General features: G+C 41.4%; 1 protein-coding gene across 1 annotated transcript; it reads right to left on the reverse strand.

Moving 5' to 3' along the window:
* Positions 1-32,247: 32,247 nt before the first annotated feature.
* NEUROD4 (neuronal differentiation 4) lies at positions 32,248-39,642 on the reverse strand (the record flags this gene model as incomplete). Its single annotated transcript, XM_081248768.1, has 2 exons — positions 39,577-39,642; positions 32,248-33,252 (listed from the first exon to the last, which is right to left on the reverse strand). Exon 2 carries the CDS (start codon positions 33,241-33,243, stop codon positions 32,248-32,250), a length of 996 nt encoding a protein of 331 aa, XP_081104894.1. The 5' UTR covers positions 33,244-33,252; positions 39,577-39,642.
* Between the last annotated feature and the right edge of the window lie 32,447 nt (positions 39,643-72,089).

Raw genomic sequence — 72,089 nt, forward strand, 5'->3', positions numbered from 1 at the left:
ATTTGCGACTCGGCAGGGTCAGCACCCCTAACTCCAGTGTTGTTCAAGGGTCAACTGTGATTGTACGTAGGGAGTACAGTGAAAAGAACACTGTTATGAGAGTGAATGACCCTGGATATGGCTTTGTCATCCAATATCTAGACCTGGGGTCATGAACACCTTGCTAAATATCTCATAAATTCTCCTACTCATCAGTAAAATTGAAGGACTTGAACTAGATGAAATTGTAGTCAATCTAGATATATAATTGCATTAGGTTCTAGTCTATTTTATTCTAGTGTTCTCCATTATATTGTAATGATTTAGGCAGGGGAGCTTAGAAGAGCCTGGCCTATATGTAGTAAGCACTATACAGATAAATTTTGAATGGCTGAAGGCAAACGTAGCAACATTAACGACTGCTCCAAATACATTGAGGGGCTAGAAGGTAGGACTTATTTTGCTGTTTCCATTCGGACTTAAGAGGAGTAAAGGAACTAATTCCAATTAAAATATTCGGGGTTAGGTATCTAGGAGGAGAGGATGGATAAAAGGTAACTGGGCAGAAAGAACAAAAGCCCAGAAGAAACACAGGAAGTGTGGATTGAAGGAAAATAAGTTTTATTTCAGATTTGACAAATACCTGGAGATCCAGCGTGTCTGTCCCCACCCCAGTTTCTCAGGATGGAAAAAACCTCACTGTATGAAAAGAGAAGGAAACCCCCTCACTCTTGGAGCTTTTGAAAAACAAAGATAAATAAAGGAGGTTAGATCCTCGTCTGAGCCCGATTTTCTGCAAAGCTGGCTGCATTAAATGCTAATCCTTCAGGCCCTAGGGGGCTGCCCCACTCAGTCTATGACCCCTAATCCCCTCTTATAGGTCCCCTAGAGTAAGTGATACTGTGCTAAGTGCCCGGATGGGACCCTGGCCACATCTGGTCCCAGGACCCTCTGCTCTGCATTGAAATAGAAGGATGGATAAACAATTTGGACTTTGTCTTATTCTCCCTTTGAAGGATGCAACCTTATTACCCAAAGTGCTGCGCTCCTGACTCAATTAGTCTGCTAATGTGATTATATGCTAATCTGGGTTTTATTTTGCATCTGATTTTCATGTTATTTGCTTGATTTTAAAATAGAAGCCCTCCCGTGTATGGTTCCCACTCCCTAATACAGCGCATGAACTCTTACTCCCTACATGACCCAAGTGTTCTACAATTCAATTTAGATCAGTCTAATGTGAGAACCTTTGTAAGGACACAGGTCCAGCTCTCTTTTTCGACATTTTATAAATCCTCAAAATATTATTGGTTCAGTCCCAGACACAAATGTGTCCACTGAAAGAAGAAAGAAAAGTTTTAGCCACTTAAAAAAATTCCTCCAAAGAAATCTGGATACATGGTAATGGATTATGAATGACTCTTATATTGATAGATATATTTTTAATTTTGCTTCTCTGTTTTCAATAATTTTTGACAGTAACAGTAATGAACACAGCAGATATTTAAATAGCACTTGCTTTATGGCACAATATTGGTGCAAAAAATCTTTGAGGAAGATACCATTATTATACTTGTTTTAAAAATAAGGAAACTGAGGCACAGAGAAATTTTGTATGCCCAATATCATGTTACTAGTAAGAGGCAGAACTGGGATAAAGGATACTTTTATTACTTGTTTAATGAAAAATAAAAATAAAATATTTATATGTAAAGAATATTTCCACGTTGCCATATAGATGGGTGAATATTGAAACAGTTTTGTAACTAAGTTCACGCAGAATTTCAGGAAAGTCATATATTGCAGTGGGACTCCCCAAACTTATACTTTAAATTATAACATTTCAGGTAAGAATAATTATAATTGGGTCAGGGGACAAGGGTCTTCCCTTCCATGCAAATAGCATGGGAAAAAAAAAACCAGTTCACTTTTAAAAATTCACTTTATTTTTTAACTGGCTTGCTCAGTGTTCCCTTTGGAAAAGGAAATTAGGCAAAGCAGGAAAATAGGGTAGTGAAGAGATTTTTATTTTTAAGAGGACAGAGAAGACAATCTTTCGCAAGTATTTCTTCTTGAGAATACATTATCCTTCTCAGTAAGCTTGTATTTAATGAATATTATACACTAATTAAAGATGGGCTCAGGGCAAAGGATACAGAGATTAGTGTGTAGGGGGGAAATCCCTGAAATCAGAGGTTTAACAGTAAAGAAGAAAAATGAGCAAAAACAAGTAGCAAATGTCTCTAATGCAAGGCAAACTAGGATAGATTTCATCGGGAGAATTCCATTGTGTAATGGAGGTTTAGGAGAGAAAAACAGATCACAACTCTCTGAGATTCTTCTAAGGGTACATTCTTAGGAAATGCCAGAAGGCTGGACTGTGAAAGATGGGTACAATTTTGGATTACAGAAATAAAGGAAGGGGACTTCCCTGGTTAAGAATCCCCCTGCCAATGCAGGGGACACAGGTTCAATCCCTGGTCCAGGAAGATCCCACATGCTGTGGAGCAACTAAGCCCGTGCTCCACAACTACTGAGCCTGGACTGTAGAGCCCGTGAGCCACAACTACTGAAGCCCACACGCGCCTAGAGCCTGTGTTCCACAACAAGAGAAGCCACTGCAACGAAGAGTAGCCCTCACTCGCTGCAACTAGAGAAAGCCCGCATGCAGCAATGAAGACCCAACGCAGCCAAAAATAAATAAATTAAATAAATAAATTTAAAAAAAAAGAAATAAAGGAAGAATAATAAATAAATAAAGGAAGAGTCTCTAAGGCTCTCTGGCAGAATTTGTATGGGTTCCAACAGAATGAGATCTTTCTTGAAATCCAAAGGACAGGCTATTCCATTGCCTAAAGCTTTACCATTTAGGAAGAGAAGGGAGACGGTGAGAGGTGAAGATTCAGGAGTCTTAGAAAAGAGAGTCAAAACCATAAAGATTCTGGGTATACCTGGGCTCTACCTGAGAAATTAGGGTAAGAAAATCAAAGAAAACTTTGTTTCCTCTGGTCTTGTCCTGAAAAAAGACAAAATCTAAAAATACTTTTCTCTACGGTTCTAATGAACCTAGCGGCAGGACAGGAATAAAGACGCAGACGTAGAGAATGGACTTGAGGACATGGGGAGGGGAAATGGGAAGCTGGGATGAAGTGAGAGAGTGGCATGGACATATATACATTACCAAATGCAAAATAGATAGCTAGTGGGAAGCAGCCGCATAGCACAGGGAGATCAGCTTGGTGCTTTGTGACCACCTAGAGGGGTGGGATAGGGAGTGTGGGAGGGAGACGCAAGAGGGAGGAGATATGGGGATATATGTATGCATATAGTTGATTCACTTTGCCATACAGCAGCAACTAACACAACATTGTAAAGCAATTATACTCCAATAAAGATATTAAAAATAAATGAATAAAAATAAAAATACTTTTCTCCCTTAAAAAAAATCATTGATATGAGTTCTGTTCTTTCCTCACTGTGTTCAATCAGGTTTTGCCCAGCCCCTAACGGCAGGCCCCGCTAGCACAGATGGGGCCTTTCAACCTAGCCTGAATTTCTATTCTCTGGCTAGCAGCAGACTCCAGCCAACACAAAACTCCCCTCTAATTGTAACTGAATCCACACTTTTATAGTTCATTACCTCTCTGATATATTAGATTAGATTAGGCTGAAGCCGTGGCCAGCCCAGACATCGCCCAGGTTGGAGCACAGAGAACAGAAAAGGGAGAGGACTGAGATAGGAAGAAGGTACCTGACAGAATGATCCATCTTTCCTCACAGCCGTTAACACATTTCTCTCCACTCCAGCCTTTCCCAGCTCACACCCCTGCCCAACACATACACACATCCACCCTTTAGGGATTAAAGGTTGAGATTCTGTAAAATCAGAGGTGGAAAGAGATGCATGGGACTTAAAGATCATCTAGCCATGGCCATTTTGTTCTGTAAATGAGGAAACTGAAGCCCAGATAGGGAAGGAATTTACTCAAGCCAAACAACTGGGAACCCAGGTGTGATGGCCATGGAAATGAGCTACTGGGATCTTCTGCAAAAGAACCTACTGCAGGGAGCACAGCTGGCTGACATCCCTCTAGATCCACCACCATGGATGCCATGTTACCCCTGTGGTCTCCCTGTTAATGACTAACCACAAGACAGGCCCTATAACATGCAGGATTCCTCCAACAGGCCGTTTGGGCTCAGGGACTCACCAATGACACCGCCAAAACTTGCTTACAGCTATGCTGTGGTCTGAGTCTCTTCCTACACAATCCTGCTTCCTTCCCCTCTCCTGTCATAGGTATCAGACCTGCATTGAAATCCGAAGGATTTCTCTTCCCACTCCTGTTCTCTCCCCTGTCCCCTTAATCCTTCATAGGCATTTCTCCCCCCAAAATCTCTTGCTGATCTAATCATATCTTGGCATCTGCTTCTAAAAGATTTCAAATTAACATACTTGGTCTCTTGGTTTACAGTTGAGTGATACCTCCTTCCCCAAGGAAACATAATTATGTATTTACTCAGTGGCACTGTCATAAGAAGTCCCCACTATAGACTTGTTTGAACATAATCTTTCCTTCTTTTATCAGTTCTTTCTTGGAGTAAAATTCTCTAGTGAGTCATGAGGGTCTTTAGTTTGTTTTCATTTCCCAGGGTCACATGTGGCATAACTTCAGACAAGTCCTCCCTAGACGCAGGTGGAAGCACAGTGGTTGTTAGACCCCTTCCACCATGACAGCCTTAAATTATGTGAGAGCAACAAACAGAGCTCTTGTTGGGTTCTTTTCTGGAACTATTTCAGTCTGCCTATTTGATTCCTTTAAACTCCATATTAACACACTGTCTTCCAAAGAGCACTGCCCTGATTGCAATTATTGGAGGAATTGGGCCAGAATTTAAAGAAAGGATTATTCCTGAACAAATTCTGATGAAAATGGGCTCCCTCAACCTCAGCTGAAAAGATTAACAACTGTCCAATCTCCTGCAGCCAGCGAGTCTTCGTAAATAACTCCCAATCTCTCTACTGTGAGTTCATCTGCCAAGGATTAAACTGAGAGGCTGCTCCCAAAACCTGTATTAAAATAACCATAAAATATAGCCCTCTGGTTCCTGGCAGCTGTTGAGTTCAAAGTGCAGGACTTGGAAATCTCTCTCCAACCGGGTCTGGAGAGATGGAAGTGTGAGGTGGGGTAGGGAGGAGAGTAAAAGGGGTTGCCTGAATTAGAAAGTGTCTGGAGGGATAGAATTTGTCATTAATTACTGGATACAATCAGAAAGGTCAGAAAAGCTCTGTCTTTACCTTGTTTTAATGGAAAACATCCCAACATAGTGGAAAGAATAGGAGACTTGTAATCAAAAGACTCGTCCGAGTTCAAAGTCAAAAATCAGCCACTTGTCACTTAGGCCTAGTTTCTCATCTGAAAAGAAAAATAATACTGACCATGTTACTTGTCTCACATTGAGAATGAGATATGATTCATTTGCTACGTTTTAGGAACTATAACCTGCTTGTGGGGAAAAAAATACCACTGAAATTCACCAATGTCTGTTTTTCTGTCCTTACCTAGAATATAAGGTGAAGCTGGGCATATGGTGGCTCAACATCCCTCACAGCTATGCATGGCTGTGTGACTAAGTTCAGGTCACTGGTGTATGTAACTTACAGATCATTCTCCAAGAGCAAGCTCGTGCCCACCTTTTCTTCTCTCTACCCACACCCCCTCCCCCACCGCTGTCCTTCCGGCCGGAATGTGACTATGATGGCAGAAGCAAGAGTAACCATCTTAGAGGTGAACAAAAGCTGCATGTTTAGAGACTCACAGACATAGAGAACAGACTTGTGGTTGCCAAGGGGGAGGAGGGGTGAGGGAGGGATGGACTGGGAGTTTGGGATTAGCAGATGCAAACTGTTAGATATATGTACAACTGAATCACTTTGCTGTGCACCAGAAGCTAACATAACATTGTACATCAACTATACTCCAATAAAATAATTTTTTTTAAGCTGCTCATTTAGGATGGCAGCAAAACAAGAGAGAAGGATCCTGAGTCCCTGAAAACTGTGTGGTTACCCTACTATTCTTGGTCACACTTCCTAGAGTTTTTGTAAAGGAAAAATAACCTTCTATCTTAAGTCACAAATTTTTTTTTTTTTTTTTTTGCAGTACGTGGGCCTCTCACTGTTGTGGCCTCTCCCGTTGCGGAGCACAGGCTCCGGACGCGCAGGCTCAGCGGCCATGGCTCACGGGCCCAGCCGCTCCGCGGCATGTGGGATCTTCCCGGACCGGGGCACGAACCCGTGTCCCCTGCATGGGCAGGCGGACTCTCAACCACTGCACCACCAGGGAAGCCCAGTCACAAATATTTTGGTCTTATTTGATATAGTAACTAAAAGCTGATATCCTAACCACTATACCACTCTATAAGTATAAATTATTTTTTATTCATTAATATTATTCCAGTAGCTGCGTGAGAGCAGGGGTATCTCAAAGCCCTACGATCTACATGATCCTGAAGTAGAGTTCCAAGTTTTAGGCCCTAAGCTCAGCATCTTCCATAAAACCAGACAGTTTTCATTTTCTTTCTAGTTTGATCCAAAGAAAACATTAATAGTATTATTTTGAAAAGGCTCTGCATCCTAAGTATATTACAGTAGGTGGAGACTGCCAGATTCCTCCACCTCAGTCTTCTTCTTAATTAAGCTCTCCAGGGCTTCCTTTTTTCACAAGCGGTTGAGCCCTTTAGTTCACAAAATCCTCGTCTTTCTTCTCTTATTTAACTACGTGTCTCTTTCCTCTTCCCTCTATCCTCCATTAGCAACAAGCCTTGCAAACATTTCTCCATTTTCTTCTCCCTCAATATACTTTTTTAATCTGCTAAATGAATAGCCTCAGTCTAAAACCCTAGGAAATATTTTTCAACTTTATCGTCACTGTTGTTCTTACCAAAAATACACATGCCAGAGTAGTCATGCCTACTAAATAAGACTCTAAGGTTTTAGCCCTAAAATCAGCATCTTAGCAAGCTCTCCTACCCTTCCCCCCACCACTCCGCACAAGCGCGTACCAAGCAATTCTGATGCGTGCAAAAATTTAAGCACTACTGAGCTCTCTGAAAGTTCTCCATAAAATACTTCCCATTTTCCACTATCTAAAATTAAAAATTCTTCTGAACAATCTTAGGGGAAACTACAGCAGTATTAGGACAGGAGGAGAGAGTATCAGAAAAGAAGAATATGTAGTAGAGAAGCAGGTTTGATTATGAACAAATTTGAAAGTTTTGAGCTCATTGAGTCATATGTAATAACCCTTACATTCAAAAAATCCCTCCCCACACCTAACTTCATTGACTCTTTTGGGACGTTAAACTTGTTCCTTTGCTGCAGCCATGAAAGCTGATTGAGAACAACAGGTTACTCTTTGGGCCTTAAATGAGTGAAGAGTTACTTTCAGGCCAAGGGATGTGGTGGAGAGAGAGTAGGGATGCCTTCTGGACCTGTCCTCAGAGGCAGATGCTATTTCCTCTGGAAGTACAGCACGTTTGCTGGCAAAGGAAATCTCCCTTCAGGGCAGGCAAGGGAGGACAATAGAGCTACGTCACCACCCACCATCTGTCGTGAAAACAGACACCAGCTGACAGAGAGGGAAGCTCAAAATCCTGCTCCCACACCAACATCAGCAACCTCACTGCCTGACCTCCTGAGATGGGGACTGGGAAAGCTGAGGTAGGGATTAGCCTGCAGGGCCTATAGGGATCAAGTTCGGGGTCACACTGTCCAGATTGCTGCAGTTCTCTCATCAGGCCCTCCAAATCATCAAATCATCACTCTCATCTGGGAGATGAAGGGGAAAACCATGGCAGATAAGCAGAGATCAGTGTCCTAGAGCCCAGAAAAGCAATCCCATTTCTGTGTGGCCAGTCTGCCCTGTTTCTGGATATCCAAGGCCACAGCGGGACACAGAGACACGGGAAAGGCAACCTTGGATAACTGGCAGCAGAAACAATTTAACATTGTCAAAGCAGCAATCAGACAAAGAATGGAGGGTAGTAAAGGTGGCTTCCTAGAGAGTGGGGCATTCAGAGCTGCTCCTGAGGGAAAAGGCTTAGTTTTTCAGTGAATATGTTATGCATTATTGTGCAGTGAATAGAGTCAAGAGCCCTAGGTCCTGCTACGACTTAGGTATGGCCAAGGGCAAGTTCCTTCCTTGTTAAAGAGCTGGGTCTCCACTCAAATAAAATGATGAGGTTTGACAAGGAGATCTCAAGGTGACTTCTCTGATTCACGAGTGACACAAGCAAAGGCTAAGGTAGAAATTCCCATAATGCAGAAAATACACTTGAGGGCTCTGAGATAGAGCCGCAGACTTCCCAAATCTTAAGAAAGTAGAATAATTTCAGCCCCCTTCTCCCAGTACAACAGTGCAACACTTTAATTTACAAAGCATTCTCTGATCCGTGGGATTAGATCCTCACAATAGCCCGGTGAAGGAGCTGCAACAGTTACTGCAGTTCTTGGCTGTCCTAAAGAATGCTTAGAGAAGTTAAGTGACATGGCCAGAGCTACAGAAGGACTTAAAAAGGAGCTGTGTCTAAAAGCCAGCAGGATTGACACTCAAAACAGGGCAAGTTCAACTAAGTCATGGATTTTATTTGAGACCTTGACAAGACAGCTTTAACTTTCCCATCTGCTTGACTAAAGTTTAGTCGGGCTTCTTCCTGACCCTAGGCCCCTGACCTGCATTTCCTTAGTGTTTTTCTTTAGAAAACTTGTAACTGTAAATTCTTTTTCTGCCCTCTGAGATGTAAATATTTTTAATGGCCCCTTGCCTGGTTTTACCATCGAATACTGTCTTTTTTAAGGACCTGGAAGCCATCTCTTTGAAATGTAGTCATCAAGAAAGATAGTACACCTATTTCCCAGTCCCTGGAAGAAGGTAGGAGCCTTACTTCAGTGGGAGGCTTGCTCTACGTTGCAAAACTATTTTCTTAGAGATATGAAGAGCTTATTTTTACTTTGGATAAAGCTAATAAGCAAACAGATGGCTTATGACTTCCCCCTAATGTCTCCCTCTACTTTTCCACTAGATCACCCCAGTGTTTAAAAACCCTCCCACCCTTTGTTTTAAAAGAATTGAGTTCAGATTGAGTTCTGGCCTTTCTCCTCTATTGCAGTAGCCTTGAATAAAATCTTCATTGTCTGCTTAACTTTGTCCAATGCAACTGTTGCTTTGACAACCTCTTCAGCACATTTACTACAGCCCACTTCATTTCTTCTACTTTGAGTTTAAAATTTGCTGTGCAAATCAAACTTATGATTGAACAAACATTTATTAAACATCTATGATGCATCAGGCATTGATCTAAGTTCTGGCTTGGTTATGTTCTATTACAAAATAGTGTTGCATATAGTTATGGTGGGTATAATCTGTGACAGATGCTTTAGAGGTCAGGCCAAGGTTTTCTCCACTTAGCTTCCATTGGCAATGCCTAAGAGCCCACTTAACCAATTGTCTACCGAATTCATAAACTACATATTATTTCTCTGCACCAGACTTTTGCTAGATCCAGAGAAATACAGAGATATGAAAAAAAAATAATAAACCATATCTCTGCCTTCACCTTAATCCAAGGAGAGGAACTAAATGCTAAAGGAGTTACAACAACCTTTTCATTAACATCTGGTGGAATTAATTTTGTTCTAAGTGTAGAAGGCTCTGTATACACAACAAGCTGTTCTAAGCCCTGTTCCCTAAGGGTTAGGTGAAAACAGAGCACACACACACACAAAATAAAAACATTAAACTCAGTCTTGGATAGACCTCAAGTTGTTTGCCTCACAGAGAATTCAGGGACTAGAGTAAGATTTGGAGATGAGCTGAAGGAGTCCTTTGTATAAAATGGGCACAGTGTAGAGAGATAGGGGATGCCCTTGTTTACCAATGACTTTGTAAATATGACCCTTCCACAGAACCTGTGGAAGCTGAAGTTCCTGGGAAGCACTATGTTGATGTCCATGCTGCCACCTCCTAGCTGAAGTTGTAGTTTTAATGTTTGAGCTAACAGAGCCTAAAGGCAATATGAGGATGCAACCTACTGTTCTCTTTTTCCTAATCCAGTTTCTTTGAAAGATCCAACTTCCCTCCTCTATTGGGTTTCCAAGTGACTGAGAGGAATTTAATTTTAGGAGAATGTGGGAGGAATATTTTACAGCTCCATTAGATTTTTGTGTATACAAAGGTTGTGTTCATCTGTTAAACTTACTTTAAGTAAGCACAAAAGGAGCCAGCAAATAAGAACAGATATGTCCAAATACGAACTTTTTGGCTCAGCAAATATTATAAGAATAGAAAGAGAAACAAACAAAATGAAACAAAACAAAGAAATAAACAGGGATCAGAGGTTTGTAAAGAGGCACCATTGTATCATCCACAGTGGGAACATGAAATTCTCCAAATTATCCCCAAAACTTACACAGATGCCTTAGGTTTCTACCTCCTACATATGAGGGATAGAAAGACCATGAGATTTTATAACTTGATATTAAAAACCCAGCAGAAGTATCAGATTAGTGGAGAAAATGGCTTAGAACCTAGAAAGACCTATACGATTAGGTGAAGGTAAAGGTAGGACTGTGGAAGACAGATGGGACTGATTATTTAGGGACCAGTAAGCAGGAATATGAGTACAACCATAGGGTAGACTTCAAAAGATCATTCATTTACAGCAGAAAGAACAAGCAAGATGTATATATACATACGCACACTAAGTTTTAAATTGAGTCAAAGTCCCAGAGTGTGTACAGGAGCAGAATGGGTGGGTAGGTAAATTATCTATGGATATTCAATTAACAGTCATTCAGTTGGCTCCACAGTTCTGGTGGGCCTCCTTGGAAGAGTCTAGCAATAGTTCTGGAGCCACAGTGACTCTCAGAGGAATGACTCTCAATGACTTGATCATTGAGGAACAGAGCAGAAAACTGATGTTACTAAGAAATTGGGTGCAATACAGAGGTATTTGAAAACTTAGTTTTAAGTATTTTCAATCGGATGACCCCAAACAGAAGAAGTTCCCAACCAGCTTAACTCAATGGAAAACACACACAGAGGGGTCCGTTATTGTTCTTGACTGTTACCAGATCTGATTTCAGAGTCTAGCAAGTAAGAAGCCTATGAATGGAAACTAGGTAAACAAAGATGTTCAAGGTAAAAAGGCAGAGAACAAGGTAGGACTTTACGTGAATTAGAAGTGAGGGCATTTGGTTCTAAATCCCTTGACTTTGGGTGATGTTTACTCCTTTTTTTGGGTCTCTAAGCCGATTGGTCCTCTTCCAGCTCTGTTACAGGTTTGCATCAAAAGTTTATATGGGCTGTTATCCACAAACAGCCTAGGACTGAGATGACCTGCATGATCTTGTTCAAATCTCTCTTATTCCTAGGCAGAACGCCGTTAAAAAAAAAAAAAAGTATGTATTATCTAATCTAAATTCAAGAAAAGATGAGAAACTCAGGGGCAAGGTAAAAGAGTTTTACTAGCCAGTTGAACTCAACCAGAGAGGGCTGCTTTACCTAATACAGAAGTCCCCAATTTTATAGGTCCTACTTCAAAGGACTGACCTTCTTTGGAAGATAATTGCCCAGAGACATGTCTCCCAGAGCAAACTTATTCTAATTTATATAAAAGAATGAATTAGGTAACAAAAATGCCCTGAGCTAATGCTATTATTAATTATCAGAATAAATTTGGAAAAATTATGTCCCCTTTCTGGGATTCAGCACTGTAATCTGTAAAATAAAGGGGTTTATAGCTAGTTCCTAAGATTTCAATAGAACCAGGATAAATTCTCCTTTATTTTGTTCACCACTGCTGTGAGTCATAACAGCAATAGTTCACCAACTAACCGTTACATGCATTAGTTAAATTAATTGCCATAATAGCCTTTTGAGGGAGGTACTATTATTACACCTGTTTTAAAGATGAGAAAATTGAGTCCCAGAAATATTACATAACTTGCTTAAGGTCCAAAAAGAAACAGTAAAGGACAGATCTAGGATTCAAACCCAAGAGTTCTAATGCCAGAACCCATGACAGTGCTCCAAAGTTGATCTCACAGAAATGAGCATCCCTCTGCCCCCTAATTTTCTGGTTTTACTAGGTTTTCTGCCTGAATGTGCAGAAAACATTCACAGTGAGTCTAGGACTGTCTACTTTGACGTATGTAGCATAAGGTGTGAGTCATGGCTTCACCATAACAGCAGTCACACCTGATCTCACCTCCTCTGTGTCTGTCCAGTCTTATATCTGGTGTGGTACTTTCTTTTTTTTTTTTTTTGCAGTACGCGGGGCTCTCAGTGTTGTGGCCTCTCCCGTTGCGGAGCACAGGCTCCAGACACGCAGGCTCAGCGACCATGGCTCACGGGCCCAGCCGCTCCGCGGCATGTGGGATCTTCCAGGACCTGGGCACGAACCCGCGCCCCTTGCATCGGCAGGCGGACTCCCAACCACTGCACCACCAGGGAAGCCCGGTGTGGTACTTTATATTTGTCAGAGGACTTAGCTTACCTGCTTTCTCATTTTATGCTAGCCCTTACCATGAAACACACACACACACACACACACACACACACACACGCATTTTTAAAAGGAAATACATTTTATAGAAGTGAAGCATATTGGAATTCCTAAATTAAAATATCCTGGTTAAAGTATGAGAACAAAAGGTAAATGTGACAGAAGACACCTAGCATACAGGCTCTGTTAGTAACTGTAGTGCATCCTCGCTGCTGCCTTTACCCTTCACCTTGCTGCTCACAGATACTCAGGATCAGCAGGGCCTGCACGGGAAGAGTCTTGGAAACTTCAGTCTAGACACAGCTCTCCCACTCATAACATCTGTGACTCTTGATAAATAACCTAAACTCTGTGTCTGTTTTTTTATCCCTAAGGTATCTCCTGACTCTAAACTACTTGAGATGCCCAATATGTTCCCCCATGGGAAACCCATGATGGGGATGGGAAGTGGGGTATTATTGACTGGGGAAGTCATTGTCATATCAAACCTGTGAGGCAGTGGCTTGTCTATAGAAGGGGAGAGATCCAGGATTGAGACCTTAGGCATGGCCAAGGAGAGCTAGAGACCAGGTAAAGATTACCATGGGTCAGAGAGCCCAAACTCCCCAGCCAGAATTGAGTCAGCAATCCTAAACTAGGTAAACTCACAGAAGCTAAGGGAAAATGATTATTGACAGTCAGGGAAGGGGAGAGGAGAAGAAAGTTGGCTATAAGGGTACATAAGACAAAATGACTCCAAAAAACAAATAAAAGGAATCCTAAAGCCATCATTAGAAATAGAGAATAATACAAAGTTCCCTTAAATACTAGACCATTATGTATAGATTGCTTTTGGTTTCACACACACACACACACACACACACACATATAGTCACACACACACCCCCCACACCCCCCGAGTTATCTGCAATGAGCATTGGATTATAAGGTTTTCTTTTTACATGACACATTTTTGTATTTGAATTGTTTACAATAAAGTGTAAAATCCTAGACCATAGAAGCCCACACAGTTGTAAGGAAAACTTTAAAATGATCTCAAATCATTATAGTATCAAAAAAAATTATAAAGACTGAACTGATAAACAAATATCCAATGATTCAACCAAGATTATAGACCTAATATGTATCAGAACAAGTATTAATTCTAAGGGTACAAACCTCGATTCCACTTCTCTAGGTTTACAAAGAAACAATATGATGATAAAAATCCTTTGAAAAAATTCAAAAGAAATCTACATAGCATTTGGAATAAAGCACCTGTAGTTAAGCTTGTTTACAAAAGAATATCATGGCCATAAATATAGACCATAAATATAGAAAAGAGACTGAGAATGAGCTAGGTTTTGAGAAAGAATATAAATAAAGAAGGCACTGCTTGGTGAAGATGTAGTAATGTTAACAAGTATCAGAGAGAAGGCAGAATGCCACTCCTGATGGCTCCACCAAGAACTACAGTCTGGAAAATATAGAAAAATAAAAAGTTTGAAGTTGAAATTAAAGTTCATAACAGGAAAAAAGACTATAAGAGAACACTGAGTTGTGTTAAATGAACTCAAGCCTCCAGACCCAGACAAAGTATACATCACGGTGCCAAGTAAAGTTTAAAATCTGACTAGTGAATTTTTCTTTATAATATTTAATGAATTTCAGCAATGAGATGATGTTAACACAATCTTCATAAGAAGAAAAATTTTCTGCCGTCTATAGCTAGTGAACTTCACTTTATTCTAGAACAGTGTTGGAAAATGGATGGCACTGTTCACAGCTCCCTTTTTCTTTTACCTTGTCTTAAATCCAAACCAGTTGTGTTTGGATTTAAGTCTGCAATAACCACTTTTTGTTTTACTAGCCCACTTTTATTTTACTTCAAAGATAATAAAATACAGCCAGGTCTCTGAGGACATTTTTTTCCTAATAGAAAAGTCTACATAATTTAAATAGCAATGGATCAAATTAACACAGTTTATGAAAATCAATAGCAGAGTTTTCCGAAGAGTAGTACAGTCAATTGGCGTGGTATTCAATAGGGATCCTGTTCTCTCCCTTTGCCTAGGCCAGGGAAGGCAGCCCTTCTCTCCAGGGAATGAGTTTAGAAACTAGGAACACTGAGAAGGGGGCATTTGGTGACGTGCTTTGGAGTATTTTTCCCGTGGCCTATAAGAACACTCATTTGTAGAGGATACTTTCAATTTTTTTCTCTAATTATATAGATTTTAATTTACCTAAGTCTTCAGGGGGTGGCTTTAGGAGGAAGATACTCAAAAGTAAAAGAGAGTATAGCCTGTGACAATTTACATGCTTTCTGATATCAATCTTCAGGAACAGCATCAGGTCATTTCCATGAGTCCCATAAAATGAGAGATGCCACATTGCAAAACTGGGATGAGCTGGGAAGAGAACATAATCCTGAGGAATGATTTCTAGGAGGATGATTGCAGAGGGATATGAAGTAATCTCCTCTACCTTCATTTTATACATGTCCTAGAGAAAAAAAAGAGGCCTTTTAGAGGGAAAAAACTGGCATTTTAGTGATGCTATTGGTTTGATCAGCTCATACACTACACTGTGCCATCCAGGACAGAAAAGAACTAACCATGTGCCAGAAGAATCATGTGCCAGGCGGTACTCGGGGCTGATAGTTGGATAGCCCATATCCATTGCTTATCTTTCAGAGTTATTGTGAGGGTAAAATAAATAGAAAAGGAGGGAGCATTGCATCAATGAAAAATGTATTTGAATAGAACTAAAAATTAACCATATAATCTATTAATTCAACAAATACTATTGAACACCTAATAGGTATCAAATACTGTGAAGATGGCTGGTAATGTCAAACACTGTTGTTAGTTGTTGCTACATACTAATTAACATGGATCATAAGAATCCATCTCTTGCATGCTAGAAATCAAAATGTAATATGAATATTATGGATACAGGTGAGTAGGTTGTTTGGAGGCAGAAGGGCAGCTGGAAACAGCACCACAATCTTTTCTCTGAACCTCTGAACCTCAGACATCTCCCCTGATCTAACTAGCTGTCCATCCCTAGTATAAAGATCGTCCCTGGCTGCCTAGAAAAGCATCCATCCCCTTCTCTAGAAGAATGCACAATGATTATTGGACTAGTCTTCTTTGGTATGGAGGAACAGAGACTCATCCCCCTGCTATTTTCCAATATGGAAACTGAAGCAATGGACAATGATGTGCATACAACCGACATCACTAATTGTTGATAACAGAAGTTTTAAAAATTAGAAAGCCATGTCAGAATAATTACATATATAAACGTCTGACTCATTTTAAGGAAGCCTCAATGTATAATTACTCTTTTAAGAAAGGAAAAAAAGAGGAAACTAAGGAAGGTTGGCTTTAGAAGATTCTGCGTTTTAAAATTTTTCCAATACATTAGTCATTCAAGTGACAAATTAACTGCTACTTATTAAAAAAAAAACTTGGTTTACAAAACTACATTTATCTACAATATGCTGGTGTAGGAATGGGGAGTATCTGGGAGGAGAGCTATACTTCAAACCTAAGGGGGGGCTTCCCTGGTGGCGCAGTGGTTAAGAATCTGCCTGCCAGTGCAGGGGACGCGGGTTTGAGCCCTGGTCTGGGAAGATCGCACATGCCACGGAGCAACTAAGACCATGCGCCACAACTACTGAGCCTGCGCTCTAGAGCCCGTGAACCACAACTACTGAAGCCCACACACCTAGACCCCGCGCTCAGCAACAAAGACAAGCCACCACAATGAGAAGCCCGCGCACCGCACCGTAACAAAGAGTAGCCCCCGCTCACCGCAACTAGAGAAAGCCCGCGCATAGCAAGGAAGAGCCAACGCAGCCAAAAATAAATAAATAAATCTATTTTTTTTAAGTGTTTAAAAGAAAAAAAAAAAGACCTAAGCGGGTGGCAAGGCATTGGCAGGGGTGCAGCTCCTAGCTGTGAAGAGTTTATATGTCCTCTGACCAGAATCACTAGCTTCCAGCAATTACCTGTCTTTAAAAAACGATTCTCTTGCCCCAGGGACTCAACAAGTGGTCTATTTCCCAGCTCTGGGAGTGATTCAAAAGTGGAATCTGAACATTTAACTGTGGAAGCCTCAAGTGAGGCAGCTCCCCAGAGAACAAACTATCGAGGAATTAATTACCCTACTAATTGCGTGACTACCTCCTTGAACAAACATGAATATGCAGGTGAGACTAAGACCCCACGGCCCTCTTTGTTGGGGACTGGAAGAGAACCACCGCGCTCGATGTCTCATCTTCGTTTCCAGCAGAAACCTCCTTTGTTCACATGCCTCACACCTTAGTGAATCAGCCAGCATCCTCTGGTGAAAGAGCGAGGTGAGGAGAAAGATAACGTAGTCTCCAACCAAGACTGCAAGTTTAGAGTTGAGTCCTGACTGACGATCTTAATCACACACATTAGTGCCTTGAGGAGGCTTGGAGTGAACAGCTTATAAACCAGACCTGCTTCAGGGATTAAATCCACGTTAGTGAGTATCACCTTTGCCAAATAAGAAGGCCTACAGACTTCAGAGTGCAGGGTGTAAAGGATAAGATGAAGGTAGGATAAAATGAAGTGCACAGACTTTCTATTTAATGGAAAAGCTCTCTTGCTGAGTATGAGTGTCATTTATTACTTGGCATTGGTGTCGATGTCATTGGAGGTGAGGATAAGACATGGTTACGAAGAATTTAAATGAGGAAGTGAAAGAATTTTAAAACTGATCTTTCCATACATCTCTCTACCTTCTTAGAGGTCTACTTAATCCAAGCCCATGTAAATAGGAATTTCCTTTTCCTTTCTTGGCATTCAGGAAGATAAACAGTATTCCCTCTTAAAACTGGGAAAATTCTTCCTAATGTATGAACCTCTCTATTCTCCTATTCGGTCTGCGTCCCTGGCATCTGTGTTATCACTAGACCTTAACAATTCCATCAATAAAATTTAATTGAATATTTAATGAACTTAAGTAGAAAATCATGTAATGTAAGACCACAAAAACCAAGCCTTGGTTCTATCACCAACAGGCTGTATAACTATGGGCAAATAATAAGTGCAGAGTCTCAGCTTCCTAATCTTAAAATGGGGATGATAATATCCCTGCAGTGGGTTATTGTGAGGCTCAAGCTAAATGAAGTTATGAGGGTAAACTTCATAACTGGATTATAACTGGTACATAGTATTTAGTTCCTATGTGTCAAGCACTGAACTAGGTTTGTTGGATATACCCCACATACTGCTGTCTACAGTGAGGAAACAGTAGACCCAGGATGTGGCAGAGGAACATCAAGGTGCTTGAAGGGGCCACAGAAGGGAAGAGAGACGCTAGAATTGGGAGAGGCTATCTTGTAAGATTAGCACTGAGTATAGCTTTGAATGATTGAATCAACATTTGATGGTCTCAGAAGATGTGGTAGTGAGAGTTTTGCAGACAGAGGTAACCAAAAACGTTCAGAGTTGGAATCTGGTATTTGGGGATGCTTTCAGCTAATAGTACCTAGGCTAATAGCACACAGGAGGTCTGACTGAATAAAGATATGCACAAGAGTACAAATAGCCCAGAGGACAGGCCTGAAGTTTTTTCAGAGAAAAAATCAAACTGTTTTCTTTGATTAAGCCTCTACCTAGCCATGCTGACCCTTCAGACTCTTAACAGTTCCTGAGAAAGGGGGTTGGAGCTGGAGCTGGTGGGAGGGGGCAGGGAACCTATGGAAGAGGATGGGGGTGGTGACATCAGGCCCGGCTGTTGAGTATTCCAGCACCTGCCAGGGATGCCCTGGGGACACCAGGTCTGCCCTGCTGGGGCCCAGCTGCCACCCGGACCCTCCTGACATCGAACAATGGGCGGTTGAGAGGTCAGGAGGGAATAGGGCAGGCATGACAATGAGATTCCGATGCTATAGAAAGAGGAACAATTGGGGCAGAGGGAGAGAGAAGCCAAGTGTTTTGGAACTGTGCAGGATTGGGGGCTGGAGGCGGGGAGGCAAATGTGAAGATAAAATTAGAATGACTGGAATTTTATGGGGGTGTCAGGGAATGAGGAAGAGAGAGTCTGTCCTTGATTATTCTGTTCAGAACAGAAAAGGTCAGCTTGGCCAGGGAGCAGGCTCCCTTGCTCCTGACCTTGGGGTTGGTCCGTCAGTAGCACTGATCTCCTCTGCCACATGAGTCTGATCTTCTCTCTAGCTCAGCCATTTATTCTTCTGTCTACTCAGTGAGTATATATTAACTCTTGCCATATATCAAGCTCTTTGCGAGGTGCTAAGGACAGAGGTTTTAATTTATCTTCCTACTGTTGATGAACCAGCAGTCTTCAGGGGAGATGGATTTAGGAGCACAGAAGCACAGCAGAGTGACTTAGATGTTCCATAGAGGTGGGAGGATAACACTCTGTGGGGGTGAGCAGAGGAGCTATTAGCTCACAGAGCAGGGGAACCTCGTCCAGCCTGGGAGCTGAGTGTGTTAGGAGCGGGATCAAAAAAGCTTCCTGGGCTTCCCTGGTGGCGCAGTGGTTGAGAGTCCGCCTGCCGATGCAGGGGACACAGGTTCGTGCCCCGGTCCGGGAGGATCCCACATGCCGCAGAGCGGCTGGGCCCGTGAGCCATGGCCGCTGAGCCTGCGCGTCCGGAGCCTGTGCTCCGCAACGGGAGAGGCCACAACAGTGAGAGGCCCGCGTACCGCAAAAAAAAAAAAAAAAAAAAAAAAGCTTCCCGGGCACGTGACATCCGAACTGCATCTTGAACGTAAGTAGGAGTTTGGCAGGCAAAAGACCAAGGGAAGGCAGGGGAGCTGGAAGATCATTCGGCAAAGAGAGAATAAGCTAGTTAGGAATCAACTAGGAAAATACCTGTCAAATAAGGCCTTGGAGTTTCCAGAGGCTTAGGCTGATGCCAAGGGTAGGTTATTTAGGTGATTTCAAGGCTCAAAACAAAAATTCTAGCTGGAGAATTATCTGGAGAGCTATTACTTCCCTTGCGTTTGCAAGAAATAGCATCTCCCTTGTCTTTGTTCTGCCAATCTCTTTCTTTTATGCAGAGATGCACCATGGATGCTGGTAGAGGACTTCTTCAGAAATATATTTAGGAAAAAAAAAAGTGTTCCTTTGTTTCCATTCATATTTGCTGATAAGACAATAGACATCCAGTGCAGCAAACATTGACTTCGATCAGGTCTTCAGAGAAAACCAGTTAAATAGTTGAGTGCACTGCAAATGATGGGCCGCCCAGATTTAAGCTTAAGAGATGGGAAAGATGTTATGTGGGTGAAAAGCAATTTGGTGTGGGTACAACTGATGGTGAGGAAAGAAACCAGTGCTGCTGGAATGCAAAGAGCTGGAAGAGATGTCTTCTTTCCCTCTAATGCCTAAACCTAGTGCTTTCCTTGGATACTGTTTAGGGTCCAGAGATGGAGACCCCTTTCTTATCAAATGAAGAGTCTAAGTCCTTCACAGCGACTGCTTAGAGTCTTGTGTTGTGATGGATTCTGAGGAAGGTCCAGGTTCAGTAAGAAAGAGAGTCCTGCTTGATTAATGACATACATATGGGCAGGCATGGAGGAAGTGGTGGAAATCACTTCACATATTTTCCATTCCTGTGTACAAACCCAAAATCTTTAGATGGAAAAAAATAACTGAAAATGATAGAGATCTGTCTCCTTAGAGAGATAATATAAATCTGTGCTATCCATTGTATAGGACCTAACCATATGAGGCTATTTAAATTTAAATTAATTATACTTAAATAAATTTAAAAATTTAGTTCCTCAGTTTCACCAGCCACATTTCAAGTGCTTGATGTTATAGGACATTTCCCTCATTGCAGACATTTCTATTGGACAGTGCTGGTAGAGAGTGGTGGATAAAAATGCAAGCTCAGGTGCCAAACCATTTGGGTTAAATCTCAGATCTGTCACTTGCTTGTTATGTGAACTGGTAGAGCTACTTTACCTCCTCTGTGCCTCAGATTTTCATCTGTAAAATGCAGACAATGCTAGCACCGATTTCATAGTATCGTACTAAGAATCACATTATTTCATATATGTAAAAAATGAAGCACATTGCCTGGCACCTGGTTAGCACTCAATTAACATTAGCTGTTATGATTATTATCTGCTCATGTTTATGCAACAGTCTAGGAGCAGAAATGGTTAGAAAGTTCTTGACCCCCAGTCTAGCTCTCTCCAAAGATCTATCAGCCTGCTCTCAACACTGAGCATCATTTTACATTCAGAGCACCCTTTCCTTGTCACCCCAAGCCTCTTATTTCTGTGCAATGGAATGTCCCATCCTGGGAACACAGGGCATTGCCCCACGCTTATCTCTCCCCCTTTTTGCTTCGCCTGATGCCCACTTTCCCTGGGAATCCAGGCTGCTGAGAACAACTGCAGCTGCTATCTCTGCTTGCAGCTGCTGCCCAAAAACAGGGCAGCATGGTTCAGCGGTGCTCCCTCTCAGGACTGCATTTTTTTCACTTATCCTTGAAAATCTTGTTGGACTGTGCCAACGGTGGACACAGTGTCAGCTGCCCCCTCTCTGTCCCTGATGCTTCTGCTTAGGGACCCTTTGTACTCAGGCTCCAGCTGAGTCACACACTCCAGACTACAAGCCAGTAATTCCTTCTGATGGCTTCAGTCATCATCCAGTACTACTTGTACCCCCACGGGTCCCCTTTTCTCATTTCTCTGCCTCTTCTTTGGTCTCTCTTTCCATTAGCCCAATGTGATGGAGGTCGCACCTGCGTAGGAGGGAATGATGTTGATGATGATGACTATGACAAAGTCTATGACAAAGTACCACTTATTGATCACTAATAATGTGCCAGGCCTCATGATACATGTAAGGTAATCATTATATTTAATGTCACAGAAATCTTTCAAGATATTGTCATCATTTTGCAGATAAAGATTTTGAAGCTCTAGGAGTTTATGAATCTTGTCCAAAGTCAATTACAGTATGTGGGAAGCCAGGCATTCACGTAGAGTTTGTCCAGATCACAAACCCAAAACAAATCGTGAGAACTCAATGGCTCTGTGAGCTAGAGAAATTGATCCACCCACATCATCAGTAAACCATTTTTTGTTCGCTGTACCTTGTCATTAAAGAAGATATATCCAGGGCTTCCCTGGTGGCACAGTGGTTAAGCTGCCTGTCAATGCAGGGGACAGGGGTTCGAGCCCTGGTCCGGGAAGGTCCCACGTGCCATGGAGCAACTAAGCCTGAGTGCCACAACTACTGAGCCTGCATGCCACAACTACTGAAGCCCGTGCACCTAGAGCCCGTGCTCTGCAACAAGAGAAGCCACTGCAATGAGAAGCCCGTGCACCGCAACAAAGAGTAGCCCCCGCTCGCCGCAACTAGTGAAAGCCGGCCCGCAGCAACGAAAACCCAATGCAGCCAAAAATAAATAAATAAATATATTTTAAAAAAAAAGAAGATATATCCAAAGACCAAAGGGAAACTTTCATGTTGTGACATAAGTCTTCTGGTGAATGGGGACACTTGGGAGACCTGTAGTCTTTGCTTTTCTGCAGAACGATTTATTGTGGTGATATTTCTATTGCTCTGAAGACATAACCAGGGACTGTCTTCAGGGAGGCTTGGTGGAGATCGTGGTGGTGCCCAGCCTTTTGTGTAGCAGGAATCAATACACATGCTCCTACCTGAGGCACAACAGAGGCAGCAGCTGGCTGTTTCCTGAAGTGGACCTACCTCCCCAACTCCATGGAGACCCCAGGACCTCTGGGACAGCATCTAAAAATACTTGAGATGTCCCACTTGAGGAAATTGCACCCACACGCCTTTTATCTTGCCTTTATTCTGTTCACTTAGACTTCCTCTCTCTCCTTCCCTTCTCTCTGTCTCACTTAGCCTATATGTTGGCCCTTTTTCTGTTCCTCTGGTTTTGTTTGTTTTTAAAACTCTACTCCTTCAACAGCTTTTATTGGTCTCTGTATTTAACTCCATATTATTTCAACCAGCCTGTCTGGCTTTGTCTAAATAAATTTTTTATAGTCAAGTTTTTGTTCTTTAGCATAGTGGACATTGGGAAGACAAAACTCAGGAAATGTTTTTTTCATTGACACATCTACTGTGCAAAAATCACTCTGACAACAAGTCATCACTTCCTTCTTATGAGTTGAGTAGACTTGGACATTATCTGAACCTCCTTTTGATCATCTGTAAAATGGAAAAAAAAAAGTTTTTTTCCCAAAGTTGTATGAGTTCATGGGAATGTAAAGTTACCTTCACAATTCCCAGCACGTGTTCACGTGCTCTGAAAAAAAAAAATTTGCTTTACCTTCTCCTTAGTATATGGCAAGGACTGCACCGGGAGCAGTGCAAGAGGATAAAACAGCCTCTCTTCTCAAGCTTATAAATGGTAAAGGAGACATAAGTGGAAACAGTAACTTCACTTGTAGCATCAATTATCATGATTCTCTAAACTTCAAAAAGAAGGAGGCAATAATTAAATAAATATAAAGAAAGAAGGAGGCAATAATATAAATAAAATACATATAAATAAATACATATAAAATAAAGAAGGTGGTCCTAATTATTATAGGGATATCTGGTAAAGGCTTTATCAAGGACGAATTTCAATTAGGCTTTGAAGGATAAATACAATTTCAGCAAGTGAAGATGGAGGAGAGAGCACTCCGGAGAAAGGCATTGCCAGGAACAAAGGCAGGGGAGCAACTGCACTTCATGTTGATTAGAGGAGCAGTAATCCAGAGAGGCAACACAGATGTATAGGTAGGAGGGTAAGAAGGTGGGGGGAATGGGGTGATAAATATATATATATATATATATATATATATATATATATATATATATATATATATATATATAATTAGTGATATATAAATGGAGACCAAGACCAGTTGTGGTGCACGGGCTTTAAATGTTAGGCTTGGGAAGCTTGGACTTCATTCTATAGTGGTTGAAGAACCAGTGCAGGGTTTTGACCAAAGAAATGACATGATTGTGGCTTTACTTTAAGGTGGTCAGTCAATCAGGATGGATTCACGAAGAAAGGAAACATTGTGTGCAAAAAGATTGGAAGTTTAAAAGAACACTATTGCAGGAGTCCAGACAGATAGATTCTGGGGGCTCTAAGTGGGCAGTGAGGGTGAGAATGCGTGAGGGAAGAGCAAGACGTAAGGAAGGAAACACGGTGAGCGCTTGCACTGCTGCCTTGATCTCTGTATCTCTGACTCTGTCAGCCTCTCTCAGTGGGCCTTCCTGGAGCTCTGACTCTCCCAGATTCTGTTTCTTTCCATACCCATCTATCCTTCCTCTTCCTTCTGGAAACCCAGACACTGTGGGTCAATGCCTTTTCTCAGTGTATTTGCCAGCAGTGAGGGGAAGGCCAAGGTCCTTCCTCCCAAAGCTTCTGTTCAGGTGAGAAAACAGCTTGCCTGGGAGCTGCTTGGAGACAAGGAGACTTTAGAACCTCCTTTCAAGTCTGGCCCATTAGGCAAACCTCTCCCAGCGCTTTTCTCCTTTGCTCCTCCAGTCCTAAACAGTTCTGAATCCCCCTGCTCCTCCATCTGTCTGCATGTGGCCTAGATCTCCCTGGGCAGGGATTAGGTAATTGTGCCATTCCCATCAGCATGCCCAGGGGTCTGGCAGGAGGGAGGCCGCCGGCTGGCAGCAGTGGGCTGAGCAGGAGCCAGGGGAGCGTCTGCCCCAGGAGTCCCCGAGCAGCTCGCGCCTGTGCCTGGCCCTCAGAGGGCAGCCACGTGCCCGCCTGCCCTGGATCTGCATCAGCTCAGAGGCCAGCTCTCAGAGGAGGAGAGAGCACTTACCTTTATCCGGCTGCCCTTCCAGGTCCAGCAGGGAACACTAGAGCCTCCTGCACTTCTTTCCTGCCTCTCGGCCTCGGCCGGCCTCCACTCTTCCGTGCCTAACCTCGCTCAGTTACTAGTAGCATTACGTTAATGAAGGAAAGACTCAGGCTATAGACTTGCCAAAAATTAAATGATCCAAAAAGTGTTTCCATTTGACTTTAGAGTACATTCAAAGGTGTGTGTGTGTGTGTGTGTGTGTGTGTGTGTGTGTGTTTTCAACATGCAACAATCTATACGTGTTAAATATATGTACCTTTGCAGGGGAGGGATAAATTAGGAGTTTGCAATTAACATACACATACTACTATATATAAAATAGATAACAAGGACCTACTGTGTAGCACAGGGGACTATATTCAATATCTTGTAATAACCTGTAATGGAAAAGAATCTGAAAAAGTATATATATATATATATAATATATATATATGTAACTGAATCACTTGGCTATACATCTGAAATAACACAACATTGTAAACCAACTATACTTCAATTAAAATATATATATATACATACCTTCAAATATATATGCACATATATACATATATACCTTGATATGTTTGTTTAAATATAGATACATTAATATGTGTGTGTATACACGCCACACCACACACACACATACATACACACACACACACACACACACCAAAAACTAGGAATATAAAACTGGCATGGAGAAACAAGCTTCATATGAAATATTTTTCGTCAGTCATCTACAGCATGAATTATCCATATGGATAACAGAGAACATGCTGTGTTTGCAATCAAGTAAACAACATGATCAACATCTTCCTATTCTTTCCCACTTAAGGGGAAGAGTGGGGGGGATGGGCACAACTCTAGGAATAACACAATTTCTCAATTTTATCTTTGATAAGTTTACTTTAGCTAAATGTAGATTATGGGCTTGCCAGACATGCTGTGGTGGTTATCGCTAGAGAATAAGTTCATGGCCTAGAAAATTGCCATCTAAATTGATAAATTGAAGCCACCCAGTTTCTTAAGATAGCTGACTAGTAATTATGAAACCACACAAAGCACCCCCTTGATTTTATGCTTTGTAGTCCACTTTTTCTTCATCTATTATCTTTTATTCAATCATCATTCATTCTTTTTTTTTCAAAATATGTGTAATCGGTCAGACAAAATGGACATTTACTGCTCATGAAAACATTAAGATGAGAGCAACTTCAGGTTTCTAATGGCGTGGTCGTCTTATCCTATAGATGAGGAAACAAAAGCTCAGAGAGTTTACATGACTTGCCATGGTGTCATATTTATTTACACATTTCTACAATGTGTAAATAGGTTTTTAAGTATCTGGAACCTCCTTCAAATGGTTTATTTTGAAGACTGACGTAACATTAAGAACTTTACTTTGGGACTTATACCTGGTTTAGATGCCCAATAAACAGCAATTTCTTCTTCCTTTCCTTGAGGCTTTAGCCATTATTTTCTAAAATTTTCTTCAGTTCACATTTAGCAAGTTAATTCATTTACTTCACACACATTTGAGGTATTGGTCAAACATTTTATTTTCTTGTGTATTATGACAGCCATAATGGGATTCCTTTGATTTTATGATCAACTACTTCCCTGGTTACTATGCATCTGAACCGGACCTTGGCTACAATTTTCTTTGCTTTATTTCATATTTGTAGTAATTCATTTTAGCCATTTTAGCAAAGCAACTGAGGCTTTGAGGGGTTAATTAATTTAACCAAGGTTATTCAACCAGTAAATTATCCAGAATTGTCATAATAATCCATTAACCTCATCCCAGAAAGTGTGTTTTATTTAACCACAAATAAAGCAGGACTTTACTTATCTAAAACAAGCAAACCAACAAAATATTGTAATCAGATAGTCTCTGACTTAACTTCCAACTAATTGCTTGACCTAGCTAATCAGTAAATGTCTCTGAGTATCAGCTTCCTCCTCTGTTAAACAGCATCTATAATACTTGAACTTCTTGCCTCACCTTGCTGTCAACACTGAATGATAACTGGGTAGAAATGCTTTATTAATGTATACTCTGTCAAACTATAAACTTACAAAGCACAGTCCTGTATTCATTTGTGTATTCGCAGCCCTTGGCTTAGTGCCTGGCCCAGAAGAAGTGCTCAGCAACCATTTGCAAAATTGAATTGAAAAGAAATATATAGTACTATGTATATGTGAGATAATAGTATTCCTTTCCTACATCTTCTTAGGTCAGATGACAGCAAAATGCTACCACAAGTCTTCTTTTAGCTCCAGGCCAATTTCTAGAAAAGAAAGAAAAATACAATGCTTCCTATTTCCCAAATTCAGGAAATTTGCCTTAGAGGATTTCTGTTAAAGGTGTCCCTGTGATGAGTTAGAAAATAGCACATGCCAACATAAGTACTAGTCAAAAGGCTTGGCTTTTGATATCGGCCCCACTCAATGATCAACTGTATAAATTCAAAGGATTTTTTCTGCTTTCTTGTTCTCAATTTCCTCATCCCTTCCCATCTTCTCCCAATAATAACAATAACAATAATAATAGTATATTACTTCCTTTGTGCCAGAACCTGAGATAAACCCTTCATTGGCATTATCATCACTTCTAATTCTCATATCAACTCTATGAATTTGGTGGGATTTTTATGCCCTTTTTGTCAAGAAGGAACTTGAGACACAGAGATGTTAAATAAATTGCCTGGTTAGCTTTGAACTCAGCCAGTTAGATTCAAACCCAAGTCTGTCTGATTCAACCCTCTTAACTAAAGATCTCTATGGACTCCCTAAATAAGCCTACTGCAGTCACCATCAGCACTCCCTAGTCATATTATTAGAGACAAAGAGAAAAGTCAGTGTGAGAGTAATCAAAGAATAATGAATCAGGGCTTCCCTGGTGGTGCAGTGGTTGAGAATCTGCCTGCTAATGCAGGGGACACAGGTTCGAGCCCTGGTCTGGGAGGATCCCACATGCTGTGGAGCAACTAGGCCCATGAGCCACAACTACTGAGCCTGCGCGTCTGGAGCCTGTGCTCTGCAACAAGAGAGTCCGCGATAGTGAGAGGCCCGCGCGCTGCGATGAAGAGCGGCCCCCGCTTGCCACAACTAGAGAAAGCCCTCACACAGAAACGAAGACCCAACACAGCAAAAATAAATAAATTAATTAATAAACTCCTACCCCCAAACATCTCCTTAAAAAAAAAAAAGAATAATGAATAGTAACATGAATGGTAATAAATACCATTTATTAAATATGTGCTTTGGACATGTTATCTCAATTAATTCATCAGAATGACCCTATGAGGAAGTCATTGCTATTATTGCCCTTTTAAATTTGAGGGAACTGAGGGTTTCGCAAGGTAATCAATTTAATAAAGGTTATTCAACTAGTAAGTTACATAACTAAAATATCATTTATTAGATCCTAAAGCCAATGCTTGCAATTAATGCACCAAACTATACTCTGAAGTTAGATAGACAGAAAAAAATAATCTTGAAGATAGGCTGCTCCTATGTTGTAAAAGATTTTATTATTTTCATATCGATAATTCCCTGTTAAAACTTTCTTTCTAAAACTCTAAAGATATATAAGATGACAGCCATGAAATGGATTTAAGCCCTCGGAAAGATGGGCACTTTCAAGAAACAAAGCATTGATCTGTGAGCTAACCTATATCTACATAGACAACGTACAATTGAAAGCTGAGCTTTTGTCAATGGAAAGAGAGTCTTTTCTCAGGCTGCATTTCAGACCTTGGGTATGGGCCAGCCTGGGTCACAGATACAACAGGGTGCCGTATGTCATATGGACAATTTGAGGGGTGTCAAAAAGTACCTCCTCTTCCACCAGCTCTAGCCTTTTGTAGATATGACAACATTATGTACCTACCAGCCAGCAGCCAAACAACCAAACCTTTTGGATAAATCATCTAGTTCAAATCCTGGCTCTACCATTCACTAGCAGTGTGAGCTTGAACAGGTTACTCTATGCCTTAGCTTCATAATTTGTAAAATGAGGATGATAATAGTGTCTCCCTTAGAGGGATTGTTTTAGATTGAAGGAATACATGTAAATCACCTAGAAAAGTGACAGTACATAGTAAGCATTTCTAACAGCTAGATGTGATTGTGGCTGGTATCTGTCAGTTTATCTGTATTCCTCTAGAATATTCTTTGCTAAATGTTCTCTTAATAAGCATCAAATGATGCGTACATTATTATTCATTCAGTATTGCAAAAATTGGAAAAATCCAAAATTTATAATTTAATATCATACATTATGTTTTTTTTACTTAAAATGTTAACCAGCTATAACAAAGAATTAAGAAAGTTTGATGATATATGAAACTACTCAGATGTATGTGTTGAAATAAAGTATGCAGAACTGTGTTATATTATGCTACCAAAAACAGAAGAAAAAAGGAGAGGATAGTCTAACTTCATATTTGTACCTAATGTACCTAATATTCTCTTATATATGCATAAAAGATTTCTGGTAACTAGTAAACTAAAAATTAAAAAGTGGTTTCTAGTTGGAGAGTGGGTACTGGATAGATGGAGGATGGGGTGGGAGAATGACTTTCATTCTGTAATTTTTGTTTCTTAACTATTTTAAACAAATTCTCTCCCTTGATTAACCAACAATATTTTGTTAAAGTTTATTTTTATCATCATCATCATTATTATTTCTATGTCATCAGCAGTTTATGCATGTAAAAAGGGACCCTGGAATTTTTTTTTTTTTGCGGTATGCGGGCCTCTCACTGTTGTGGCCTCTCCTGTGCGGAGCACAGGCTCCAGACGCGCAGGCTCAGCGGCCATGGCTCACGGGCCCAGCTGCTCCGCAGCATGTGGGATTTTCCCGGACCGGGGCACGAACCCGTGTCCCCTGCATCGGCAGGCGGACTCTCAACCACTGCGCCACCAGAGAAGCCCTCTGGAAAATTTTAACTGGAGAAATCTGAAGGAAAAAAATCATGAGACAGAGCTATTGCCAAAAAACACGCTTCATAATTTTTTGAAGAGTTGGTAGGCCCACCTAAATTTGGATAATAGTTCATCTTCCTGTGGTCCACCTCTCTGTAAGTCATCTAAGTCACTTGTTTGATGGCTTAGAATGCTCAAAGCCCTAGATGTGTTTTTTTCTCGATTGCATGGTTGATTATGTGAGTAGCAGAGTGCATCTAGCCTTCTAGCTACTTGGTTTGGACCTTTCAAGTCTTCTGGCAAGATCAGTTGAAATATGGGATGTGTAAATCCTCCTGATAGGCTAGCCTGTACTCTGCTGCTGCTCGCAGGATTTAGAGTCAAAGAAAATTAATAGGTGAGAGTGAAGAACTTTTAAGATTGACAATGCAACACAATGTCTAAGAAGACTCACAGCTTTATTTCTGCTAGGAAAAGAGGAAAAACTTTTTTTTACAAAATGTTTAAGCAATTGCTTTGCATTATCGGGTAAAGTCCCCAGAAGAAAAAGACCATCCGGGGTTGGAGAGTAGGTTCTTTCCAATTACACTGCATTTCCAAATTTTATTCAATTATAAAGTCTCTCTGAACAATCCCACACACTGGTTCATGGGTACCATACTCCCCAAAAGCATAAACAACAGATTCCCAAAAAATAACTGGCTCATCTTAGAGTGAAGGAAAAAAATCTAAAACTATTACCTTGCATAGCCATTCAAATTATTGCTGCTTTTAATGAAATTATTACAGGTAACTCTGCACTAACTTCCTCCTTTGCCCTCACCCCCAAACTCAGGAATTTCTAGCAAAATTATGAGCTACTTTCCAAATGAAGTCTTAGGATGGGTTTGCAAGCACATGTTTAGAACCCAAGGAATTTGCATGGAATGGAGAAATAAATTAAATAAATAATAAATAATAAATAATTCAGACAACATTCATTATCTACAAACTTAAATGCCACAAAATGCTAGCTTCAAGGATAGATCCCCCCATAGCCTCTCAGGAAGGTAAGTGCCAGTATAGACTCAGAAAGCACATAGGATGGCTTTATAAATCATTTTACTTGTCAATTCCCTCTAGGGCAAATCGTGGTGAGGGGAACCACTTTGGTGGCTGATGGGGTTTAAGAGCTCTCTGCAAGGATACTTTCAAGTGGATTTACAAACCAAGGGTACAAAAACAGCAGGATTACTGCTGCAAGCAAAACGGAAAGAAATGACTTAGACTGTAAAGAGATAATAAGAGGGTAAAGAAAGTCAAGATACACAAATAGTTTGGCAGGTTTTAGGGGATAGCTAAGCTGTAGAAAATGACATACTAATCTGCCTTATCAATTTTATTCATTGGCCCTATTTGTGTACCCTGCGTGCTTCCTAAACTTATCCTCTCTGGCAGCGGCAGGATGTGATCCACTATCATGTAAACCATTTAAGCTTTTGGTTTGCTTTAAATAATTGTCCTGGCAGATTGAACAGGACAGTGAAATTTCTCAGATTACATTTCTCTGGAAAAAAAATAAGTTTGACAAAATTACTGCTGATATAAAGGAAAGAAGAGTTACATGAAGAAAAATAAACATCCTGCAAATCAGGATAAACCTGTGGTGAAGACATAAATTGGTAAAAGCATTCACTGACCTTGGATTTGATTTCTGCATCCCTAAGTCTGGTCACTTGAAATGTTATCTACAATATGTAATAACATATTTTAGAAGTGAGGAAGAGGTAACAATTAGTGGGAATGAGACAAAAGAATTATATATATGTTGGAAAAACTCGTTTGGTCAATAAATCGATTGGTGCTTGTGCTTCTAGAATATATGTGTGGACAAAAGCTAGTGGTTTTAACCATCTTTTCCTTAACCAAATGAAATTCATCTTGCCAAAGAAAACCTAGTGGTTTTCCCATGGGCGGGTGTGAGCTGGAGAGAGTCCCCAAACGATGGTTAGGTAGTATCCAACAGCCATTTTATTGCTCTTGAATGTGGCCTGGGTTGTTTGCTGATTCCAATAGCAGTACCTGAGCTTCATCAGAATTTCCAGGGCCCTCAGGTTATGAAGGCCATGAAATGGTCTAGATGACTTCTCCAAGTCCCAGTGGTTGTAGGAGTCTGAGGTTTCAGTGACTTGCTTGCCCCACCTCTAGTAATGAGAAAAGTGCTTTTGAAATGTCATCAAGAATCATGTTGGTATGAGATCTCTATTATGGTTCTCAAATTACTATGGAAGATATGTTCAGCTTTCAGCCCAACAAGAAATAGAGCTAATCTCTTAAAGAACATTATTCACAGTGACAGCCAAGTTAGAATGTTAGCCTCTGGAAGCTATTTTTAGATAAATGCAAAGAAGTCCTATCATCAAGTCCACGAGAGACATGCAACTGGTGCTCCTTTGGCAATTCCATTCGATCATTCCACGCACGGTGTCCATTTCCTATTACTCCTCAATCCTTCTACTTTCAAGAAGTTTATAGGAGTGATCACCAAAGTCACAGAATTTCAGAACTATGAAGGACTTTAGAAATTATCTAGACTTATAACAATTGACTGACTTTACCAGTAAGTAAACAGAGGCCAGAAATGAAAAATTAATTGGCATAGATCATTCAGTGAGTTTTTGGCACCACTAAGATAGGATCCAGGGCTTCTGTTCTATTTTCACATGATTGTAAAGAGTCAGATAATTTCACTTTAAGACCCTAAATAAAGGAATCAATACAATATGAGAAGTTGATGAGAAAAGAGAGACAGGTGTAAACAGACTGGGACTATTTTGTTTGATATGTTTGTTTGATATGTATCTATAGGGTTCCATTAAGGTCACTGAGTCTTCAGCTCAACCACTTGAGTTATGGGAAATGTCTCCACATCTTCCTCTGAAATGCTGGTCTGACTGCCCTAATCAGTGAAGATTGTATTGAGTTGGGCCCCAATGCCATGATGGGGGTAGGAATCATAGGACATATCTATGGGAACATCATAGCGGGGGGTACCAGCCTGAAAGGGAGTTGAATGTACATGCCCTGAGCTTAGACTAGCAGAAGGGTAATGGGGCATGAAACTGTAGGATTTATCCAGGTCAGGGGAGGCATCTTGCTTCAAGGAGAAGTTCCCACTGATGCTCAGGGGTGGAGTAAGTGGGCCCTCATAAGGTGGTGTACTGCAGTCAGGTGGGTGGCTCCCAAAGGATGATTCTCCCAAACTCTTGAATACTGGGGGTTTGAGATTAATAAGATGTGTTTCCATATGGCCATAAGGAGGGCTGGGGAGCCCAGGAGACTGATAGTTGAAGTTGTGGACAGAGATGGCAGAGTCACAAATAGGAGATTTCTCCTCACACTTCTCTAGGAGGACAGACTGAGAGCCCAACTGGAGGCATCCAGCCACCAGGTTGCTTGTGGGCTGAGAGAGCCCTTTACAGAGCATCTCCACAAAGCCCTTCCCTTCAGGTGTCTGTCCGGTTTCTAGGACCTCAGACAACGCCCAAATATAGTTCCTGGCCAGTCTAAGAGTCTCTATCTTGGAGAGCTTTTGGGTCTTAGAGTAGCACGGCATGACCCTCCTCAGGTTGTCCAGGGCATCGTTCAGGCCGTGCATCCGGGTCCGTTCCCTAGCGTTAGCCTTGACTCTTCGAGCCCTGAATCTCTCAAGGCGAGCTTTCGTCATCTTCTTTTTCTTGGGACCTCTTCTCTTAGGCTTCTCTCCATCTTCTTCCTCCTCTTCTTCCTCCTCAATACTGTCATGCTCTTCAGCTAAGCTGCCAAGCATCCCATAAGCAGCTGGTCTTCTCTCCTCCTCCTTTATCTCATTCTGAGAAGCTGGACCTTTGTCCATCCAAGATGGTGTATTGACCAACTCTGTCATCTCCTTGGGTTTCATGTAAGATTTTGCCATTTCCAGACTCTGGAAAAGGAAACAGCAATGGTTAGTGCCTGTGAACATCTGATTTGATTTAAAACTAAATTTTCTTTTTATGTCTTAGATGTAAAGCACAGAATTTGTATTGGAATTCAACTTATAATTATCTAGCCCAAGTTCTCCATTCTAAATAACTAATCTAAACTCAGATAAATGCCCAGGACACTCACTTAACTATAGCATTTATAAGAAAATCAACTATAGGAAAAGGAAATTGACTTGATTATTCATTGCAGAGTCAATACCCAACTCTTTTTATTCTCAGGTTCTTTATCTCATGGATATTTTATGCAAAAATAACTGATATACCACTCAAAACATGTTTTTCTTTCTTCCCAGAAGTCAGATCATAAAAGGAAGTAGCTAAGGTGAGCATATAAATTATTGTCCAAATAGAGAAACTTCTGATATTATATAATAATATGTAAACAATAATTGTAATATTGCAAAATTTTAAAAGAATATCAAACAATAACATAAGAAAACTGTTATATAACTATACCACAAAATAAATGAAAAACTGTAATGAGATCATTCAGACTTTGTACATGTTCTCCAAAGGACTACTCAGTCTCTATTTAGAGACACATATACATCTGACTCATAACATCCCTTGTTTCCTACTGACTCTGCTGGTATACAACATGATCATGAAATATTCCTCTCACAATCACCATTTTGTTTTTCAGTAAGAACCTTGTGGTCTGTCTAGTGTTAGTGGTGTTAGAGGTATTAGTAACATGGTGTCTAGAAAGGATCAGGAAAAGAGAGGAGGTCACCACTGGTTACCTTTCAAATCCACCCATATGTTAAAAGTGAGAACTCTTCATTGAACACGCATCTCACACCCTCAGACAAGAATACAGCAGCAGCTCGAATTACAAGCCAGAAGTCTGCCAAACCTATTTAAGATTATTTTAGTGCAACTATTATAAGATTTCATTAAAAATGGAAAATCTGGAACAGATTTTAAACTTCACAGAACATAGTGACTGCAAACATAGCGCAGACTATTTCAGACAAACATGCAAATAGTCTGACTAACTCACTTGCCTAACAGATACTGTTTAGTCAGAATTTTCTATGAAAAATTTGCAATTGTAAAACTTATTTGAAAACCAAAAGAGACTGGTGGTTTAGTCAATATTTTGCATTCAATTCTGGAAGAGCCTGAATTGTTTTGAGATTTGTTGAGAGATTCGTAGGTATACAATTTACCAAATAAAAGTATCTAATAAACTCCATTGGGGCATCCCAGTTCCACCGGCTAGTCTTCGAAATGTTAAACCCTCCGTCACCTTTGTATATTAGAAAGGGGAGAGCATGATAAATGTTTTTTGATCCTTGAGGCTTGAGCCTCAAATCAATGAATGCGGGAATTAGTACATAGCTTTAAAAAAATATAAATATATGATTTGACTTGTTTCTGGTAATCTGAGCTTGTTTTCCTTGTAACCTCATTTACCTCCTATAAATAATTAATGTGACTGCATTGCAAAAACAGCCTAGGTTCATGTTAATCAGCACGGAAATCATGTCAGCTTGACTTACTCACTTAATAAGGTTTCCTGGGTAAGCAGCTTGATTGAAAACACACATTGGAACCTATTGGTCAACTGGCTAGCCAGGCCAAGTCAGAAAATCCCACTTTTAATATGGATGATGGAGCTTGTGTGCTGAGCTGCACTTCTAACGCAGGCAGATATCCAGAGGGAGGGTGAAAGACCTAATTAACTTTCTGTTAAAGTAACACAGACCTTTCAGAGGCAGGTGCACTCTGAGGCTAAAGAGGATGGAGTGGGCTTGGGAAACCTAATGTTCCACATGTCATTATAATAACATTTGTGTAGTCTTAGAGCAAAACTTTAAGGGAAAAGGGGATTGTTATGCTCATTTTATAGTCGAGGTCACTGCAGGTCAGGTAAATTAAGTACTGGAAATGCTAAGACATACAGCAGGTAGAGCAGGAAATAACACCAGTTCTTCTGATTCCAAATACTAGGTTTTATGCTTTTTTCTCCTTTTTATTTTCATCACAGCTATGGGGAAGAAAGAAAGGCACTTTGACTTCAGGAGATGTGGATCAGTAGAGCAAGCCACCAGGAAACGATCCTCATCCAAAGGGAGGCTAGTTTAAGTGTTCTCTGCTTTTTAACTCTCATATTCCAGGATTCCTTCCTCTTTTAAATTGTTTTCTTGTTGCTTTCATTCATTTATTCCCCCCTGCTTTTTTACTCTGTTTCCTTCTCCTTTGCCTCTTCCTTCTGTTTCTCTCATCTCCTCTTCATTGTCATCATTATCACTGGGCCTTACGTACATGCGTGGAAAGGAGAGAAGGAGAGGAAAGGAGAATCCCCTGAATTGCCCCTGAAACTGAATACCAACCTAGCCTCTGCATTTGAGCTTTTTTATCATCCCCACCTCCGTACCTCTGGACACTAGCCAAGCTCTGTCAATCCTCACGTCTATGACGAAGTGGGATTAAGAGAACAGAGTAGACTACCTTTTGCCTTTAACGCAATGTGATGGTTTCTGTAAGAGGCAAAGAGCTGCTTTCAAATCAGGTTTACAGCAGGTATAAAGGAAAAGAACCAAATGATGTTGGCTAAAACAATATAAAAGGCAACCAGTTTTCATCTTTGTTCTCTTACTAACCATGGAAAGGATGTAGATGGCTCCAGTTTAACTTTCTCTTTTCCCATAGGTACTGGTCCATTAGCTCTGAGGGAATCCCATGAATATGTAGTGTAGTTTCAAAAGCATGGAAGCTGGAATAATGTACATTCTAATCCCAATTCTTTTAGTTCCTAGTTGTTGGTCTCAAACACATTGTCTCAGCTCTCTGATCTTTCATTTCCTCTTCGATAAAATAGGGATATGATATATTTTATGTGGTTTTGCAAGTCAAAAATATGAGAAAAGATTTTGTAAACTTTAAATGCTATAAAACACTATCCGTATTAGTCTTCTGTTTAGTCTTGGGTTTTCTTATCTAACTCATTCACACATTTGCTTATTCAAAAATAAAAATTATTTCTCATGGGTGAATAATAAAAGGAGACTGTGTTAATTACTGTGCCTCTTATCTGTTTGGAACCTCCTCTGATTGGCTCAGAAGATCATCTGATAATTGCCTAATAACCTTCCCTTTTGCCCAATGTGGCTAGACAGCACAGACCCTGGAGTCAGATTACCTGAGTTCAAATTTCAGCTCATTTGCTTACTAGGTATGTGACCTTAGGCAAGTTTCATAATCTTTCTGTGCCTCAGTCTCCTTCTCTTTAAAATAGGAATAATCCCGCCTGCCGATGCAGGGGATACGGGTTCGCGCCCCGGTCCAGGAAGATCCCACATGCCGCGGAGCGGCTGGGCCCATGAGCCATGGCCGCTGAGCCTGCACGTCCGGAGCCTGTGCTCCGCAATGGGAGAGGCCACAACAGTGAGAGGCCCGTGTACCGCAAAACAAAAACAAAAACAAAAGCAAAATAGGAATAATCATAGCCCTACCTCACCAGATTATTGTGAGCATAAAATGAACTAATACATTTAAAGACTTTGAATAGCGCCAGACATCATAAATGCCATGTAAGTGTTAGGTATTTTGTTCCTAAAGTTCACCATGAGTTTTTCTGGCCAAGTGGACAAAATAGGTATAATTATACTCTATGTTTAATGTTGATTTTATGCCAGCAAGAGCCAATGGCTCCATCTCAACAGCCATTTCAAAAAATTCCCTGATAAACCCACTCCCCCAACCTCCTAATGAAATTAAATACGAAAGCTCCTGTTCTGTTACAAAGGGTGAGGAAACAGAGCTCTATCAGCTGCCTCTACTGGGTTGACTAAAACTCTTCCACCATATTCCAGAAGGAAGTTAGCCTCTTGCATCCTGTTTTATAACTGGGAGACAGCAGTTGGCTGGACTCCTCCTCAGTCACATGAATTTTCAGGGTCATGAAGTTTCTGGTGGAATACAGACCATGCTTGGCACTTGGACATTTTTCCTTTTGTCTCTGATTAAAGAATATTGGGGATAAGATTTTCTTACCAGAATCAGGAGCCAGAGCTCAGGGGAGAAAAATGAAGAGTCTCTCCAAGAGAGGTAAAAGCTAGGACTCCTCAAAGATAAAGAAAAAAATCTTTCCTTTGACTTTTTCCACCTAAATATCTTCAATGCATTAAAAAGTTAGCAGAAGAAAAATAAAAAAAGATAAACATCCAGTTTTCGATTTGAGAATTGAAAGTATGTGTGATGCACTACTGAGTTTTGATTAAGGAAACCAACTTGGCTCTCTCTAGAACAGCTACCTATTTCTACCATGGATCTCAGCCTGTTAATGAACCAACTCAGAGGTGTATTGAAAGAAGCATAAAACTGAAACCCTGTTCCATCACTCACTTATTATATGAGCACAGAAAAATTATTTTAATTATTTTACCCTTGGGGCAAATAGAAATAATATTTTTGTCTTTCATGTCTCATTTAGAAGCTTTTATGAAAGCAAGTACTTTGTAAAGTTATTATGTAAATGTAAGGGTTGGCAATTGTTTGATGATAGAAGCTGTATGGGAAAGTCTATAGCACTATTGCACAAAGTATCCTGATACACCATTTTTAGGTTTCCCCAATTCCTAGAAAAGAAATTAGCTCTCAAAATATACATGAAGCACATTCCAGTATGACAAAAGTCAATGAATACTGGCTCTGGAGGCACAATACAGGCCCCCCTGCAACTCCCAAACATATTCTGATCCTATAAAGCTCATTTTATTTTTTAATCTTGGAATTTGGATTTCCTTATGTATCTACACTTTATAACAGAATTTTCCCCTTTCTTTAGGATCCTTCTGTGAAATTTTAAGTTTAGCCAATTCTCTCAAATTCAAAATTTTTTTCCACATTTTTTTCATTTTTTAAAAATCTGTTCTGTAAAAAATGTTTGCTGAGGCAATGATTATGGAGACCTAATACTTTCATCACTAGGGCTGAGGTCATTGGGCCTTACTACTGTGTGGGGTTGTCCTGGAATTCATCCTACACTTTTACTAATTTTTGAGTTGTTGTGGAGAAGTTTCAATTGACAAATAAGTGAGTAAGGAGCTTTTGCGTGTGTGTTTGTGGTGATTAGACAGTGTCTTTCCTCTTAAAAGCTGATTGTACTAACTTCACCTCCTGATCCTATGACTAAATCCTAATACAACAGGAAGGGGACTATTCAGTCCAGTTTCTAGGGAATCTAAGGATCAGTGAGACTGAATGCCTTGCTTGGATTTACAAAGTCTGCACTGAAGACAGAATGCAGACCAGGGTGCTCATAAGTTGTGCTGCCTGGAAACAGCCATTAGGCTGTTCTGTGCTCTTCCTATTCAAACTTTTACATGCTCCACTTTCCTTGCTGATTAATACCTGTACACACACACACACACACACACACGTGCACACGCACACACCCCTTATCCAGCATAGACATGTGATACTTTAGTTTTCATAGCCTCAGATCCTAACGGTGAACTTTGCAAACAAAAGTTACTCAATCCTTCAGTTTTCCCTCCTTGTTCTTCAGCATTTCATCTCTGGTCCCTCTGTTAAAATATGAGGGGGGCATTTTACATTTATTATTATTTTTCTGAACACATTTTTAGGGGTGGGTGAATGACGAGAGGTAGAGGAGGCAAAAATATATATGGACAATCTTTCTCTTCTGATTTCCCATCTGAAAGAGCTGAGGAAAAGGAAAGGTCCCACCACTGTTGCCAAATGTCTAAGGATTTTTAGCCGAGAAAATGGGGGCGATGGCGAGAATATGCCCCATGGCTTTCCAACATCTTTTCTAATTCCTTTTTCTATTGTCATTTCCTTCCCCACCCCACCCCCTTCACTCTTTGCAGAGCCAAAAAAACTGTAAGCAGAGTGGTAGATTAGGTCAATTCTTTCAACGTATTTGGTAAGCCACCTCAGGAAAGCAGTTAAACTTTTTGGCCCTTTTCTTCAGCATTAATAAAATGGAAGAATGGGCTTGACAGCAATGGGAGGATAATTTGTAATCTCTATTTTATAAAAATGATTGAGAGTATCTGAGTTTCACTTTGAGTGACAGGTGCTATGGGAATTAGTGACATTATTACAATTTTAATATCTGTCCCTAAGTGTTCTGACTCTCTCTGCTTCTCTATTGAAGTTTCCGAAATCCTGCTCCCTCCTTATTTAGCCCAGAAGAGACTTACCTCACACCAACTACTCCTCTAGGTCTGCAGGAACTACCCACAGAAACTTTAGTAGTCCCCATGCCACCCCACCCGCTGGCTCACCTCTGTCAGTGGCAATCCCTGGCGTGAACTCTGTGAATCTGTGTCCTGGAGGAGACTCAGAGAAGCCAAGTCTCCCTGACCATCCAGATCATAGGAGGAGGTGCTTTTAGCAATCCATGTTAAACCCGGCCACTGCCTCTTAGGAATGCCCCCGGGTCTGGTTCCTCTGACTGCTACTTATTCTACTCCTTCCTTGGAGTTCTGTGTGCTCCTCCAGGATGCCTTAGGCTCATGCAGCTAGTTTAGTTGGTCTTCAGTACCTCCTCTCCCTGGTTAGTTCCCTGGAGTGGAGCTTTCAGGACCACAGCCTCTGGGCAGCTCCTGCGCTCTGGCCGGAGGCTCTGAGTTGCAGCAGTTTTGATTGCTTTCCCAGCTGTCCAGGGAGGGGTGATACTGCCCGCAATCTAACTCCTCCCTTTCCACAGCCGAAAGACACTCCCACTTCAAAGGGTTCCTCTGGTCAGGTCCTGCTTAGCCATTCGTTTGTTTGTTTGTTGGTTGGTTGGTTTAAATGGGGATAGAGGTTGGTAGAAAGGGAATATGGGAGGAGAGTTGCTGAAGTTGAGAGGTAATAAGAGCTAATAATAGCTAATAAGGGCAAATAAAAATATTGGTCCACGTCTGAAGAGTCAAAGAATGAGAAAGATACATGCCCACGACACAACATCATTGACTGTTACCTTACACATGTGGATTGGAGTCTTTGGCTTTAAAACTTCCAAACTCTAAAAATAGAAGGAAGAAGAATCTTTCTCTCCCTTCTTTCTAACCTGTCAAACATTCCCATTTAAAACCCTTTCATTTTAATATAGACAAAGCTATATCTATATTTATTGTACTGTTCTTTCAACTTTTCTGTTTGTTTGAAATTTTAAAAACAAAAAGCAAATGAATAAAATCTTTTATTCTGAGGACACTTTTATTCTGAGGACACTTGAATAAAATCTTTTATTCTGAGTGTTTATCTTTTATTAAAAGATAAACTTCCCTTGGAATTCGCTATTGTTTTTCAAAAATATATCATTAAGCATTCAGGTAGAAAAAGTTCACCTGATTGGTAATGAACTTGGAAGGAAAGAAGGATCAAATAATTCCTAAAACTTCTGGGGCATTTTGAAGTAAGATTAAATTGCTAGAAGAGAAAAAAGAAAACTACATCTGGAAAGATTTAAAGAAAATACATGTATATGCTTTATGACAGATAGCTATCTGTAGACCAGGCTACCAAGTCAAAGTGTGGAATCTTCATTGTAGAGATTGTCAAATTTGGAATACTACCTTGTGTAAAAATTTACCAAGATCAAGTACATAATTGTGAGTTCTTTTTAAGGTGTAAAGGATTTTGCAATCTTCTAGTGATTCTGAGGAGGGAAGGGAAGGGTGCTTGGATAAGCAATTGGCTGCATGATCTTTAATAGTTCAACTTTACTTCTGGCATCAATTTTCACATCTGTAAAATGACCTAATCACTTAAGTTTTTTCCATCAATAGCAAGACAGGATTCTGGGTCCAAGCTCAGCCTCTTTTTGAAATTGACTTGAAGGCAATCCTCCAGGCTTTTTGGAAATCACTTTACCAATGTAAGCACATGTGTGTGATAGAGATGAAGAGCTGTAAATATGCCTTGTTGAAAGGAAATGTGCAAAAGGTTAAAACAAAAGATAGTTTACTGCCAATAAAGTTGAAAGGAATACCTTAGGTTTAAGATAGTTAATTTAAAAAAAAATTCTGATATAGGTGTCATGTGACTCTTGTCCCTCCCAGAAAACAAGAAAATAGAAATTAATACTTTTTTTCAGTTCATAAGAAAACCTCTAAGCTTTTACAAATCTTTTTTGCATCCCTATCCAGGAAGTATCCGCTCAGCAAAATAACTTCATTTTCAGAGTCATTAAATTACACATGCTAGGAATGGTGGATTTCTAAAAACCAAATCAGAATCTACAGCTCAGCCAGAGGAGATTTATCTATGGAGTAATTTGTGTTTAGAATGCAGCTGCAATAAGTATGTATAGGATGGATTGATCCCCTGTTTGTGTCTTTGAAGCGACCTCCCTGGATGTTTGAGAGTTGATGATACTGGTGGTGTTAGGATCCTGTTGGTGAAATGTTCAGAGGGCAGAGAGGAGTAGTGGATTAGCAGAAAGGTGAACATATTGAGACAAAGATGAGGGTGGGGACAGAACATTCTGTGGGGCTCCTTGCTTTCTCTGACAGATGTAAGGGACTGGATACAATAGGATTAGCTCTCAAAACACGTTCAATTGTGTGTAGTGTGTGTGCCTGCGCGTGCAGCCTCGGTAGGGCGTCGAAAAGGGCAAACTCTTAAATTTTCTTTAAGAGTTGCCTTTTTCAGAGGGTGGAGTGGAATCGGTTTCATCAGGGTCACCCTCGTCACAGCTCCTGGACGGTTATACGGTTGGCTATTCAACTCGGAGAGAGCAGAAAGGGGCGGGGGTGGGGGAGGGGTGGTGATGCTGGCAGCAGAAGCAAGGGGTGGTGGCTGAATGCAGGGCAGTTGTACTCCTTCTCCTCCCCCAACACGGTTCTTGGGCCAGAGGGCCAATCCCCAGCCCTTCCTTCTTTCTCTGCCGCTTTTTGTAAAGCTCTGAGCTAACCTGTTACAACCATCTGCTGGGCGGAGAGAACGCAACCAGCGCTCAGTTGCGGGCCCACAGGCTTGACGCTGGGAGCCATTGAAGCAGAGAGAAGTGAGGCAACAGGCAGATTTATGGGCAGCAATCTGTTACCTTCCCCCCTCCCCCAAGGCCCCTCTGCCAGGAGACAGCTTGATAATCCATCAACCCCACTAATGAATTAATTAGTATTCCCAGTGATCCCGACCCCCAAAGGGGACCAGCCTGCAGGGCCCCTAAGGGGGCTGGAAACTGCCTTCTTCGACCAGACACTGAAGACCAGGGACCAATGCCTGACATTAGGCCCCAGGGTGCTGAGCTGCAAGCCACATACCCTGTTCTGAAAGATCCCCAGATGTCCTTCCTTCTCACCTTCCCTCGGGAGACGGCTAGCTTTTGCTGAATTAAAACCAACACCACCAACAAACGGAGTCTGGAGCCATAAATCAGGGACTGTGGAGAGGACAGTGAACTTCCAGAAAGTGAGAATTCAGGCTGCCCATATTCCGGGTAAAACTTGAGCAGATCTTAAAGCTATTCTCCAAAGACTAGTACAGGGTTGGAGTGGTCTAGGGATGGGGGCAGAAGGTAAAGGAAGCACAGTCCCTGACCTCAAGAAGCACAGTGCTCCAGTAGGGAAGTGGTACGGGGTCAAAAAATAATTGTGAAACAGGTTGGAGCAAAGTGATTTGTGACATGACTCTCTACTGAATAAAGACTGGGGTAAAACAGAGGTGTCAGTTGAGTTTCTGAACAGTCTAGAAACTGGGAAATTGAATAACCCTCCCTTACAACTGCAAAGTCCTTCATTCTTTCACACTGTGATGCAGTGGGGTGAAAAAAGCTTGGGAGTAAGGAAACCTGTGTTCTTAAACCTTGTTCTGCCTCTAATTGTGTAGCCATGATGAGTGATCTAAGCTCTCTGGGCCTCACGTCACCAGTCAATAACCAGGTTGGATTATGATCTCTTGGCTTCCTTCCAGCTCTTCCATTCAGCGATGATGACATAGTTAAATGTTACAATTCCCCTTTGAGGGTGAATAACACTAGCCCATTGAAAAGTGTGTAGTCTGTGTCCCCAAGTTTGAATAAGGTAGCAAATGAAGTTAGTGACAAAAGTGGCTAAGACTCCACACTCCCAATGCAGGGGGCCTGGGCTTGATCCCTGGTCAGGGAACTAGATCCTACATGCCTCAACTAAGAGTTCACATGCCGCAACTAAAGACGCCGCACACTGCAACTAAAAGATCCCGTATGCCACAATGAAGATCCTGCGTGCCACAGCTAAGACCCGGCACAGCCAAATAAATAAATTTTAAAAGTTAAAAAACAAGTGGATCTAGAAACCAAGTAATAGTCTTGGGTGTACCCTCTTCTTGGGACTCCCCAGATTCCTTGTCTCTTTTGGGAAGAACATTTGACTCAACCTTCTTCCACACATTCATTCAAGGCCTGTACATTTGAGCATCCACAGGGCATACAGAGTGACTCATTCTAACTACAAAAAAGTACTTCCATTTGTTGTAATCTGTTGGGAAATTTCTGCACCTTTGAAAGCTCTGTACCATCTGCCTCCCATATCCTTTTCTCCACATCCTCGCCAACATTTGTTATGTGTAGACTTTTTTGGTAATATCTTATTGTGGTTTTGATTTGCATTTCCTTAATAGTTAGTGATGTTGAACAGCTTTTCATGTACCTATTGGCCATCTGTATGTCTTCTTTGGAAAAATGTCTATTCTGCCCTCCACTCGTTTTTAATCTTTTTTTTTTTTTTGCTGTTGTTGAGTTGTATAAGTTCTTTATGTATTTTGGATATTAACCCCTTATCAGATATATCATTTGCAAATATCTTCTCCCATTCAGTAGATTGTCTTTTCATTTTGTTGATGGTTTCCTTTGCTGTGCAAAAGTTTTTTTGTTTGACTTAGTCCCATTTGTTTCTTTTTTTATTTTGTTTCCCGTGCCTGAGGAGACATATCAGTTATGTTATTGCTAAAACTGATGTCAAAGGGCATACTGCCTATGTTTCCTGGTGTTTTTTTTTTTTTTTTTTTTTTTTTTTTTTCTTTTTGCGGTATGCGGGCCTCTCACTGTTGTGGCCTCTCCCGTTGCGGAGCACAGGCTCCGGATGCGCAGGCCCAGCGGCCATGGCTCACGGGCCCAGATGCTCCGCGGCATATGGGATCCTCCCAGACCGGGGCACGAACCCGTATCCCCTGCATCGGCAGGCGGACTCTCAACCACTGCGCCACCAGGGAGGCCCTTTCCTGGTGTTTTATGGTGTCAGGTCTTACATTCAAGTCTTTAATCCATTTTGAGTTAATTTTTGTGTATGGTGTGAGATAGTGGTCTACTTTCTTTTTCTTTTCTTTTTTTTTTTGCACGTGGCTGTCTATTTTTCCCAGCACCATTTATTGAAGAGACTGTCATTTCTCCATTGTATGTTTGTTGCTCCTTTATCATAAATTAGTTGTCCATATATGCATGGGTTTATTTCTGTGCTCTCATTTCTGAATTAAAATTTCTCATTCTTAACCAACTTTCAGTATAGTGGCAGAGGCAGAAAATCAAATTATATAAATATATATTTCAAAAACTCCATTTCTCCATGTTTTCTTTTTTTTATATAATCTACTTTTATTTATTTTTATTTTTTTATTACTTTGGGGGGTCACACTGCATGGCTTGTGGGATTTTAGTTCTCCAACTAGGGGTTGAACCCAGGCCCTCAGCATTGAGAGCACGGAGTCCTAACCACTGGACCACCAGGGAATCCCTCTCCATGTCTAACATAATTACATATGTGCCCAAGGAACCACGTATGGACTAGAGATGTTCATTGTAGTATTGTTTTTAATAGCGAAAAAGTACTTTATGAATATGTTACATAACCAATGGTTTAGCCAAATAACGGAATACTATTTAATTTGCATGAGTTGGTGTATATATATTAAAAAGAAATGTACTTTATGTATTAGCATGCTGTGGGGGAAAATGTAAAATGATTTTTAGAAATATAGTTTCTGTGTATCACCATGATACACTTTTAATATGTACACACATACATTAAATAATAGATATACACAAACTGGTAACAGTGAGTCTTCTTTTCAGAATATCTCAGGACTGAGATAAAATAGATTGAGATCAGGCAGGTATCAAAAAAAGATTGTTTTCTTTTTAGACAAGTATAATGTATTCATATATAACTTGTGAAAGTAAAATTGATGTTAAAACATGCTATCTTTTTTTTTTTTTTTTTGCGGTATGCGGGCCTCTCACAGTTGTGGCCTCTGCCGTCGCGGAGCACAGGCTCCGGACGCGCAGGCTCAGCGGCCATGGCTCACAGGCCCAGCCACTTTGCGGCATGTGGGATCTTCCCGGACCGGGCCACGAACCTGTGTCCCCTGCATTGGCAGGCGGACTCCCAACCACTGTGCCACCAGGGAAGCCCGCTATCTTTAAAATCCCATTCCCCACTAATAGCCAAACTTATTTTTCTGAAGGATCTTATAGCATGTTATAAGAAGGATCTTATAAGAAGGATCTTATAGCAGAGTCTTATATACCCCAGACTCTGGAGTATATGGTGGTATGACTATTCCATGAAAAGATTGCTTCACTAGTTCCCATCAACTCTGCCCTCCTACACTCAGCCCCAGGAACATTTGCCTGGTCTTAGCAGCAAACTTTAAGTTGAATTTAAGAGGCTTCAATCAAGTCCTGAGAAATATCTGGTGGGGGCAGTGGAGGTTTCCTAAGAATCCAGCCTTAATTTATACTACTGGAAGAAAACTAGGGTAATGAGATGAATAACACCAAGTCTTCTGGGAGGACCAAGGAAAGCATTGCCCTTGGCAGTCTCAGATCACAGCCAAAGCTCAGTTACTCTAAGTGGAACAAAGCTCAGTTACTCTAAGTGGACACTGCACCATTACGGAGACAGTCCCCTTGCATCCACAGTAGCTTTCAGTGGTCTGCTCCACTAGGCCAGTGCTCCAGTCATGTCACCTCTCCTAAGCATCCATCAATTGAGTGGGTAGAAGTCAACGAGAAGAAACTAATTACTAACTGTAGTAATTATAGCTAGTTCCTATGGAACATTTAGCATGTGTTAGAGGCTAAGTGCTTTACATGTATTATTTTTATCATCACAACAGCTTTATGAGGTATTATTATTATTACTATTATCTCTGTTTTATAAATAAACTGATCAAATACATGAAGGTTAAATCACTTGCCCAAGGCCACACCGGAAGTGATGGCGTACTAAATGATAGTACTGGGATTTGGATACAAATAGTCCACTACACCATATTACCTTCCTGAAGCAGATAACTGATAGTTTACTGTACATCCAGAATCTATCCCCTGGATGCTCCAGGAGGGACACAAAGTAAAATGATTAACAGTGGCCTCTCTGCTGTCTCAGACTGAAGCACCTGGCAGAAAGACATTCTCATCTTGTTCCCCATTGTTCAGGACATGTTCAGAAGAATCATGTTTTGCCCACAATACACTTGCCTGAGATTCAATTTCAGGAGAGACGTTTTAGCGCTACAGCTGATAATGCAATATGAGGAGATGGTCGCATCTTAGTCCCTAGAAGCTCCTACAATAGAAGGGATACTCCTCACTCATCTGGCCTTCTCTGAGCCCACTCTGTCCCAGATCTCCTGCTCTCAGACAGTATTTTATGAATTCAGAACAGAGAGAATAACCTGTCTTATGAAAATAAAACATAAAACCTTTGAGCCAACCAGAGTGTTGAAAGAAGACCATTGTGGAAGCTAGCTGTAGAAGCAGGCTGTATACTCACCAGCCAGGAACTCATCTTCCAGGTGGAATTTTCTCTTTCTCCCACTAATTTTAAGGGAAAATACCAAAAGAACACAGGAAACAGCCACATAGCCCAGTTTCCAAACTCTGGCATTCTGCTTCTACAGTAAATGGTTTTCAACCACAAAAGTCTGTCTGAACTTCTCAGACATTTTTCCCTTCCTCCTGCTCTCCTATTCTCTCCTCTAAAATGACCTTTATTTCTTGACACTTCAATTCCTGGTATGAGCTAGGAAGGCAGGGAATCAGGTAACACAGAGAATACATAACTACAGAAGCCCTTTGGGGGTTCAAAGATGAGTATTTTAATATATCAGAATTATAGTGTGGGGAAAGGGCAGGAATAAAGGAGGAAACACATTTGCAAAGTGTCTGCACCATACCGTTGTTGCATCAGTAGTCTGCATATATTATCTCCTTTAGAAATACTTACAGCCAGCATTTTCTGAATGTTCACCTTGAATTGAGAGTTTTACCTACATTACTTCTTTTTTTTTTTTTTTTTGTTTTTTGTTTTTAAAGTTTATTTATTTATTTTTTTAATTAGTTTCTGCTTTATAACAAAGTGAATCAGTCATACATATACATCTGTTCCCACATCCCTTCCCTCATGCATCTCCCTCCCTCCCACCCTCCCCATCCCACCCCTCCAGGCGGTCACAAAGCACCGAGCTGATCTCCCTGTGCTCTGCGGCTGCTTCCCACTATCTATCTACCTTACGTTTGGTAGTGTATACACGTCCATGCCTCTCTTTCGCCTTGTTACATTACTTCTTTTAATTGCCACAACTCTTTGGCATGGGAGCTATTGTTATCACTTATTTTTAACAGATGAGGAAAATGAGATCCCTTAATTCATGCCTTCAATAAGTATTTGACTGCTACTTACATACAACAGACACTGGGGATATATCAGCAAACAAAACAGAAAGGACAAGTAGCTTGCCCAAGATCACACAGCCAGGAAATGAATGCTGTACTTTGAAAGTCTGCTTATTGCTATGTCCCTTTTGTTTATTTTTATTATGATTTTATCCTTTTAATCCTTAAACACCAGGAGCATGATTTGAATGAAAATGGAATAAGTTAATACTCCACCTCCTCCAAGGAGTCATTTTGGTTAGATAAAGGGAAGTAACAGTCCTAGGTAGTTACCACAAAAGAGGGATTCTTTGTGACACGTTGAACAGTTTCTACATCCCACCCTTGCTCTCCCCTCAGACACATACATGTGCACACACACACTCACACAGAGGCAAAACACAACTATAGGGTTACATGCCAATTTATTCCTATCCAGGGTGACCATAAATTCTAGTTTGCTAGTACAGTCACCATTTGCACCTGATGAAGAACAATTAATACCAGTTAATTATTTTTAGCACTCTTTTCACATTTAAAAATATCCCAGCTTTAATGTACACTGTTTGGTCACCCTACACACACTCTATATTGAAGCTCCGAACTTGCTCATTCCTGGACTTGAGGACCTTAATTCTCCCTGTTCATTTTAGTTTATTCCACCATCAAAGAGGTAAAGACTCCCACACCTTCCCCAGGCTCAAAAGGATCATGATGAGGGGCATTGGAGGGGTGTGGAGATATTGGCGGGTGGGGGCTTTATAAATAAAAGATGATGAAAATGAGAATTGAGAAAGGTGAGGTGAGAGAGGAGAGGTTAAAAAGCAAAGACAAAGACGAAACCTCTCTCTACCCCATCCAGTGACCCCATGAAAAAATATCCCCAGGCTCAGCCACTTGATAGCCAGCCCCAACTCCTCCCACCTTCACCCAGATGAATCTAGGAGTTAGAAGCCCAAATCCAGCTTTAAGGGTGGGAGCTGTTTATTCCCCTAGGCTAGAAGGGATTTAACATCTTTAAAGGCTAAATTAAGACTCTGAATACTTTCTGTGGGTACCAGCTGAGGCCAGGCTAAAACCAACCACTGTGCTATCCTCTAGGAACCTCCCACAATAATTCATGGGGAGAGTTGCCACCTATTATTTAGGATGCTGATGGAGTCTTTCTCTAGATATTGCTTCCCCTCCCCCCCACCCCAGTTACCCATTGGTGGTCTTGAAAATTTAGTCTTACGTAAATTTGAGAATAATTGAAATGCCCATCCGAGTTCTCTGAGGTCTTGGGATAGTCTGGCTGTATGACCCTCCCTGTCCGTATCTTACCCCTTATTCCCCAACTGTTCCAGATAAACAGTGGCCTCCCAAGACTTGGCTTCCTTTTCCTTTTTCTCTCCCTAACCAGCTCTGCTCCCTCTTCTTCAGGCTCTGAGAGGGTCTCCATTTCACTCTCTCAGCCCCCCTCTCTACTGTGTGCCCTCTTCCCCCTCCCATCTTTCCCCTTCTTTAGTGCACATGTTCCTCAATTTGATTTACTTCTGTACATTGTGTAGCTTTGCAACGGTTGGTCCTTAGAGAGCCCTCAAAGGGAGCACTCCATCTGTCAGCCTTTCACCATCCTCTCCCTGGCTTCCAGCCATCACCCCCCTCCCCTCCCCCCTCCTCTTCCCAGGGGCAATTTCTAAGGGAGCTGTGGAAGATTTAGGCAAACTTCCCTTACCCCACCTCTTCCCATCTTAGGCCTCACTTGAGGGTTTTCTTTTCCCTGCTTTCCCCCAGCCTCACTCAACCTGATTCCCATCATCCCCTCAGGAAAGCCTTTGAAGTCACAGAAATCAGTGAGAAAGTATGGTCCAGTGAAGTTGCTTTGCGCCCTCTCTCCTGCTGGGAGGCCTGATGCTAATATAATTAAGGCTTGCTGATCTAACACTGTCTTGGGTTATCTGTAAATTCAGGATTAGGAACATTGACAGTAGGGAACAATGGTGTGGAAAATTCCAAACTGCAGATAATCCAAAATTATATCCCATTCAACAAATATCTCTTTGTTCAAATCCTATAAGGTGCTGGAGACACAAACGTGAACGAAATAGGGACACTCCAGGGACTCCAGGGATTCATAGTCTAACAGAGGCTCTTCACATATATGGGTAACTTTAATCAAGGAAAAAGATGTTGAGTGCAAAATGGGCTCTAGGCCTCTAGATGGTGTCTTGTGGCTCAGGGGAATGCTTCCAGTAGGAGGTGGAATTGGAGCTGTGCCTTTAGGCGGACAGACAGACATGGCTTTCATTTGTGTTCGCATTAACACAGCACCAAATGGGAACTGGGCATTTATGTGCATTTTTCTCTAAAGCGCCACATAAACTATTTTATATACTGTGTATAAGTAAACTCACAGGGGTTTATTTGTTAAGTGAAACCCTAAGATGTTTTGTTTTGTTTTGTTTGTGATTGCTGAGGAAAATCAGCAGATTTACTTATTTTACCCTTTTTTTTTTTTTTTTTTTGTGGTACGGGGGCCTCTCACTGTTGTGGCCTCTCCTGCTGCGGAGCACAGGCTCTGGACGCGCAGGCCCAGCGGCGGTGGCTCACGGGCCCAGCCGCTCCGCGGCATGTGGAATCTTCCCGGACCGGGGCACGAACCCGTGTCCCCTGCATGGGCAGGCAGACTCTCAACCACTGCGCCACCAGGGAAGCCCCTATTTTACCATTTTTGATGAGGGTTGATAATTCAATAACTTGTTCCTGGTAAATGTGTTGCATGATGGTACTAGCTTTTAAAATTCTGATGGTTTGGAGCCATAGGGAATAAAGAGCAAGCTCATATATACAGAGAGCTCTAAATATCTGCCTTATTTTTTTTCTCCCTTGGCAGAAAATCTAAACTATTTTGTGCATGGGGAAAAAAAGAGATAAAATACCCATAAGGGAGAGTGAACTTGAATGAGGTTGCCCACTGAGATGGCTTGACCGACGTGACTGGAGCTTATCTGGAAAGAACCACAACAAAATCAAAAAGCCACATTCGTGTTAAGATGCGACTACAATTCTTTGATCCCATAATTTTACCTCAAATGATCTATCTAAAGGAAACAATCTCAAATCAGAAATATCTCTGTGTATAAGTAAATTCATCCCTGTGCTATTTATATAAGTTAAAACAGGAAATAACTCAGTTGGGCTCAGCAGAATAACTAATTCAATTTAGGTAAATTTGTGAAATAAAACTTCACAGCTTTTACCCGGTGTTTACAGCAGATTTTGAAGACATAGAAAAATGGCAGAAAGTAAATAAAAAGAACATAATATACAAAATTTTCTACACAATGTGATCTCAGTTACCTGCAACGTATGCTAAGAACTGAAGACTTTCTACACCCATATGGCTTACTGTAAACATTAACCTGACTTCCCTGTTCAGGAAGCTCTTGCCCAGGAGGGAAATAGTTTCAAATACTTTACTGTTTATTTCAGGAATTCTGCTCAAAAAAAGAAAAAACTTTTAAATGTACATTGAATGATAGTATCAAATGACTGTTTACCATCCAAGACTTCAAAATTCTCACTTCATAATCCTTGCCTTGCTTTCTTTCTCAATCCTAAACTATTATATCATTCTTCATCTAATCATCTGCACACCTCACACTGAAACTTCCTTCTTAAACTACATCTCCACATTATATGTCGACACTCACGCCCGTCCCTCTATAAAAACAAAACAAAACAAAAAAACTTTCTTAAGACTCTGACAAGATAGTGATCTCCCTTGCCATGGAAAGCAAAAAATTAAGCTTTGCCTTATAAACAGGCTATTTTGATAGAATTTTGGTGGAATCCAGCTTTTTCACATATTCTAAGAAAAAGAGTCAGGAAAGAATTACAACAGATTTTGGTTATCCCTTAGGCAGTAAGCTGTGTTTGATTTTTATTTTCTTTATTTTTTTGTAGTAAAAATGTTATGTTTTACCAGTTTAAGATAAGTTATTAGTCAATTGTATAATTTTAATAAAGTCCCTTCAGGTTTCTTGAGATACATTCCACATTATTAGGGCACAGAGAACATGTAATCATTTTGAAAGCAATCCAACATTGTGGTTCAAAACACAGACTTTGAAATCCCAATGGTTTGTAACTTCCATCTATAATTTACTTTTCTGAGTCTATACTAACTCAACTAATACTAATGTCCTGCATCTAACTCTATATGATTATACTCTAAAGCCATCTTTGCAATAAGTGATGATGCCCAAGTATGTACCTTCAGCCTAGACCACCCCCTGGATGCCAGACCCATATATCCGACTGCCAGCTTGATATCACCAAGAGATGACTCAGACATCTCAAGCTTAACTTGTCTGAAGCTGAATGCTTATCTCTCCCTAAATCTTCTCCTCCAGGCTTCCACATCTCAGTTGCCACTGGAAAAAAAAAAAACCCTCTCTCTGGGGACTCTGGCCAAAGAACTTAAAGTCATTCCTGTGTAGTCTCTTTCTCTTACTTTTGCAATTAATCAACAAGGTTTTGTTGGTCCAACCTTCCAAGTGTATTCAGAATCCCACCAGTTCTTTAAATTGGTAAAATTGGAAAACTTTTTGGCAGAATTTACTAAAGTCAAACCCTCTGACTGAGCAATTCCTCATTTAGGTAAAAACCCAACAGAAATGCCAACGTAGTGTGCACTAAAGGACAGGTATACAAATGTTCACAGCAGCATTATTCATAATATCTCCATGGTAAAACAACCCAAATGTCTACCTATGACAGAGTAAAATAAAATGAATAAATGAAGTACTAAACAGTACTGCTACATGTAAAACATGGATGCTTGTCACAAGTATAATGAATGAAAGATTCCAGACACACAAGCGTGTATACTGTGTGATTCTGTTCATATGAAGTTCAAATAGAGTCAAATTCATCTCATGAAAGAAGTCAGTAGTAGTTACTTTTGGGGAGATAATACTTGGGAAGGGGCACAGAGAGATGCTTCCGAGGTGCTGGTAATGTTTTATATCTTGATCTGGGTGGGTATTACACAAGTAAGTTCACTTTGTTAAAAAAATCATTAAGTTCTACATTTACTATGTGTGCATTTTTCTGTATATATGATACACCACCAATAAAAAGCCTTACAAAAAAAACAACAACAAGAATCCCACCAGTTCTGCTGCTACTCTGGTCTGAGTCATCATCATCTCTTTCTGGGTTATTGTCATAGTCTCCTGACTGGTCCCCCTGTTCACATCCCTGATCCCTGATAGTCTGTTCTCAGCATAGCAGTGAAGTGAGAATTATCTCCAGTATTTGCGCAAAAGCATCTAACAGCTTCACACTTTCCTCATAAAGTCCTTCCAGTGACTTACACATCCTTCCCTCCTCCCTGTCCTATTACCTCTCTGACCTGACCTTGGATCCTCTTTACCTTGCACACTCTCCTCCAGGATCCCTGGCTTCTTTGCTTTTCCTCAAATACCCTGATCTTCCCATGCTCCCTCCTTCATCTCCTACAACCCTTATTCATATCGAAATTATATTCAGATTAGATTATTCTGCCTCCCAACAAATAATTTTCACTCTCTGTTAAAAACCCATTCATTTTTCTAGTGCATGCCACCTCCTTAATGATTTTCTTTCCAAGACTGAATCAGCCTGTCCTTCCAGTAAGTGAGAGAAGCCTTTTTTTTTTAATCTCTATCATAGCACTATTGTCATATGCTGCATTATCGCAATCCATGCTGTTTGTTCATTTCTCCTGCACAATGTGTGCTCTTCTCATGTCGACACTTATCTTACTTTCAATATCTTCTCTGTAGCACAAAACGTAGTACATTTATTACATGTGTTGGGCAGAACTATGAGCGTTTATCTCAAGAATCCCGCATTATTGGCAGGATGACCTGACATCATTTCATAAACTTTTACTAAGCACCTAGGATGGTCAGACACTGTTGCAGGCGCTAAGGATCTAGTGGAGAATTGGACTGACAAGTTTCTTTCCAATTACATGTTATTATTATTATTATTATTATTTTTATTTTTTTTTTTTGCGGTACGAGGGCCTCTCACTGTTGTGGCCTCTCCCGTTGCGGAGCACAGGCTCCGGACGCGCAGGCTCAGCGGCCATGGCTCACGGGCCCAGCCGCTCCGCGGCATGTGGGATCTTCCCGGACCGGGGCACAAACCCGTGTCCCCTGCATCGGCAGGCGGACTCTCAACCACTGCGCCACCAGGGAAGCCCCCAATTACATGATATTATTGTTTACATAAAAATGAGAAAATTGTTTAAAAATTAGAAAATTTAATTTCACAAGTGTTCTCAGGAATAATCTCCTGAAGTTTAAAGTCAGGATGTTCTACCTTGGTTTCAACCTGTCCTAGATTCCTCCTGCTATGACAGAAACCCTATTTTTCTCTTCCAGTGAGAGGTTCTTGTTGAAGATTCTTTACTCAAAACAAATATCTTTGTTCCAGGCCTCAAGGAGCTTATGCCTTTAAAATGCTTATAACACTGTACAAGCAATTGAATTAAATATGTTGTAAAGTGTATATGTTCATGGCAAGGGGAAAGAGTGAAGTGAGGTGTTAAAGAATGCACCCAGGGAGTTCGTTTAGAATGCAAAAAGGGGAAAGAAGAATGGCTCAAAATAGGGAAAAAGAGGTGGTGAAGTTAGTCCTTCCCTCTCTGTCTTTATCCAGAACCACTCTATCTAGTCCCCCTTGCTTATCTGGGGTGTTTTCCTCTCTTCTGAACCAAATTAGTCTAAGATGTAGGTATCTTTCTGGTGCCCAAGGTGTGTTCCACAGCAGGTGTGTGCGTGTGTGTGTATGTGTAAGAGACAGACAGGGACAGAGACAGAGAGAGATAGAAGGACTTTGGTCTGAAAGAGCTCCTATCACTGTTCCCTGGGGTTATGGTGACTGGGAACAGAAGCTCCTTGAAGGGCAGGAACACCTTAGATAAATTTATAAAAGAAAAACAGAAACAGTATTCAGTAAAATAAAACTCATTCACCAGTATGCATCATGCTTAATTATTAGCAATACCTCCTTTTCATTCTCCAAAGTGTCTCAGTTTGGACTATACACATATGATTGTCCTACTTTTTGTAGAACATTAGAGGAATAACAGAAAAAGAACACAGAGAGGCAATATTTGCTTTCAGAGGGGTCCCAAACAAACATAGGCAAAACATGTCAACGAAGTTTAATTAAGAAAAAAAACACTGGCTGGAAGCCAGAGGACTTGGGTTTCAGTTCTGAATTTGTCAATAACTCACCCCGTGACCTCTAGCAAATCACAGCACCTTTCTGGGCCTCATCTGTGAGTGAAGGGCTATGAACTTTATGATCACTCTTCTTCCATTTCTGATTTAACTTGCTAAGATCACATTGAAAGGACACTGAATAAAGACAAATATCATATGATATCACTTATATGTGGAATCTAAAAATATGATACACACGAACTTATTTACAAAACAGAAATAGACTCACAGACATAGAAAACAAACTTATGGTTACCAAAGGGGAAAGGGGGGCAGGGATAAATTAGGAGTTTGGGATTAAAATATACATACTACTATATATAAAATAGATAAACAACAAGGACCTACTGTATAGTACAGGGAACTATGTTCAATATCTTATAATAACCTATAATGGAAAGAAATCTGAAAGAGAATATATATATGTATATATATATTTCTTCAGTTATATATATATAACTGAATCACTTTGCTGTATACCTGAAACATTGTAAATCAACCGTACTTCAATTAAAAAAAATATGAGCTGCATTATGAAGCCAGGCTTCCTAAAAGAGGTGATGTGGCAGGTTTAATAGCCAGGACTGAGATTAACCTCCTTCTAGACTCTCTCCTCCTCCACACATCTTGCTGTTGGATAACTCATCCTTTGGCTGGGGGATATGTGGCGGGGGGAAGTGGCTGAGAAGATCAGTGGAGAGATAAAAAGGGCCCTGACAAAGCTGCTGGTCTAGTAAACTGCAGAGGCCTGCAGCATTTTCAGTTAGGAAGAAACTAATTATGCGTTCCTCTCCCATATTCTGAAGGCAGTGCCAGTTTATTGAACACTCACCAATTTGTACTGTTTTGCAGTTTCTCAGTGTTGTTGTGCTGTAATATTCATTAGCACTTTGTAAGATAGTCTCTTGTGGAAATGTATCTGAATTGCTTTTAGTTCATTTATAAGCAAACTGTGGGTGTCTGCTCTGATGCAGATTCTGGGAAAATGGTTGCAAAGAACTCTTGTGAATCATCTATGCTCTTCAGGAAATGAGAAAGAAAATCATCATGTCCCTAGCCTTTCACGCCATTTTCTAATTTAATGTTTGTGATGATACATTTTATGTGTCAACTTGACTGGGTTAAGGGATGCCCAGATAACCTGTAAAACATTTCTGGGCATGTCTGTGAGGGTGTTTCTGGGAGGTATTAGCATTTGGATCAGTAGACCGAGTAAAGAAGATCGTCCTCACGAATGCAGGTGGACTTCATCCTATGTGCTGAGCACCTGAATAGAACAAAAAGGTGCAGGATGGGCCACTTTGCTCTCTCTGCCTGAGCTGGGACATCCATCTTCTCCTGCCCTCAGTTATCGGTGCTCCTGGTTCCTGGGCCTTTAGACTGGGACTCAGATTCATACCATCAGCCTCCTGGTCCTCAGGCCTTCAGACTTGGACTAAATTATACTATCTTCCTTCTTGGTCTCCAGTGTGCAGTCAGTAGATCATGGGACTTCTCAGCCTCCAAAATCAAGTGAGCCAATCCCTGTAATAAATAAATATATATAATTGGTTTTGTTTCTCCGGAGAACCTTGACTGATACGATATTGCCCCAAAAAAGTGGAAAGAAACATGATTTCGTCTTTTGCAGATGAAGACTGAGCAGTTAAGAAGAAAGTGAATAACTAAACAATGTACACGTCTGTAAAGTGCCACGGAGGGACTCTTACCCACACTTACCTGACTGCAAGGTTCATAATCTTTTGATCACCCAGTGTGGTTGGGGAGATAGATAAGGCCCATGTGTGAGGAAAAGTATGAAAGGCAGTCTATAAAATATGCATAAGCCCGTACAAGTCACATGCTGAGGAAATGGCAGGATCCTCAAGGGCCACGGAATTTCTGACACAGACCATCTCATTCTGATACAGTCAATTGCTTATTCTGAAGAAGGGTCTTAAACATAAGTGTCTGGCAGTCCAATCGTTGCCTTGGCCCAAGGTGGACATGCAACTCGCTGACAGCTCAGACTTGTCCTTTGACAAACACTACAAGTACCAGTATGTCACATTACCCAGAGAACCTTCCAAACAAATACCCACTACCCATCTGATGTCTGAAGTAGAGAAGAGTGGAGGAGCTTGGTATCCGAAGAGTTCAGGCTGGGGTCATTACATGATTCATGAGGGAGGACCACCTGTTCTCCTCTTCAGACCACCCCTCCACAAGATCAACAAAAAAGAAGTATATCTAGGGATCGGCAGATAAATCTTTCTCAAATTAATGTACATGTGTATAGATAGTATTCAGTGAATGCTTGAAAGATGTACAAATTATTCATCCATACCTGTGTGTGAGCTATATTCTTCACAGCAACAGGGCTCAGTTAAATGCAAGTAGGTTACTGTAAGGTGTTTAAGATAAATTTTCTTCTAGTCAGTTTTTCTCTTCACATAAGTTTGACTTGATATAAAGCCTGTTTGACTTCACCTGTTACTTTTGTTAAATAAAGTTTTTACATTGCATTTATTTAAGGGTCTTCTTGGCCCACTGTCCCTTTTTGATGATGGTGGTTCATTCCCCCTAAAGTTATAATTAAGGCTTTATCTAAAAACTATAGCTCGACAGTGGAGTTGATTGCACCAATGGCCAGAGGAGACCTTGTATAGATTATGTATGAAGGACATCAGTCCCCTCTAAAGGGCCTGGGGCACAACCCCAGTGGGGGACTTCCCTGGTGGCACAGTGGTTAAGAATCCGCCTGCCAATGCAGGGGACACGGGTTCGAGCTCTGGTCCGGGAAGATCCCACATGCCGCAGAACCACTAAGCCCACGCGCCACAACCATGAGCCTGCGCTCTAGAGCCCGTGAGCCACAACTACTGGGCCCTCGTGCCACAACTACCAAAGCCCGTGCGCCTAGAGCCCGTGCTCTGCAACAAGAGAAGCCATCGCAATGAGAAGCCCACGCACAACGAAGAGTAGCCCCCACTTGCCACAACTAGAGAAAGCCTGCGTGCAGCAACAAAGACTCAACGCAGCCAAAAAAAAAAGAAACACAAAAAACAAAAACCAAAACCCAGTGGGAAGCTTCATTTCAGATGTTGGTGAAGAGACCTAATCAGATCCTTTCTTGGGAAATGCAGACTTACGGACACACAGACAGTGAGTTAGGAGAGCTCAACTTGTTTCCTTAATTATCCCTTTCTCCCTCTCTGGGCATCACAGTCCTGGCATTCCTGGACTCAGAATAATTGAGCTGCTGCTACTATGTGCTCTCCTGCTGCTTTACTTCCCCACATAGCCTTATAGTAAACCTGGACTACTAAAGGAGATTTCTGTGAGTCTTCCCTTATTACCTGCCAAGGACCAGTAAATGGCATGAGTCTAGGTATATTACATGGCCAACAGGGCCTGCTCAAAGTCTTCATGCCCTAAACATACCTTACTATCTATCCATTCACTCAGCCCATCTAAGTTCAGCATGCACTGTGTTGCACCAGCTGTTGTGCAGAGAACTGGGAACATAGAGATGACTAAGACAGAGTCTGTTTCCTTTGGGATTTGTATCTCATTGGGAAGTCCAGAGATGATACCCATGCCCACTCTACTGAAGGAGGGCCATAGGAGTCCATTTCAGCCACAGAGAAAGAGCCATCTGCCACTTTCCTTTTCCTGTATCACACTAACAGCCAAGGGCCCCATTTTTCTGTGGTCAGAGCGGTAAGTCACAAGTCCTTAAGTAAAACACAGCATCTCTTTGACACTAGGAAAAAGTCTACACATCCTAGTGCCTGCCTGTCACTATCTGATGCAAGCACTTCCCATGTCCATAATTACTACTTTATTTCTGAATATTCTATTCTATAGCTGCAGGAAACTCTTCACACCTCCCTGGTCTGTTCATGCCCCTTCTATACTTTTATGCCCCTTCTAACGTTATTTCCTCTGTAAGAACATCTTCCCCTAAATCACCCTTTTGGCTCACTCTTACTTGATTTTCTGGAATCAAAACTTAGTTCAATCACACCTCTCGGAAACTTCGTGATATACCTAGGAAGAGTTGGGTACCTGATGCAAGTTGAATTGTATTCCCTCCAGAAAAGATGTGTTGACATCTTAACCCCTAGTACCTTAGAATGCTATCTTATTAGGAAATTAGGGTCACTGAAGATGTAACTGGTTAAGTTAAAATGAAGTCATACTGGAGGAGGGTGGGACCCCATCCTGTATGACTGGTGTCCTTATAAGAAGACAGCCATGTGAAGACAGAGATACACAGGGAGTATGCCATGTGAACACAGAGGATTGGAGTGATGCATATACTGGCTCAGGAATGCCAAAGATTGCTAGCAACGCACCAGAAGGTAGGAGGAGAAAAAGAAGGATTTCCCGCCACTGGCTTCAAGGGAGCATGGCTCGGCTAACACCTTGATTCTGGACTTCTAGCCTCCAGAACTGTGAGACAATAAATTTCTGCTGTGTTAAGTGGCCCAGCTTTCAGTACTTGGCTGCAGCAGCCCTAGGAAATGAATACGGTGTTCTTCCTCTGTGCTCTCACCACACTCTCCTTTTAAGTATCTGTGTGTCAGTCTATCTTCCTCTAGACTAAATTTCTCAAGGGGAAGTGCTGTCTTATTCACCGATGCTGGATCATTTCTAGAATAGTGCTTGATATAGAAAAGAGCCTGGGAAAATGAGTGCTAAATGAACAAATGAAGGAAGGAAGAGGTACAGGAGATTGGTGACTATATGGGAAAGTATCCACGAGCCAGTCGGAGGTTTTTGTTTTGTTTTTTTCTGGTCTTATTTTATTTTTAACAACTCTACCGCCAGAATTTTTGCCTTCAGTTCTTTGGAAGTCATAGCTTCCTTCTTAAATGTGCCTCCAAAGGAGATAGTCCCGTATAAGAATAGGACATTTTTTGGTAGGAGGTATTATTACAAGCAAAGTTGAAGAGGAAAGTTGATAACAAAGGAAGGGACCCTAACCGAGGGAGCTCAGGTCTTGGAGAGGCAGAGTTGTTCTCCCTGAGCTAAGAAGACATGAATTAGGGGCCCCCAAAGATCTAGAAATAAAACATTATTATACTTCTCAAGACTCATCCTTCTGGCTAATTTTCTTGTCTTATTCCTTATGCTTCTAGATCATGAATCTCTGTGCCTTTCTTGCCTCTATATCTCTGATCTCTTCTCTCAGAATCCCTGTCCTAACTGTAATGGTTTTCTTTTTTTTTTTTAAATAGATTTATTTATTTTTATTTATTTATTTTTGGCTGCGTTGGGTCTTCGTTGCTGTGCACAGGCTTTCTCTAGTTGCAGTGAGCGGGGACTACTCTTCATTGCGGTGTGCATACTTCTCATTGTGGTGCCTTCTCTTGTTGCAGAGCACAGGCTCTAGGCATGCGGGCTTCAGAAGTTGTGGTACGTGGGCTTCAGTAGCTGTGGCGCACGGGCTTATTTGCTCCAGGGCATGTGGGATTGTCCTGGACCAGGCCTCGAACCCATGTCCCCTGCATTGGCAGGCGGATTCTTAACCCCTGCGCCACCAGAGAAGTCCTTTAATGGTTTTCTGAACAACTTTTCAAAACTTCACGCAAGGGTCACCTCTTCAGTAATGCCTTTGCTGATCCCTATCCCAAGCCTCTGTGCCAGCACTGCATGAGGCACAGATTTCTCAAAGGATCTATCTACCTGCACATCTATACCTAGTTAGACCAGTCATGGGTCCCTGCTCTTCTTCAAAGCAGGAGTTACGCCGCTCCATACTTTCAGATCCATCTCATTATGGGGCGTATAGTAAGTGCACAACAAATGTTAATGGAATGAAGAAATGAAGGGCTGGCAAATCTTGTCTCCAGGCAATTTGGAATACTTATTATGATCCAGCCACGAAGACAAAAGTTGGCGGATAAGCTGTAAAACAGTATTCTGTTAAGGAAAGTAGCCTTCTTTTCCACTTGAGACAGATGTAGAAGAACTCAGCAACAATCATTGCAGGATAAGTGGCAATGAATATTTGGAGAAGAGACTTCGGAGTTGGGAAGAGGGGAAGGACTCATAAAGGCAGGAGTAGAATCTCATTCTTGAGAAATAGTTCTGTGCCATTCTTTCATTGTTGGCCTGATGTTGGTGGCCAGGCACAGCTGAGCTAGCCGGCAGGAGGATGGATGGGATTTAGGAAGGTCCTTTGAGTAAAACTCTCTTCTCTCTTTCTCATCTAATCTAATTCCAGGGGCCCAGATTGGATGGGGAAGACAAAACCACCCAGGCAAGAAGAGTCAAATATCCTCAGCAAATATTGGCAGCGCTCATTTACCCCTCATTGGCTCCATACCCCAAAGGTGGGGGAAGAGAATTCCAGGCTGAAAATATAATTAGTCAGCCTGCTGGTTTGGACTCTAATTTAATCTGGGCAGCTGTGCCAGGAGCCTGTATTAGCATGACACTGGGAGGTGGAGAATATAATTACTGAGCAATAGAGTAGGGGAGGAGAAGTGAGATGGTGTCCAGTTTGTGCCTGTGTTAGAGGATGGGGGGTGCAGGGTGATGTCAGTGGAAAGTGAGGATTCCCCTGGGAGAAGGGACAAGGAAAGAGACTTCTGTCCGTGGATGGACGGTGACTTTAATTTGGCTTTTGAGAAATTATGTGTGTGGAGCGCAGAATGTGTGCACGTGTGTTGGTGTGTTTTTTTTGGGGGGGTGGTGAGCTTGGTAGCTAGCAGCTCGTCCACTCTGCATGACAAAGGTGAGCTTGAGAGTTGATGGATGGGCCTTGTTAGCTAGTGTGGAGGGGAAGGGGACAGGGGACGGGAGTGTTGGAGCAGGTTGTGGTTGAATTCTGGACTGATATTCTCAGATACCTTTTCAGTGGGTCTGTCTAAATGGGGAAAGCAGAAGGATTTAAAATTTGTACACTCATTATCTCCTCCTTGTCTTAGGCAAAAGAAATGTGATTGAAAAAAATACTTCGTAGGCAATTTCATTTAGACCAAAAAGCTACCAGCTACTCATTTTACTTTGAGGATGCCTACTTTGTGCAGAGCTCTGGGTTAAGCAGCTTATACTTTAATGTCTTAAATTGTCCTTTGAAAGCTCAACAAGGTATTTGGTGTTATAATTCCCACAACAATGGAGGAAACTGAGGCTCAGAGATGTTAATTACAATACTCACAGTCAGACAGCTAGTAAGTGTTAAAGGTACAATTTAAATCCAGGCCTGTCTGACTCAAAACACTATGCTATTAACCAGCAACCCAAAATAGGTGTTATCCTCTCCATATATATTTGGGGAAACTGAGGCTCGGAGTAGTGACATAATTTGCATTAGCTCAAAACGTGAGTTAGTATCACAACTGGAAACAGATCTTGGATCTCACACTATGCAGCCTTTTTGCATAAAGGACATATAAAGGAAAGAAGATATTATTTACCAGGAAAAGAACTGGATATCTTGAAAGATGTAGAAATAAAAGAACGGTTTTCCTCACCCTCAGCCCAACGTTCTTTTCATCATAAGTAAAAAGTGTGATAACAAACAGCTAAATTCTTTGCTCACTTACTATGTACTGGGTGATATACTAAGCTTTATATACCCTCTCATTTCACTCCCACTGCACCAGAGATGTGCACTATTATTGTCCCATGTTACATGAGAAGACTAAGGCCTCAAGGCTATGCAGCTCATCCAAACTCACATCGCTGGTTAATGATGGCAGGGCAGGGATTCAAATCCTGACAGCCCACCACTCGCTTCATCACTGTCTTCCTGTGGAACACACTCTTCCTTCCATCATCACCCCACCCTTCCCTTTGTGTCCAAGCTGGATCTGACAGGTTTATCTACCCCCATAAAGTGACATAAAACTTCAAAACTCCACAGAAATCTTCCTTTATTTCAATCCTAAGCCAGTTCCCACTCACATTTCAGCCTGTTATTTGGGGGAGTGGGAAGACATATAGATATTTATTGGGGATCTCTTTCTTTACTCTCAGAGTTAACTTTTCCTGTGGCTTTTAACTTTTCCCCTCCCCTGCAACGTCCTGCACATTTGTCCTCTGTTCTATATCCTAGGGGCCTCTTGTCTTTTAAGCAAAAAACAGAGGAGAAACCTGGTTCTTCCTTTGCTGTTTTACTTCGAGGTTCCATCACTCCTGCGGCTCTCTTGTTCCCAGGCAAAGATCTCCCCCGGGGGCCTTGAGAGCCACTGGGAGTAAGAAGGGAGAGAAGTCAGCTCTTGCCTCCCGAGGGAGGGAAGGAGGGAGGGAGGGAGGGAGGAAGGACAGAGGGAAGCTATGCTCCAGGGACTATGGACAACCGATTAGCTGGAGGAGATGGCCCTGCCTGCCTGCCCAGTCCTGCTTGCTCAGCTGCTCAGCATCGGCCCTGCCCCCGAGAGAAGAGTGGTTCTTCTCTAGGGTCCCTGCCAATCTCGTGGGCTCTGGCAAAGGAGCCAAGAAGGGCTCAGATGTGTCCTGCATCCCAAAGCCCACAGGCACCACTGGGCAGCTTCACAGCCCATGTCCAGGAAGCCAGAAGAGGCATCTTGATTTCACAGGTCTCCCTACCCCTGAAATCCTCCATCCCTACAGCTTTTACGCCCTATGTTTTCCCCCCTCAGCCACCCATATCCTCTCCCCCCTCCTCAGAAGAAGGAGGGACAAGCTATAATTAGAAAAATCTTCTGACTGAAAGTCAAAAAGGTTAATTTTGTCACTAGCTGTGTGGGCAATATCTTCCTCTATAAAATAAGACAAATGGCATCTGCTCTTTATTGCCCACCATGCTGGGAGGAAAATGCATATTAAGAAGCTGGTTATATCAGTTACTGAGACAATGACAAGGGTTGCTCTTAGTATGGCCATGGCAATGAGTGGAGCAGAAGTGATACAGGTTTCATAATCAGAGCAGGGATGAAATCCTGGCCTTATACGGAGACTGCTGGAACTCATTTTCTTCATCTGTACGTTAGGAGTAATAATGCCAGCCTTGAAGGGTTGCTGTGAGATTTAAGTGAGTGGATGCGTAGTGAAACATCTAGAAGAGAGGTAGGTGGATAGTGAGAGCTTAAGAAATGTTTGTCCTCTCCCAGATTCGAATGGCCCCCAAATCCAACCCAGAGCTGTAGGCTCCTGCAGTTATCACTGTGCTGGTTGTGCCTTGCACAGGGGTGTCTGCCCAAGCGAGCAAATAGAACCAAGGTGGGGGCTCTGGGATCGGGCAGCGTTGACCTGGAAGAAGGGTATTTTTCCCCCTCTAATCTATCAGGGTTGTCATGTGCTAGACTCAAGGTTAAAAGATTTCTTGAAGCAGGTTAGAACTCCAATACCAGAGTTCTAGGTAGAAGAAGGTCAATATACAGGAGTTAAAGATAGTAAAATCACTCTCTCTTTCTCCCTCTGTCTCTCTCTCTCTCTCTCTCTCACACACACACACACACACACCACACAAACACATAATGCACAGCTTCCAGAATGATATTTCTAAACATGGTTCTAATTATATCCTACCCTACTCCATATATTTTTGATACATTTTTGACTCTCCACCATTAAGAAAATATAATACTAAAACTAGTAAGTGAAAGTTGAAAGTTTGATAAGGAATAGGATGTTTACTTACTTTCAAAATATTTAAAAGCACTTATTAATTAAATAGGAAAAGTATAACTTTACAATAAAAGACAAAACAAAAGAATACTGCCTCGTGTTACCAATAATGGGAAAATGTATGCCATGTGCTTCCCGATGGGATGCACTGAGAAGGATGTTACATCACTTACCTCATCCTGACCCATGAAAGCTGTCTAACCCAAAGTTAATCACATGCAACTGCAAAAAAACCAACTTGGGGGTCGCTCTACAGGGTAGAAGGACTATACTCTTCCCAAATGTCAAGGTCATGAGAGACAAATGGAAGTTGAAGAGCAGTTCCAAACAAAAGGAGATGAAAGAGATGTGAAATCTATGTGCCGTGTGTGATTCTGCACATTATGGGGGAAGAAATGAAATTTGAATAAGATCTATATTAGATAATAGTATTGTATCACTGTTAAATTTCCTGATTTTGATCATTGCAGTAGACGTGTAAAAATCAGTAGCTTTGGGCTTCCGTGGTGGCGCAGTGGTTGAGAGTCCACCTGCTGATGCAGGGGACACAGGTTTGTGCCCCGGTCCGGGAGGATCCCACATGCCGCAGAGCGGCTGGGCCCATGAGCCGTGGCCGCTGAGCCTGTGCGTCTGGAGCCTGTGCTCCACAACAGGAGAGGCCACAACAGCGAGAGGCCTGCGTACCACAAAAAAAAATCAGTAGCTTTGTTTTTAGGTAAAGGGTAAAGGGGCATAACATCTGAAAATTATTCTCCATGGTTCAGAAAAAACAAAAGAGACTGTGTGATAAAGAAAAATATATCAGTCAGGGTGACAGATGTCCTGGAGTTCTCTTTATTCTTCTTACAATTCTTCCATATGTTCGAAATTATTACAAAAGAAAAATTTACAAAATAAAACAAAGTTCAAACCCTGAGCCATGACATCCAAGGATTTCTTAGATCTAGCCTCAAACTGTCTTAACAATCTTATGTTCCTCTCGTTCTTCGTCATACAACTCACCTTGCGCTACTTGAGTTTTACCAAACGTAACCTGTATTTTCCACCTTGGTACTTAATGCTCACTCAGGTCTGCCAGCATAACCTTCATTTATTTCCTCAACCTTTTGAAATCCTATTGAACTTTGACCCAAATAAAAATTTACCCAATCTGAAGAAGAAACCCTCATTTACCCACTTTAGCCCCTAAATCCATCCAGTCTCCTGGGTTAATTCACCATTTTGGCTTAGGTCAACCTTCTGAGCTGTGGGCTAGTTGCTGATGCCACCTAGTAAGTAACCACAACCGGAACTCAGAGAATTGGTATAGGCTGCCACCTGGTGGTCTTTAGGGAAAAAATTATTAGAAGAATTCATCTGTGAGTACAGAGATTTGCGGGATGGGAAACTTGAGGACACACAGATTCTGCTTAAAGTCTCATTTAATTCATCTGTGGGTTATCAGATCCACTCTACAGAAGTGGATTTTGAAGACTAGAGTTAATATACATTCATTGTTTTTCCCAGAGTATTTACTCAACAAATGGTAACTAGTATTATTAGAAACAGAAACTATTATACTGGAAAGAACCTTAAAGACCATCTATTTGTATCTGATCATTTTGTAGTGAAGAATCCTGAAATCCAGGAGAGATGCAGAGCAAAACCTAAAGGACAGGCTTTTGGACTCCTCACTCTTTTACCAAATGTAGGTCAAAAGAAACAAGTTCATCCTGAGCGCAGCAAAAATGATAGTATGTGATTGTAGAACACTTGGGTTTAAATCTCATTCACATTCACCCTCTCGTTTACTCCTACCTTCTAAGGTGGGCCTGGCCAGCTGCTAGGTCCGAGCTGGTAAGGGCAGGAGGGGCTCCAGAGGAGGGAACTGCTCCTCCAGGGAAGGAGGAGGGCAGTTGTGACAAGGGACCAGGTGCCTGCGAGAAAGATGAGATGTTTCCTCCAAGAGGTCGGTTAGAGCAACTTGCCTTTCAAAACTGGGGTGGTTACGCTCCAGTTTTACTTTCTCTTGTGTGTGAATCACTTCCTTTCAGATTCTCTCTCTGTGCTTCTCCCTGGTTCGGCCTCTCTTCTTTCTTCTCCTCACTTCTTCCTCTTTCTTTCTCTCTAACCCTAACAAAGAGAACTCTCCTTGGAGCCGAGACTTCTGCCCAGACCAAGGGCTGGGCTGGATGCTACACGATCTCCCTCTCTGCAGCTCTCCCTCTGATCAGAGGCTGACGGTTATCCCACTTCCTCTGATTAACTGACACACGCGGATGAAGCATTTTGACATCTTTGCAGTAATCCTGGTGTGTTGTTCTACCCCCATCACTGGTGCTGCCCCACACCCTCCCGTGCCTGCCTGTCCACTCCGCCCACCGGGTCTCTGGCCCACTGTGTCTGGGAAGAGCAGTCCCGCTTTGGGGGAATGGCCTCAGGGCTTCAGAGCTTCCCTTCCGTAGAGATGAGCGAAGGACCTAGGCTTAGAAAAGAGTCCCCCGCTTCCTCCAATCTGCTTAACTCTTGCCCCGTTCTCACCGGAACCCAAGTTCTTGTGTTCTGCCTCTAAACCCTAACCCCACGCTCCAACCCTACATTTTTTCCCTTATACTAAATCTACAGCAGCCTCCAAATTCTACCTGCTGCTGTGGCTTTTCATCCCTATCCTTTTAAGGTTTTGGAGTGTTGGGCCTAAAGACCCCAGCTTAAAATGTTTCCCAAATCCGTGAGGTCACTAGCCTGCTGGCAATTGCTCCATAGTTTCTCGAAGGTTCAACCCACCTTAAAGGCTCTTCCACCCAAATATTTTGATTGCATTTCAGTCATCCCCCTCGTTCTTTTTCCTACCACCAGTTTTACCATTGCTATGAGTGTTGACTTTGTACCAGGTTCCTGGTAGAGAGGAACCCTCCTAGAAGCCCTCTTTTCTTCTAGGTAGGGAGACCAAACTGAAAATTATTCCACATTTCTCATTTCTTAAGTCCACAGGGTTGTCCTAGCCCCCAAAGTCCTCTGACTCCCATCCTGTGAAATCCCCAGATCACTTCTCCTCCACTGCACTTACACTCACATCTGTGGACCCCAGGCTCTGTCCTCCTCAAAGGGGTTATAAAACACTGAGCTCACTACGTGAATCACACTTGAGACCCCAATGAGGCCTTTAAATTAAACAACGTGCTTCTAAATTAAACAGGCTTGATCAGATGAGAGCTAGGACATAGGCTTACCAGATAGTCAAACAATCTGTGTTCACATCATCTGAGTATGACAAAAGACAGGAACGTCATTATTTAATCTAAGGAAGGCAGAACTGAAATGGATGTAGTGGAGGACAACTTCCCCTTAAGTAATTTTCTTAGGATGCTCCTCCAAAAAAACAAAAAGACTAAGAGACATTTGGGAAACAGAAACTCCTAAGAGAGTCACAATTCATATCAGCTTATTAAAAGCTTCGAGAAGTTGTACCTTAAAGAATCAAGTTTTTCTTTTGTTAACCATGTATTTTCCCAAATTATCTGATCACACAAGAGAGTAAGCCCTCTAGGAGATAGCATTTCATATTGTCTCTCTTTGTATCCCCCTGGATCTAGCTTATCTCTGGAACTTAGAAGGTATCCAATTCAATACAATTTAAATAGAATTATCATTTCAGATCTCTACAGGAATACCTTCTGCAGAGGCCTGTGACATATTGCTCTTTAGTTCTGCTGGACTTACAACTAGGGAAGAGATAGCAAAACAGAACTAAGAACTTTCCTGCAATTAAGTTGAGTGATTCAGGGGAACGGGTGCGATAGAAAAGTTAGCAAATCCCATTTCTTGGAATCCTGTACTCACAGAGCACAGAAGCAGAGAAAAGGGCAAGATGATCTCGGAGGACATTTTCTGGTGTGGAGAAAGTTCAGAAAACTTTCAACTCCTTTACGAGTTGAACCCTCACCTTCTCCCCTAGGGTTCCATCCACGCCCTCTCCCCACTTTTGAGCCTTTGGCACAGGAAGGAGACAAACTCACTCAAACTCCCATGTTGGTAGTTTGAAGAGACAGACTCAGTAGAAAATGGCTGTTTGCAAACCCGAGGGTGAGAAAAAGAGAAAGCTGAGAACTGAAATGGAAGCATGTCGCTTGCATCTGGGCCTGGGCAGGGAGGCCCACCTGTTCGGCCCAGAGCAGCGGCTGTGAACAGCAGCTTCTCCATCCTGGGACAGCCTCGCCAGGCAGCTGTCCTGGCTCTGCCCCAGGTCTGGCTGGGCAGCCTGCCAACTGGCTGTCAATTCTATAGCTTCAGAACTCATGCCCAGCCCCAGCTCATCTGTTTGATGACACCTCAGTGCTCAGAAACTGTTCTTACTTGTCAGTGTTATCAGGTTACATGTCTGGAGGATAATATCATTCAAAAGCAATTTTTACTTAGCTTTGCAAAGGCCAACAGGTTTTTTTTTTTCCCCTAACGCATTCTCTCTTATCTTCCTAGTGATTTCTTACCAAAGATCCGTCACTTAATATTTTCATTTTCTGTAATAAACCACACATGTGTACATGAAAGAAGAGAAAAATAGTGTATGTACGTATTATAGGTTTCTAGAGCCAAGAGAATCTTAGAAAATATTCCTCTATTTGTCAGAAGAGGAAACTGATAGCCAGGGAAGTTAAGTAAATGTCATATAGCTAGTGTTAAAGCCAGATGGCTTTTTTTTTTTTTTTTTTTTTTTTTTTTTCTTTTTGCGGTATGCGGGCCTCTCACTGTTGTGGCCTCTCCCGCTGCGGAGCACAGGCTCCGGATGCGCAGGCCCAGCGGCCATGGCTCACGGGCCCAGCCGCTCCGCGGCATATGGGATCCTCCCAGACTGGGGCACGAACCCATATCCCCTGCATCGGCAGGCGGACTCTCAACCACTGCGCCACCAGGGAGGCCCCCAGATGGCTTTTTTACTCCCAGTTCAGTGTTTTTACTAAATTTCATAAAGCACGGAGGGAGGCCACCCTAAAATGACAATCTGGCCATGTGATAAAGTGTTGAACTGACGAATCGCATGGGCAGCAGAGAGCTAACTCAACACCTCAGATGGTTTAAGGGTTTTTATTTTTAACCAGGAAAAAAAAATGAACAAAATCTCCTAAAACCTCCTGAAATCCTGAACTGCATCTACAATTCAGGACAAAAAGGACAATTGGTCAAGGTTTCAGGAAGCCTGTGGAATATATGATCAGAGGACTTTACAGTGTCAACTGAGGCTCTTAACATTTTTAAAGGACAGAGGAAGAGTAGCTGAGAGAGAAATACTGTACAACTGAGGAAGAAGACAAACATAGAAGAATATTCTGGCCTTCTTTGTCCTCCTGGGAATCATATAGCCTTCATCCTAATCTTTCAGCAACAGCTTATAAAGAAGCAAACATTTCTTTAACAAACAAAATCTCTAGAAATTTCCTCGTGAAATGGCTTCTTTAATCAGTAAGGTCACTTTGATGGATACAGGGATATAGCATTTCAATTTATAGATAAATTGAAAACGTCGTATTAAAGAGCCTTAAGCAAATTAGCTGCAATTTGTTGAGCATTTGCCATGAGTTAAGCCCTGGACTATATACTCTACCTTCCCTTTTTCCTATAGCTTTGCAACCAGTCCTTTAAGATTATCTTCATTTTGCAGATAGGAAGTTGAGGCCTGGAGGTGTTAATTAATGTGTCCAGGACTACAGAGTCACCTAGCACCAGGGTGTGACTCCAGAGCCAGATCTTCTAACCATGAAACCACCCATGTTTATCAAAATGTTGGCATTATGGCCAGGACAGTCATTCCTGTTGCTGAACAGTCCTGTGCCTCCAGAGGTGTTCAGCATCTTTGGTCCTCAGGCACTAAATAGAAGGAGCAGCTTCCTATCACTCTAAAAATTAAAATGCGCTATAGAGGTGGTACTTTCCCTGTCCCCAGCATGTTGAAAATTACTGTTAAGGAAATTAATGAATTTCAGAAACTTAAGGTTAAAAATAATTTTAAGAGTTCCATTAGTTAGTTTTTGTAGTTAATTTGTACAGTAAGAAATAATGTTAAAGAGACCAAGGGAGTGCTAGCATTGGCTCTTTTACTTGTTGATTTTGAGTTAATTCTCAGAAAAGCATATGTTTAGCACCTACTATGTACTGGGAAAATATGTTAGACATTTTTATCCCTACATATAAATGAATGTATTGTGTGTGTCTCTGTGTATCAGGGAGAGAGAGACATCAAGAATTATTATTTTAACACTACTTATCTTTGAAGAAAATAATGTTTAGAGAACTTAATTTGCTGAGCAGAAATTTTATTTAGGCTTCTCCACGATACTATAACTATATTGTGAATATCCAATGAAGTTGTCCTATTGGCAGTTGGAAATGGAATTGGGAACATGGTAAAAAGAGATCCAGCTGTAGTTATAGCCATAAATTTTTTGGGAAAAAAAGAATGAATATGCTAAAGTCAGTCACTTTTAGCACATCAGAGGTGTGTCTTGTACAATAAATATTATGATAAATATTTATAAGTAAATGACACAGGGAAGGAAACAGAATTAGGACCAGGAAAGAAAGACGGGAAATAACTTGAATGGTGCAACATCAAAGAAGAAAAAATATTAGGAAATATTGGAGAGATAAGGAGCGGTATTGTCAAGGATGCTGAATGCTGGTCAGAGGTGAAAGTGATAAAGGAATGGGAAAAAATTCTAGAGTCTAGTAAGTCTTCTTGGAACTGAAAGCCAATAAATTGAAGACATCTCCAGCATGTGACAGATTTTGGAAAACCTTCGGAAAACAATCATTTATTTAAAAGAAGAAATACTTTGAATTGGTTTGAGCATGAAAACAAAACATTAAGAAGTCAACACAGAGAAACAGTTGCTTACAATGGTGCAGTATTTGAAAACAAGCTTCTGGGGAATTTACCAGAGTGTGAAAGAGTTACGAAAACAGATCCACTCTGGCTTAGAGCCCTCTCAAGTGTGTGATGGGGCTGTGAGCATCTTCTCTGAGATAAATGTGAGATAATTTTCGGGAGAGAGCCTTACCACTTTTAGACACCTCTCCTCCTGGAGACAGAAGCTTTATGTGCGGCAGTGGGGTTATCTGAGGCAGTTATATGGTTAGAAGACTTTCCTATACACACATCCTTAAATGAGCTGTACCTTCCCCGTAACAGGAAAAGATCTCCTGTTGTCTTGCAAAGACCACAGCAACTCTGTGATGGGACGGGCTCCCTAGTGGTGAGCTCCGGGGACCGCAGATATTTTCTTCTACAGTCAGTCTGCCGAGCTAAAGAGCAGAGGATGTGGCCAGGATAGGAGGAGGGGACTGTACA

Source organism: Mesoplodon bidens (genome assembly GCF_964165515.1).
Source record: "Mesoplodon bidens genome assembly, chromosome: 11".
Classification (NCBI taxonomy): domain Eukaryota; kingdom Metazoa; phylum Chordata; class Mammalia; order Artiodactyla; family Ziphiidae; genus Mesoplodon; species Mesoplodon bidens.